Source organism: Hypanus sabinus, unplaced genomic scaffold (assembly GCF_030144855.1).
Source record: "Hypanus sabinus isolate sHypSab1 unplaced genomic scaffold, sHypSab1.hap1 scaffold_644, whole genome shotgun sequence".
NCBI classification, from domain to species: domain Eukaryota; kingdom Metazoa; phylum Chordata; class Chondrichthyes; order Myliobatiformes; family Dasyatidae; genus Hypanus; species Hypanus sabinus.
The window spans coordinates 110314-181651 of NW_026781500.1; the positions used below are offsets into that span (position 1 = coordinate 110314).

A 71338-nucleotide genomic window follows, 5' to 3' on the forward strand; every position below is an offset into this window, starting at 1 on the left:
TGCACCGGGACCATCGCCCGCCATACCCCTACCATCCAGGCTCCCATCCAAACTTCTTTTAAATGATGAAACCGAACTCATATTCACCACTTGTGCTGGCATCTCACTGCACGCTCTCACGACCATTTCAGTAAAGAGCTTTTCCAAATGTTCCCATTAAATTTTCACTTCCCCACTTACCCATGACCTATGGTTGTCATCACACCCATCCTCAGTGGAAAAAGCTGCTTACCTGTACCCTATCTATACTGTCATAACGTTGTCTATTCCCAACAAATCCTCAAAGAAATGTATAATATCTTTGTTGATGTTTAGAGCCTTTTTCAGATGTATAAGTTGATGAGGGACACTGATCGTGTGGATAGCTAGAGGTTTTTACCCCAGGGCTGAAATGGCTAACGTGAAGGGGTATAGTTTTAAGGTGCTTGAAAGTTGATACGGAGGGGATGTCAGGGGTAACTTTATTTACACTGAAAGTTGTGGGAGCATGGAACGGATTGCAGGCTACTTGTGTGAGATTGTTTCAGTTACTGTGGGGCCAGGAACCCATGCAGCTCAGTGGGAACAGGGAACAATACCAACAGAGAGAGTCAAACTGAGCCAGGTCACAGATTGGAGACGGCAGAGATGCCCCATTCTTATAGAGACAGGAAAAGCGTCAGGAGATGATTTCTGTCTCCAACTTGGGTTGAACTTCACTGTAACAGTGTGATGCCAGGTCACACCTTGACAACTCAAGCGATCTCATTAGAAATGTCCTACACCCATTGATGGATTTTGTAAATCTTTTTACAGGTTAAAAATGACAAGGAATTTGCCTACGGGAACCTCGAACACAACACGCTAGTTTTGCTGTCTCTGTCCAGATATTTAAGAACAGGAGCAAGGGATTCAGCCGATCATCCTTCCTGCTCAGACTGTGGGGAGGGATTCACTTGATCATCTGACCAATTGGCACGCCCATTAGTTTACATGGGGGGAGCCCATTCATCTGCTCAGACGGTGGGAATGGATTCACTCAGTCATCTCAACTGAAGGTACATCAGCAAGTTCACACTGGGACAAGGCCATTCACCTGTTTGTTCTGTGTGTGAGCAGGGATTCAGTGGGTCTTCCCACCTGTGGACACACCAGTCAGTTCACATTGGGCAAAGACTGGTCATCTGAAGAATTTGTGGGGAAGCATTCACTCTGTCATCTGACCTAATGGCTCACCAGCGAGTTCACACTCGGGAGCGGCCGTTCACCTGCTCAGACTGTGGGAAAGGATTCACTCAGTCATCTCAGTTACTGAGACACCAGTCAGTTCACACTGGGGACAGGCCATTCAACTGCTCACTCTGCGGGAAGGGATTCACTTCTGCATATAAGCTACTGAGACACCAGTCAGTTCACACTGGGGAGAGGCCATTCACCTGCTCAGACTGTGGGAAGGGATTCACTTCATCATATCAGCTACTGAGACACCAGTCAGTTCACACCGGAGAGTGGCCGTTCACCTGCTCAGACTGTGGGAAGCGATTCACTGAATTATCTCGACTGAAGATACATCAGCGAGTTCACACTGGAGAAAGGCCGTTCACCTGCTCAGATTGTGGGAAGGGATTCGCTCAGTCATCTCAACTGAAGGTACATCAGCGAGTTCACACTGGGGAAAGGCCGTTCACCTGCTCGGACTGTGGGAAGGGATTCACTTCATCATCTCTACTGAAGGTACATCAGCGAGTTCACACTGGGGAGAAGCCATTCACCTGCTTGGACTGTGGCAAGGCATTCACTTCATCAGCTCACTTACTGAGACACCAGCAGCGAGTTCACACTGGGGAGAAGCCATTCACCTGCTCAATCTGTGGGAAAGGATTCACTTCGTCATATAAGTTACTGAAACACCGGTCAGTTCACACCAGAGAGTGGCCGTTCACCTGCTCAGACTGCGGGAAGGGATTCACCGAATTACCTCAACTTAAGGTACATCAGCGAGTTCACACCAGAGAGAGGCCATTCACCTGCTCAAACTGTGGGAAGGGATTCTCTCAGTAATCTCAACTGAAGGTACATCAGCGAGTTCACACTGGAGAGAAGCCGTTCACCTGCTCAGACTGTGGGAAAGGATTCACTCAGTTATCTCAACTGAAGGCACACCAGAGCGTTCACACCGGAGAGTGGCCAATCACCTGCTCGGACTGCGGGAAGGGATTCGCTTCGTCATCCCATCTGAAGATACATCAGCGAGTTCACACTGGAGAGAGGCCGTTCACCTGCTCAGACTGTGGGAAGGGATTCTCTTCGTCATCCCACCTGAGTTCACACTGGAGAGAGGCCATTCACCTGCCCAAACTGTGGGAAGGGATTCTCTCAGTCATCTCAACTGAAGGTACATCAGCGAGTTCACACTGGAGAGAAGCCGTTCACCTGCTCAGACTGCGGGAAGGGATTCACCGAATTACCTCAACTTAAGGTACATCAGCGAGTTCACACCAGAGAGAGGCCATTCACGTGCTCAAACTGTGGGAAGGGATTCTCTCAGTCATCTCAACTGAAGGTACATCAGCGAGTTCACACTGGAGAGAAGCCGTTCACCTGCTCAGACTGTGGGAAAGGATTCACTCAGTTATCTCAACTGAAGGCACACCAGAGCGTTCACAGAGAGTGGCCAATCACCTGCTCGGACTGCGGGAAGGGATTCGCTTCGTCATCCCATCTGAAGATACATCAGCGAGTTCACACTGGAGAGAGGCCGTTCACCTGCTCAGACTGTGGGAAGGGTTTCTCTTCGTCATCCCACCTGAAGGTACATCAGCGAGTTCACACTGGTGAGAGGCCATTCACCTGCTCAGACTGTGGGAAAGGATTCACTCAGTCATCCATCCTAAACGCACACCAGCGACTTCACACTGGGTAGAGACTGATCTGCTCGGACTTTGGGAAAAGATTCTCTCAGCCAAATCAACCAGTGTACATCATTGAGTTCACACTGGGGAGAGGCCATTCACCGGCTGTGAATGTAGGAAGCGATTCACTCCATCATCTAATCTTATGTAGCTCTCAGTTCTTCTGGCAGCTTAACAGAGGGGGTTATAGCCCCCCCCCCCCAGTCCAGTTTGGCCAAACTGAAGAATCTCGTTTGGGTGGATACTGTGCGATGTGTCCCCTGTGTAATGTGTCCCTGGGGTTCATGCTTTCTGTGGACTGTCTCTTTAAAATGCAAAGAGAACCGAGACTGACGTTGGACACGCTGTTGGATTTCTGCAGAAGTGCTGGGTTGCTATGGTGACCAGCTAATGTTTATGTTCTGTGTGGTTAAGCAAGGTCAGAATGATGCTTTACCGACACAGAACAAGCAAGCGACTTCTTACAGAGAGAGGGAGCGGAGCTACGTGATGGACAGCTGGTGTTCAGCTCAACGGTATTTAAACACACGTAACTGCTTTACTCGCAGGGCACGCAGACGCTCAAAGGCTAGTGATGAAAGTTTCTGCTAGTTGGACTTTCTTGTACCCACAAGGGTGGGATTTGAGGATCGATAAAGAAGAATCGATCTGTGGCTGTTAGTGCGTGTAAGAGCGAACCTGTGGGATCTACCGGAGAGTCTAACCCTTGCCTGGGTTGGGAGACTTTCTCTTGAAGAAGGTGCTCTTGAGTTGGTCACGTCTGGCTAACTTGGAAGATTTGATGGGCATTGGAAAAGGTCGACAACACCTGTTTACTTGGATTACATCTCCCTCTCCCTCCTTCCCTCCCTCCCTCCCCCTCCAATCTTGTGAACTAAATTGAATCTACCACATCATCGTAAGACTGGCGGTGCAGACTCGAGGGGCCGAATGGTCTACTTCTGCACCTATTTCCTATTGTCTATTGACTATGTCGTTTACCACCTAGGTTTTGGATTTTATATACAGGTGGCTCCCGTTTTTCGGACGTTCGCTTTACAACAGCTCACTGTTACGAAAGACCTACATTGGTACCTGCTTTTTCTAACCAAAGCGGATTTTCGCTTTTACGATAAAGATGATGCCTGCTTTATATGTGAGTTTACCCCGAGAAAGACTACCGTGACCGTGAAGCCTTGTGCGGCAGTTGTGTATGCATGCGTGCACGTGCCGATTTTTTTTCCTCTCCAAATCGATTTCAGTTCACTATCTTCTGGATTTTCAGTGAAACTACACCGTACATACAATATTTCTACTTTATATAGTGTGTATACTTATCATATCATTCCTACTTTTACTATAGGTTAGTGTTATTTTAGGTTTTATGTGCTATTTGGTATGATTTGGTGGGTTATTCTTTGGGCCTGGGAACGTCCACAATCTTTTCCCATTTAAATTAAAGGTGATTGCTTCTTCGCTTCATGACATTTCGGCTTACAAATGGTTTCATAGGAACGCTCTAGCTTTAGATACCGGGGGAAACCTGTATTCACACCTATATATGCATAACATTGCTAACCCTTGGATTATCTGGTTTAAGTTCACTATTATTAGTCGTTAGCAATAAAATAGTGTTTGTTCACTGCAAAACCAGACTCCAAGTGTGTTCAATTGTTGCTGGTAGTTTTATAGGTTTGCATCTGTGTGACACCTGAAGTAACAAATGGTACATAATATGTGATTAAACTATTAAGATTTATAATTCTTACTTTGACTATAGGGTTAGTAAAGAAAACAAAAAAAAAAGAAAATGGGCCCACTCTCTCCATTCACGTCTTCTCATCTCTCCCCAGCAAAAGGCCATGAAAATCTCTCTTCCAGACTCACAAGGAAGACCATTTCTGTCATTGGACAGTCCCACACTCCAAAACCCTGTTATCTCTAATCTTACCCTAAACATTGCTGCTGCAGAGAAACCACTACCTCAGCAGTGAAACATTACTGAGAGGCCATTACATCAGCAGTGAAACCTTAGAGCATGTTACACTTGTGACACACTACCAGGTTCACACTGGGGAGAAAGTTTCATTGAGCTGCATGCTGGATATTTGTCCATCACCGTTGCTGAATGCTATTTTGAGACTGACTGTCGGTGCTGAATTATTGCTGCTGCTCACCACACCCAGTTCTGCACCCTGGTCACTGGGCATGGGAGGTGTTTTTTCTGCTGCACATTCACCTTCAATGGAACTTCAGTTTAATATTCTGGATCTGAGACAAATAAACCAGTTCTATTTTAAACTCTGTCTTCCACCTACTAAATCTGCCTCAGCTATTCAATCGTTTCTCTCTAATTATGGTATCTCTGATATATGGTGTTTCCTTCATCCTACTGAGAGAGATTATTCTTTTTTTTCACATGTTCACCATACCTTTACTAGAATTGACTACTTCTTACTCGACAATCAACTCATTCCATTTGTCTATTCTTGTGATTCTCAGAGTATACTGATTTCTGACCATGCCCCAATTACTCTGTCCTTAAATTTTCCTGGCCTTCCTCAGAGGAATTATTACTGGTGGTTTGATTCAACTTTACTATTGGATGATGATTTTCTAAAATTTATCAAGGATCAGATAACCTTTTATTTTAACACCAACACATCACCTGAAGTGTCATCCCAGATTGTCTGGGATGCCATGAAAGCATATCTGAGGGGTCAAATAAACTCCTATACAGCAAATCTTAATAGAAAGTCCTGTGCAGATCGATTAGACCTCATTAATCAGATTAAAGAATTGGATCAACTCTATGCGCAAACTAAGAATCTTGAACTATACAAGAAACGTGTAGAACTTCAAACTAAATTTAATCTTCTGTCCACTCAATCTGTCGAACGCCAACTTCTTGAAAGTAAGAGTCGTTTTTATATTCATGGTGACAAATCTGGTAAATTTCTAGCCAATCAGCTGAGGCATTCCAAAGCCAAGCAACGTATTACAAAGATCCGGAAGGAGAATGGAGACCTTACATCGGATCACTTAGAAATCAATGACGCATTTAAAAATTTCTATTCTCGACTTTATTCCTCTGAATCATTAAATGACAATATCTCTATCGATCATTTTTAAATAATGTGAATATTCCTTCACTTTCATCTGATTTTAAAGCCAAACTCAATGCGCCTATGTCATTAGAAGAAATATCTACTGCAATTTCTGCACTGTCTTCAGGGAAATCTCCTGGACCTGATGGGTTCCCTGTAGAATTTTATAAATCGTTCTCTTCACTTCTCTCCCCTCAGTTACTTTCAGTATTATCTGACTCGTTTAACTACAGCAAATTGCCACCCTCTTTCAATGAGGCTTCTATTATTCTTTTATTTAAAAAGGGTAAAGACACAACAGAGTGTTCCTCGTATAGGCCGATTTCATTGCTTAATGTTGATGTTAAAATCTTGGCCAAAGTTTTGGCATAGATTAGAAACTGTTATTCCCTCTATTGTTTCTGATGATCAAACTGGTTTTATTAAAAACCGTCTTCCTTTTTTTTTAATATTCGGCGTTTATTTAACATTTTATATTCACCTCCAACTGGGATTCCTGAATGTGTTATTTCCCTTGATGCGGAGAAAGCATTTGATCGTATAGAGTGGAACTACCTTTTTGCAGTTTTAGAAAAAATTTGACTTCGGTCAAAGTTTTATCTCTTGGATCAAATTGCTGTATTTGTGTCCGACTGCCTCTGTTTTAACTAATTCTCAGAAATCCCAGTTATTTAACCTCAAACGTGGCACCCGTCAGGGATGGATGCCCTTTAAGTCCCTTTCTCTTTGATTTGGCTATAGAACCTTTGGCGATAAGCTTTTCGAAATTGTCCTGAACTGACCGGGATTTGGAGAGGGGGTGTTGAACATAAAGTTTCTCTTTATGCTGATGACTTATTACTTTTTCTTTCAAATCCGTCTACATCCTTACCTCCAATGTTTTCACTTCTTGACCAGTTTAGCCAGTTCTCTGGATATAAACTTAATTTACATAAGAGCGAACTTTCCCCAATTAATAAAGAAGCACAAGAATTAACATTTCGTGATCTCCCCTTTAAAGTAGTCCACAATCAATTTACTTATCTTGGGATTATATTCACAAGGAAGTTTAAAGATCTCTTTCATGAAAATTTTGCCAATCTTTCATATACTATTAAACAGAGTCTGTTACATTGGTCACCTCTATCTATGTCTTTGGTAGGTCGTATTAATGTTGTTAAAATGTATGTTCTCCCTAAACTTTTATATTTATTTCAATCAATCCCAATTTTTATTCCTAAATCCTTATTTGATTCCTTAGACTCTGTTATTTTGTCATATCTGTGGAAGAATAAGCGCTCTAGAATTAACAAAGTTTATCTCCAAAAGTCTAAAAAACAAGGTGGCATGGCTTTACCTAACTTTCGTTTATATTATTGGGCAGCCAATATATGTTGTGCTACCTTTTGGTCTTTTTTCCATTGCCAACCCGAGTGCCCTAATCGGGTGGCAATGGAGTTGAGCTCCACTAAAGAATTATCTATCTCTGCACTTCTCGGCACCGTACTCCCTAGTAGTTTGTCCAGATTAATAGTTAATCCTCTTGTCAGACACACTTTGCGTATATGGGCTCAGTATAGGAAACTTTATGGGTTCCATGGTATTTCCTTTTCTACCCCTATCTTACATAATCACCTTTTTTTTTAACCTACTACATATGACTCAGCCTTCCATGATTGGTATAGGAAGGGCATTAGACATTTTGAAGATCTTTTTATTGATAATCGCTTTGCCTCTTTTCAACAGCTCTCTGCTAAGTTTAATCTGCCTAATGCTCATTTTTTTAGATATCTCCAAATTAGACACTTTATTACTCCTTTAATCCCTAACTTCCCTGAAATGCCTGAGAAAAATGTTATGGACATTTCTTTCTATTAATCCACTAGGTAAAGTTTCAATATCATTTATTCGTGATAAATTAGCAGCCCTACGACGTGCCCCTGTGGATAAACTTAAAATGGCATGGGAGGATGATTTAAATACCTCTTTATCCGATGAGACTTTGGACTCGAATCTCAAATCGGTTAACTCAACCTCCCTGTGTGCTCGCCATTGCCTTTTATAGTTTAAGATTGTTCATAGAGCCCATATGTCTAAATCCAAATGATCTCGGTTTTACTCTAACATCAGTCCGCTTTGTGATAAATGCAAAAGGGGCGAGGCCTCTCTCATTCATATGTACTGGCTTTGTCCTAGCTTGGAGAAATTTTGGAAAGATGTCTTCATAACGTTATCGTATATTCAGAATCACCACCTAGAACCTAACCCTTTAATTGCTTTGTTTGGTTTCGGGGGTGAGACAGATTTACGTCTGAGTTTGACTAAGTGTCGAATATTATCTTTTGCCTCTCTCCTGGTTAGGCGTTTCATCTTCCTTAGATGGAGAGATGTGGCCCTGCCCACACACGCTGATTGTATTCACAGTTTGGGGGTTTGATTGTCCTGATTTATATTCTCTATATTGTGTTGTGGTTGGTCTGGCGGTTTTTTTTTGTTGCGGGGCTTGGGGAGGACACTAATTTTACATGTCTTCAATTTGGCTGCTTTCTCAATTATCTTTCTTCGTATCATATTATTATTGTATATTTTTGCACTGTATCAATGTTCTTCATTTTGATCCGGGCTTTTTTTTTATCTGTAGCTATGTAGAAAATGTATTAAAAAACTAATAAAAAATCTCTGTGTTTGGTACATCGTGAATTTATAACACAACTGGTGTACTCAGGCCTGCTGAACCCGGCCAGTGAATCTGTTCCACATCAGTCCATTTAAATCCTCCCCTGTTGTTTCCCTAAAATCTCTGCAGACTGAAGAAGTCGAGATGACTGCAGTTCTAATCTCAGGGCTGATTAAGAATGACATTGTTCGTTAACCTCCTTAATCACAACTTATTTCCACATTATGACTCATTTTCCCTGCTTTTAAAGGGTTGTTGGAAACACCACTGTCCTATAAAGACTTAAATTGGAATGGGAACCCATAAGTTGGATGTTCAAAGGAGCAGGGTCAGAAACCAGAGGTGGGTCTGCACAGTGCAGAGTTTGGGACTCTGGGCGATGGATGGGCTAAGAACGTATGATAAGGAAAAAGGATTCAACAGTGGGACGTGGCAATGGATGACAGAGTAGCAACATGTGGAAGCTAATTGGCAGACGAAATAACTTGGTTATTTGACTGACGAAAAATGCCTGTGGTGAGGGGCCCCATTGGTCGAGGCACATGTGTGTGTTGAGAATGGTTATACCTATTGAGGGAGTTATTCCTGCTTGTTTATCCTGTAATATTATATCTGAATGGTTATTTGAGATGATCCTATCTGAAACAGTGTATTGATTATCATATAATTTGTGAGATTATGTCCTTAACTGAATCAGGCTTGAAGTCATTGTGCCTTAATGAAGTTACCGTGGTCATTCATCAGTTTGTGTTTTAAAGCAAGATTTTGGTGAATGATTTTTGCCACTTGATTTTACCTGCATAAGTAATCAGATTGAGTTCAACTACTGCAGAATCCTGGAATGTGTTGGATTGTGTCTGGTTTCTCTTGGCATTTTCTGCATTTAGTGTCTTGTTTGCTTGTATTGCATGTATTTCAGATTTTTTTCTTTGTCTTAAACACCTTGTACTGTATTTCCGCAAGGAACTCCTCTGTTTCTGGGAAGAGGTCTTCAACTCTCAGTCAGGTGCTCGGTGCTTCCTTGTCACCATCGAATCTGCTCAGATTGTTGGGATATCTCCCGTGGAGGGTAATACTCATTCCACTGGTTCATGTTTTCTTCAAGACTGATGATTCATTTTTCTGAGTTGGCCTCTCATTTAAGTTTTCTGCTCTGTATTTCTTATCACGATTGCATATACACACATGGAGTGCTGAATCCAGTTCATTTTTGATGAAAATATATATACCAAGAAGTTTTATCTGACTGTTGTGTGATTTCTTTTTATTTCATGTGTGTTATTTCTCTTCCTCCTCCTGTCCAAGGTAGTGTTAATCTAAGTGGGTTTGAGTGTAAATGGTCTTTTCTAAAGCTTTCTTAAGTTCTTGTTTATCATTCTAATTTTTACTGATTGAAATGGGACCAAGATATTTTTATTTAAGAAAAATTCAATGTCGGTATTGATGAAAATCTTTATTACCTGTATTGAATTTGTTAATTATTGAGCTCTATTTGGTAGTTTTTTTCAAGCCTTGGTCTAAATTTTCTCAAAGGTTTTCCCTATTCCGCACCACTTTCTATTCTCTTTGCTTGTTGATATTCCAGATACGGGTGTATTAAGAGTCCCGGTGAAGGGTCTTGGCCTGAAATGTTGATTCTCATCCATAGATGCTGCCTGACATGCGGAGCTCCTCCAGCACTTTGTGTGTAGTTCTCTAGATTTCTAGCATCTGCAGGTCCTCTTGTTTCCCAGATACTTATCTTACTTGAAAGAACAAGTAGTGGGGTTGTGTGGCTCTGTTGGTGAAATATTAAATAAAATCATTAGAAAGAGGTATTAAAGGGTTGGAAGGTGTAGAATCTGTGGGTAGCATTAAGGAATAGCAAATGTTAAGAAAAACCCTGATGGGAATTGTGCAGAGACTTCCAAACAGTAGTAAGAATGAGGTCCCCAAATTACAATGGGAAATAGAAAATGTGTGCCATACGGGCGATGTTACCAGAGTCATGGGGGATTGTCATGCAGGTGATTAGGAAAATCAGGATGGTGTTGGTCTCAAGAGGAGGAATTCCTACGAAATGTTTTTATAGAGCAGCTCGTGGTTGAGCCCGCTGGGGGATCAGATATACTGGATTATTGTAATGAACCGGAATTAATTAGGTCACTAAAGTCCAAAGAACCCTGAGGGGTAAGTGCTCTTAATATGATCAAATTCACCCCGACATTAGAGAAGGAGAAGCTAAAGTCATATGTGGAATAAAGAGGATTAGAGAGGCATGAGATTAAAAACTGGTCAAAATTGATTTTAAAAGAACATGGGCAGGGACGAAAAGAGAGCAGCAACGGCTGGAATTTCTGGAAGCAATTTGGACGGCACAGGATATATACAGTGGCATGCAAAAGTTTGGGCACCCCGGTCAAAATTTCTATTCCTGTGAACAGCTAAGCGAGTATAAGATGACCTGATTACAAAAAAGCATAAAGTTAAAGATGACACATTTCTTTAATATTTTAAGCAAGATTACATTTTTAGTTACATCTTTTACAATCTCAAAATAATAAAGAAGGAAAAAGGCCGGAAGCAAAAGCTTGTGTGCCCTGCATTGTCAGTACTGAGTAACACCCCCTTTGGCAAGTATCACAGCTTGTAAACATTTTCTGTAGCCAGCCAAGAGTCTTTCGGTTCTTGTTTGGGTAAATGTCTGGGTTCAGTCAGAAGTAGCAAAGTACTGACTGTGGAAATTACAACTCAGAATATTATTAGAGTCACAGAGAGCAGCAGCACAGAAACAGGCCGCTCGGCCCTTCTAGTCCATGCCGACCTGTTTTTGTTGTTACTGCCCAGTTTCAGCTACCTGCAGCAGAGCCTCCATACACCTCCCATCCACGTCCTCACACAAATTCCTTTTTAGTGTCTAAATCAAACCCACATCCTCCACTTCCACTGGCAGCTCATTCCACACTCTCACCAACCTCTGAGTGAAGAATTCCCCTTCAGATTCCCCAAAAATAATTCACTTTCACCCTGAACGTATGTCCAATGTCAGGGTGAGAGGGAGGACGGGGCAGAGAGGGAAGACGGTAAGGGGAGGGGGTGGTCAAATGCAGAGAGGAAAACAGAGCAGAGAGATTTTACTGAATATCTTTCAGAAATAGTAATTGAACTTGCTGCAAACCTACTCTCCATATCCTGTACATTCTTAACCAAATTATTGATCTAGATGACAATAATGGTTGATGTTCAAAGTAAATGTTATTATCAGAGTACATATATGTCACCACGTACAACCCTGAGATTGTTTTTCCTACTGGAATGCTTAGCAAATCTATAGAATAGTAACAGGAGCAATGAAAGATCAAGTGGAGCATAGAATTCAACAAACTGCAAATGCAAATATAATTAAATCTGAATGAATAATGAGAGCAATGGGGTGTAACCCTAGGGAGCCTCACTAGGCCCGGGCCTCGAGTCCAATAAACAGCCTCCCACCATCACTCTCTGCTTCCTACCATCAAGACAACTGTGCATCCAATTATCCAGCTTCCCTGGATCCCATGTGGTCTGACTTTCCACAGGAACTTACCATGCTGAACCGTATGAAAGGCCTCACTGATGCCCAAATAGGCCCCGATCCTGGGACAGAGGTGTCACCGATCAGAGGGCAAGGATTTAAGCAGAGGATGTAGAGGTTTAGAGGGATCTGAGGAGGAGATTTCTCACTCAGAGGGTAGCTGAAATCTGGAACTCACTGCCCGAGGTGGTGGTGGAGGCAGGTCCCTTCACAACATTTACGAAGTGGATGAGCATTGAAACTGCCGAGATACAGTCGGCTGTGAACCAAGTGCTGATAAATGGGACCAGTGTCGACAGTGAGTGGATGGTCAGAACAGGTATGGCCGGCCAAAGGCCTGTTTCCGTGCTGTGTGATCCACCGCTCCGGACATGGTAAATTAACGATGGCATTGATTTCAAAACTCCACACCCCTCTCCAACCTGAAATAAACCAGACTGCACCCCTTTGTCACCACTGGGAGTATCTTTTTCTGTCAAGGTAACATCGAGATTGATCACTTCTGCTAAACAACTGGCAATTGATGAAGTTCCTGTGTCTTCTTCTATTAATGTTGCTGCCTTACAGCAAAACTAACCCTCTCACTGTGTCAGAATCAGTGATTAAATCCGGCCCCAAACACTGTGATTTCACCCCTGCACATTGTACCTTGAACCATCTCACTGAGGGTCTGATGGAGACACAACCCCTGCGCTCTGCACATGTGATCACATCTCCCCTGCTTCTGACATTTCAAATAACCTCAGAATGGTTTTCTGATTCAGTCTGAAGGTTATGGTACATTCAGCTCGTCGTCAGACCTGACAAATCATGTCTTCCCACAGCTGGTTCCACCTGTTGGTGTGTCCTCTTTCCTCCACCTCCAGGGAAGCTGCATCTCCACCAAACTCCTCACTTCAGACGACTGTCTGTACCCGTGACACAGGAAATCACATCTCCATCACTGTCCTGATACCGTGTCTGACCTGCTCACCTCCGGGTATCCTCCCTCACCAAGCTCCTTCCTCAGTCACTATCTGTGAGATTATATAAAAACACAATTACTGTAAAACGATCTATCAGACAACCACTGTACCCCTCCACCCCGGACGACGGTTTGCTGATTAAAACTCTCTCTCCTCAGACCCTTCCCTATTCCCTTTAGAAAACTCCAGATATGCCAGCTGATCCGAATCCACTGTGAGGACATTTATATCTCACAGGAGGATGTAGAAACCCGTGTTGTTCTCTGATACAGAGGTCAGTGACACCCCACCGCCATCCCAATCTGTATCAACAGCCCATGACGGTGACAGCTCTGCCAGACACTGGGGCTTTGTAACAAACACAATATTAGCAGCAAGATTAAACAGCGATTAATTTGAAGAGAGAATTGCTGCTTCCTGAAAGGACACGCGAGCGTCCGATACAACGGAACAGATCCTCCCCTGTTTACAACTTTATTTGACCCGGGTCACGGAACGTCCGATCATCCCACTTTCTCACAACAGCAACCCCACTCACCCCCGTCCCCGACTATGGTCCCACACCTTCCATGCACTCACCCCACGGCCAAGTCCACCCTCAACCTCTACCCACACACACACACAGGCAGATCCCCTTCACCTCAATCCCCCTCCGAGCCCGGGAACCACAACTAACTGAGCCCACAGCCCGGACTCGGGTGCAAAGCTAAAACCGGGGCTGCGGGATCGGGGGAGCCCGGAGCCTCCAGCTGTCCGGCAGAGCTCGTTCCCGACACTTTTCATAGAAACATGGAAAACCTGCAGCACGATACAGGCCCTTCGGCCCACAAAGTTGAAATACCACGCCAACCGGCCCCGATTTCCACAAACCCGAGATCAGACGCTTCTTCAGCACCAGCCGTGGCCGGAGGCGGGAGGGACAACGGAGAGGTCAACCACAAACACGACAAAGTCGTGATGCTGGAAATTCAGAGCAACACAAACAAAATGCTGGCGGAAGTCAGCAGGCCGGGCAGCATCTATCAGAGAGAAAAATCACACTCCCACCCCACCCCCCGCATAAAAAAAGAACGGCATTGCGATCATCAACCCCCAGACCCACCCCTCCCGCACAAAAGGGAATATTATCATCGATTCCCCCGCCCCCATAAAAAAAACCCTACCCCGCACAACTGCGGAGGAGCCGGTGTCACCAGTGTGGAGGCGGCCGCATCGGGAGCAGCGGACACAACGGGCGACCCCGGAAGATTCACAGGTGAAGTGTCGCCTCACCTGGAAGGATGTTTGGACAACGGAGAGAGTTCGGCCGTCCGGCCCTTTCACTGTGACACCCCGAACTCCACATCAAATCCGTCCAAACGAATCTGGGTGAACTTTAATGACCAATAAATATAATTCCTCTCAGCGATCAGCTGTCTGAATGATTCCCTGACTCTGAGAGGAAGGGGCATCTGTGGTCCACACTGTCAGGGTGTTGAGTTTACCAGGAGACAAAGACTGCAGGGACGAGAGGAGTTCTGTTGACTAATACACTGTGTGTGGACACCGCTGGCAATTCTGGTGATGTGACCCGAATCGAGACAAACACCACGCTGCCCACTCCACCAACAACACGGCACAGCCGGACACATAACAGGGGATCTTACATCCCACAACACTGGATTCAGCGATGAAACCCGTGATTAATGTTGTTGTCCCACCGAAATCATAAGAAACGTCCATTAAGGTGCTTTAAATACGACCGCTCTTCTGCAGGTGACGTCGGACACACCCCACACACGTCTGACGTCATACACGGGCTTCCCACACCAGGTTCTGCCCTCAGGTCTTACGTCATCCCGCGGAGGGAGGGAGGGGGGGATTTTATTGACAGGATGAAGATGGTGTGAGAGGGGGCGGACAGGATGTTTGTCGTGGGGACAGGAGGGGCTCATCTGTGGAAATATCTGAGCCCACGGTGGTGTCGAGCAGAGGGATTCACCACCTTGGGGGCAAACACCGGCAGACTGTTGCCCTGCAAGCGGGGCCGATGGTCCGGAGTAAGTGACAATTATTTGTGCTTTGTTGAGGTTGTAGCTGGAATATGGTGTAAAATCCCGCTCCCCAGACTAACACGGGTTATACAGACCAAAGAACAAACTGCCGGGGGAACGCAGCATCTGTGGAGGGAAATGGACCGTCAACTTTTCGGGCCGAGACCCTCCGTCTGGACTGAGAGTGGACGGGAAATAGTCAGAGAAAAGAGGTGAGGGGTCGGGATGGGGCAAGAGCTGGCGAGTGAGAGGTGGATCCAGGTGAGGGGGAGGTGGGAAGGTGGAAGTAGTGACAGGGGTGGGAGGTGAGGGGTTGGGGCAAAACGAGGCTGCAGAAGATGGAAATTAATTCCATAGTGGATTAACAAAGAGGTTAGAAACTATTTGTTATAGAGAGAGCAATGAAGATTCACTAGATTGATCCCTGGGGTGGTGGAGTTGTCATGTGAAGAAGGATCAAATGTGATAACCCTTTCATTTAGAGAATCGAGGACTGAGAGGTGAACACACTGAAATGCACAACATCATTACCGGTTGAACCAGGATCCCAGTCTCTGAAAAAGGGGGTGGACGGTCCGGGACTGAGATGAGGGAAAATGTCTCCACTCCGAGGGTGGTGAATGTCTGTAAATCCTATTGAGAAATATACCTGACATAATCACTATATATACCTGAAATATAATCACTATATACTGTTACATATTCAGGCACCAATAACCAGTTCAGGCAACAGTTCGGGAAGGGTTTATATAACAAACAACACGTTTATTAAACACTGAAAACAAACCCCGCCAAAAGTAAACAAACACTAACGTAACCGGAAACAGCTGCTGTGGGGCAGCTCAAACAGTTCTTAAAGCGATGCAGCTCAAACAGTTCTTAAACCGATGTTGCAAAAACAGTTCTTCAAAGTAGGATTGCCAAAAGTTCGAAATGCTCACAGTTCATTTAAAAGGAGAGACTTTATAAGACGATTTAAATTCTCTTTCACGTCGTTTTGCTTCGATCCCCGGCGTCGAACTTCCCACAAAGGATTTACGAAACGAAACGGCTTAAAGGCACTGACCTTTCCTTTATCACACTGTCCTCAATCTCCTGCTATCCCGCAGAGATTAACACGAGAACAGTCAACGAATTCCTTTCAAATAAGGATTAAATAAGTTCGAACCCATTTCACCGTCGAAAATAGATTCTCCTCGATCTTTAACTCCCCAACTCCGATCTTCACTCTCCTCTGATTTTTGAACTAGCAGTATTGTAAAGAACCTCTTGGCAATGACCTTTTAAACTTTATGCATTAAATAAAACTTCATCTTTCAACTAAACTGCGTCATCTCATTTAATCACGCAGTGGCATGAAGTCAACATGGCAAATCCAGCCACGAACTGGCCCTCCTTACAGGGTGGGGTCTTCCTTTTATAACTTGTAAAAAAAACCTGTCACATGATCTCTACTGGCGGGAAAATGACGTCACTCCGCCATCACAAGACCATTACCTCAAATCCAGTAGAGCTTCAACCCCAGTCACGTGACAAGGGTTCCACTGTCATGTCACGAGTACGTAACGGTACTAGCTATCTACTATACAATGTAATCACTCTTATGTACTGAATATCACCATGTATTATTTTACTAGACACATTTTGCTATGTATTTTTTACTAGGCACCTTGTATTCTCTTAGCTACATACTGCGGCAGTTAATGAACACCTGTTTCGCATAAGCAACACTAGTGAGCAGAAATGTACATATATACAACAGCATGGCTTCAAAAGAGATAACAGGGAGGATGGAATGAACAGGAAATATAATGTGAGGGAGGTGAAGGGAGGCTGACTGAGAAACATCCGTGGCCAGGAATGAGGCCCAAGAGGTGAAGTGGAAAGAAATACTGGTGGCGCACCGAGAGCTAGGCAAGAGCGACTGATTAGTTAATGTATCGATGATATGCAACTAAAAGTTGATTGGGTATGCTCATAAAACTGAAATCTAACTGAGATAAGAAATTACTATAAAGAATGCTGTACACCGGAGCTCAGAGGGCTTTCGGTGAGAAGTTCATTGATTGCCTCAGCCTTTGTTTGCAAATAAAGGTTTAAACTTCTCGAAGAATTGTCTGCGTCTCCTGGTCATTTCAAGTAACCACGACAATCTCCACCACAGAGGGCTATGGAGACTCAGTCATCGTTCTCACATAAAACAGAGGCCGGCAGATGTGTGGAGACCGAAGGGATCGAGGAAATGAGGATCGGACAGAAATGTGGCCGAGATGGGAGAGCAGTCACCATCTTGCTGATGGTTAGCGGGGCTGAATGGCCACATCCCGTTGTTTCTCACTTGATATTTCAGTGTTCCTGTCCAGTGAGGCCACAGGAATGTGAAGAGGAATGAGTGTTTATAAACATAGACTGATTTAAATGAAATCTGCACATTTCCTGTGTGGTCCTGAATTGTGTGTCGGGACGGGATGGGAATCGAAATTATAACTCTGAGAACTCTATGACCTGGGGGTGGCTGAAAAGAGATCAGGGAAGACATAGAGGGAAAAACTAAATACGTGTCTGGTGTAAATATGGAAATAATATAGGGAAATAATGAAATAATTTGGGAAATGAGGCGGTGGGTAGGGCAATGTGTGAAGGAGGAGACACAGTCAGCGAGTCACGTGATCCTGTTTTACCGCAGATCAGCAGCATCTGCGGATTTGATTCCGAGGCTCCGCCCAACGACTGTAACGCAATGAGCACACTGCGCATGCTCACAGTCCCGGGAAAGGCAGTGTTGTTTTTTCGTTCTTTGTGGAAGTCGGTCGGCGGTGTGTTCGGGATCGGGAGGGGGTTCTCGCCCCTTTGGACGGGAGCCGGAGGCGGATTATTCTCTGCGGGGCAACACCAACAATTTACGTTCGGTGAGTATTGAAGCCGGTTCCGAGCGGGGAGGTCTGACGGTGTGTAGTGAGTTAACTTTCCAGAACTCAAGCAAGATAAAGCCTGCAGATGTTGGGAATGGGAGCAAAGCGCACAAAATGCTGGAGGAACTCAGCAGGCCGGGCAGCATCTAGGGGAAGAATACAGTCGACATAACCGGCCGAAACCCTTCGGCAGGACTGGAGAATAAAAGATGGGGGAGGGGAAGGGAGAGAGAAACACAAGGTGATCGGTGAATCCTGAAGGGGGAGGGGATGAACTTTCCCGAACTGGCTGCCTCGCCTCACTTCCTTCACAGAATCTGCCGGGGTCGGTCTGGGTTGTGAGACCTTCTCACCGAACCGTCTGAGATGAGCCGCCGCTCAGCCCGTTGTTCTGGTCCTCTTAGCAGGATGAAGTAAAACATGTTTCTATCTTGTTACTGACAGAGAATTGTATATTTGCTGTTCTCTGTGTTATCTGAATGTACTTGCCTGTGATGCTGCTACAAGTCAGTGTTTCTCTGTACCTGTACCTTCCCGTACTTGTGCACTTGGCAATAGATTCAACAGGACCTGAGAAATCTCAGTGAGATTTGATTAGTGATGATCATCTTGGCAACTCGGTAGGTTGAAGGTATGAGACAGTACACTGTAAAATGCAAAACACTACACAGTGTCGATGATCAGAGGGATCTTAGACTCCAAGTTCATGGCTCCCTGAAAGAGACTGCACAGATTGATCGGGTGGTTAAGAAGGCAAATGACATGGTTGTCTTTATTAGTTGAAGCACTGAGTTCAAAAGTCGGGAAGTTGTGTTGCAGCTTTAAAAAACTAGTTAGAGTACATCTGGAGTGTTTCATACAGTTCTGGTCGCCCCCATTCTCGGAAGGATGTCGGGGCTTTGGAGAGGGCGCAGAAGAGGTTTACCAGGATAGTGTCTGGATTAGAGGGCATGAGCTGTAACGGGAGGTTGGACAATCTCATGTTGTTTTCTCTGGATAGATGTTTATATGATTACCAGAGGATTAGAAGCAGTGTGTCAGAAGGCAGCGTCCATTGTTAAGGAACTCCAGCACCCAGGGCTGCCCTTTTCTCAATTTTACCATCAGATAGCGAGGTACAGAAGCCTGAAGGCACACACTCAGTGATTCAGAAACAGTTTCTTCCCCTCTGCCATCTGATTGCCAAATGGACATTGAACCTTTGAACACAACCTATGCCTCTCATAATCTTATACATCTCTATCAGGTCACCTCTTATCCTCCGTCACTCCAAGTAGAAATGGCCGAGTTCACTCCACCTATTCTCATAAGGCATGCTCCCCAATCCAGGCAACATCCTTGTAAACCTCCTTTGCACTCTTTCTAAGGTTTCCACATTCTTCCTGTAGTAAGGCGACCAGAATTGAGCACAGTTGCGTGTGACCAGGGTCCTGTATGGCTGCAACATTACCTCACACTTCTAATTGCATTCCCACGATTAATGAAGGTCAATGCAATATACATCGTCTTAAACAGAGAGTCAACCTGCGTCGCAGCTTTGAGTGTCCTATGGACTCGGACCTCAAGATCCCGCTGATCCTCCACACTGCCATGAGCCTTACCATTAATGCTATATTCTGCCATCACGTTTGACCAAACAAAATGAACAACTTCAAACTTATCCGGGTTGAACTCCAATTGCGACCCCTCAGCCTGGTTTTGCATGCTTTCGGTGCCCGCTGTAAAGATCTAACACTTTCCACACTATCCACAACACCCCCAAGCTTTGTGTCATCAGCAAATTTACTAACATATCCCTTCACTTCCTCATCCAGGTCATTTTATAATGTTCCCAGATATATGTATACTGTAATTGATTTAGTTATTTATTTTTATGATTATTTTTCTTCTATATTGCGTATTGCATTGAACTGCTCATTCCCTGCCCATCTTGTTCAACCTCTGTCCAGTCTCTCTGCCTCCAGCTTCAGTAATATGCATCAACTATCTGGGTCAAACTTGGTCCACCCTGTATCACTCCCCTTTTCAGTGATATATATCAGCAATCCTTCTAACCATAGTCTTCATTGTGAACTATTCTTTTACACCTTTCACCTCACTGAGTTATTTCCAAAATCACTTTTTGTTAGCTGGAATGCCGGAGGGTCATCAGGTCCCAGTTCTGTTGTGCATTGGTGTGGAGGTGCTCGTTTATGAACAGTGACGGGCTGACACATTTCATTGTATTACAGTCAGCAAGGAGTACTGGGAGAGTTGGTGCTTGGACCCTAGTCCTGTGATGGCTTTGACTTCAGTTAGTGCTTCTGCAGAAGGGGCTGGATGGTCCTCCGTCTGCAATGAAGCAGAAATTTTGAGCAGCTGCACATTGGTTGCGGGGAAATCCTGGACTGCACTACCCAGTGTGCGATCTGTGAGGTTGGGTTCTTGATTTTGTTGGATTCAGTTTTTGATCCAGGTAAAATGGACCCAGGAATCGAGCTGCTTGGGCTTATGGGGTGTTGAGCAAGTACTTCTGTTGTAGGATCAGATGTTAGTTTCTGGAGTTCCTCTGGAAGCATTGACTGCTAATCTGAGGAGTGGCCATGAGTAAATGGGCTGTTCTGTGATAACAACAGGAAAAATAGACCTGCGAGTTTGGTGTTCAAACTGTGTTTAGAAATTCCCCCCCCCACTGTCACCTGTTGGCCACTCGGTGCAAGTCAAGCAGAATCTCAAGTTGCTGGAGATCTGCACTAAAAACTGAAAACGTTTGAAGACATTCTGATGAAACGTTATTAACCTGAATTGTAAAGTTTGTCCTCTCCCCACAGCTGTTCCTTACCTGCTGAGCATTTCTGGTAATTCCAGCTTCTTTTTATTACATTAATCCTGGACTGGTCTATATTTTCCAATATGGACCTGATTTAACCTGGGAATGGAAATGGCTCGTTCTGTGCTGGTACAACAGTGAAGAAAGCACAACTTTCCCTATCAATTAACCTGGTACCAATTTGTCTGTTTTTCCTGGAAATGTGTTCAGTGCAATTGTTGCCAACAAGTTTCACATGAATGATCGGCTTTATGTATGAGGAGCATTTGATGGTTCTGGACCTGTGCTCAATGGAGTTCAGAGAGACAGTGGGAGTGGTGGAGGGATGTATGCTTAAGTAAAACTACAGAATGCTGAAAAGCCTGGTTACAGTGGACATGGAGAGGATGTTTCCATTAGACAGAGAGTCTGTGATATGAGAGCATAATCTCAGAATAAAGATGCTTCCCTTTAAAACTGAGAAAAACGTTTTGTCCAACAGATGTCTGATCTGTGGAATTTGTTGCAGCAGAGGTTGGTTGAGGTATATTTATGACAGAGATTGATATATTCCAGATGGCTAAGTAGCTGCAGGGTTACAGGAAGAAGGCAGGAATATTGTGTTGGAATAAAAATTAACCATGGTTGAATGGTGGGGCAGACCAGATTGATTGAATCATCTACTTCTGTTCCTGACTGAATGATTGCTCCTTATCCCATATCTTTTTGTGACGTGTAAGGGACAATAAAAGATTGTTTGCTGAGATCATTATATCTGCATTCAACTTTTAACTTTCAGTGAGTTTTGTTCTTAGTAATATTAAGCAGAAATGTTTGGTTCTCCTTTTTATTGTTAATGTGCTTTATTATCTCTCTGGTTAAAGTTCGACCTGCGGTGAGAGGTCTATTGGAAGAAAGGCCCCAACTGGAAGCAAACAACGGCTGAAGACGGGAACAGCAACAAGTGAACCAGCGCGAGGACTGAGAGCATCAACGAGAGAACACTCCTGACTCAGAGTTTCCATTGATTCAGTCAGGAGAAAGTTTGGTGAGTCTCATTTAGTCAAACATTGAAGTCATGGTTCAGCATGGTACGATGAATGTGCTGAGCTGTGTATATCACAATGCAAGAAGCATCGTAGGAAAGCCCGATGAGCTCAGGAAAGGGAATTATGATATTATAGACATTATTGGAACTTGTTTACACCCAATAGTCTGAGGGATTTAGAGGAACAAATTTGTAGAGAGATTGCAGACCATGCCAAGAAAGAAAAGTTGATTCAGTAAGGGATTTTAACTTTTGATATACAGGCAGTCCCCGGGTTACATATGAGTTCCATTCCTGAGTCCGTCTTTAAGCCAGATTTGTACGTATGTTGGAACAAGTACATCCGGTATTATTTAGTGTCAGTTAGTCAAACGTTTGTCTTAGTATACAGTATATATTTTACTTTTCTATGTATATAAAACACTTATAAGTATGTATTCCAATAATTAAACTATTGTGTGGCTTAGTAATAATTATAGCTTTCATCGGGGCAGGGACTTTCACATGCTCCATTATTCTCACTTTATCCATTATCATTTAAAATTGTTACAATAGTTGACCGACTGTAGCCTAATGCTTTTCCAGTGACGGATGGCATTTCACCTCTTTCCAAATGCTTTCTTATTCACACTTTATTTTCAAGTGCGATTGCTTGCTGTCAGTGGAACAGAAACTCTGCAGGCGGTGGGTGCTGACCTCTGTCAGCTCCAAAGCTCCACTGGGTCCAAAGAACTGCAACACTAAATTCCCCAGGTCCTAAACTGTACACTGAGACAGGTTAAATGGGACAAGTGGGGGCTGTGCTCGGTTTGGGTATTTGATCCTCCACAATGTTCTGTGTGGGAATTTAAACTGGAGGTGGCAGTGTTTTTTTTACAAGGTCGAGTCGCGAGCTCAACATCAACCCTGCATGGAGGGTACGGGAGTCACTGGATCGACATCAACCCGGCACGGGAGCAGTCTGTCACTAAAACAAACTCGAGAACCTCCGTTCTCTAGCCCAGTGCTGAGCTGACTGCGCCACCAGCTGACAGGAATGGTGGGAGGGGTTTGTGGTGTCAGGGTAAATCTTACTAAGAAAAATTTAAGCCCAATACAAAGTTAAACACTCAACACAGTGTTAGAGGCAATGACTTAAAATGGTGGACTGCATTCTCCTTCCTCGGTTCGTAAGTACAAGTTGCTCGTAAGTCGGACATTTGTAACTCAGGGACTACCTGTATTGATTGGGACTCGAATAGTGTAAAAGGGGTAGATGGGGTAGAGTTTCTCAAATGTGCCCTTAATCAGTATGTAAAATTCCTGACGTAGAAGTGTGCAATAAGCTGTTAGGAAATGATCAGGGCCTGTGACAGAAATTAGTGATCATAATGCCATGAAATTCAAAATAAAGATAGAGAAAGAGAGGTCTGGACCACGGGTTGAGATTCTAAATTGGAGAAAAGTCAATTTTGATGGTATCAGGAAGGATCTGACAAGTGTGGCTTGGGACAGTCTGTTTCCTGGCAAAGGAGTACTTGGTAAGTGGGAGGCATTGAGAAGTGAAATTTTGAGAGTGTAGAGTTTGTATGTGCCTAAAAACATAAAAGTTGAAACGTAACCAGTGCAGGGAACCTTGATTTTCAGGAAATATTGAGGCCCTGGATATTTTGTTCCTCTAAATGCCTCAGACTGTTGGGTGCTGCCAAGACTCATTAATGACTACAAATCATAATTCCACTTCCTGCGCTCATCTGACTTTTTTTTAGTTGTCTTCTGTTAGGTTCTAAAAGCTTCCAAATAATGTTTGCTCTTTTGTTTTCCCCTCTCTTTGGCTTTTATGTTGTCTTTGGCTTCTCATTTCAGCCACGGTTGTGTCCTCCTGCCTTTCCAATGCTTCCACTTCTTTGGGATGCATCGATGACTCAGCTTCCAAAATGCTCCCAGAAACTCCAGCCATTGCTGCTCCGTTGTCACTCCTCCCTTTTCCCTTCCAAACAAGCTTCAACAGCTTCTCTGTCACAGAAACATGGAGAAGTTCAGTAGAGAAATAGGCTATTTGGCCCATCTAGTCAATGCTGAAAAAAACATTTAAGCTGTGCAACTACCTGCACTGGGACCATCGCCCTCCATACCCCTACCATCCACACTCCCATCCAAACTTCTTTTAAATGGTGAAACCGAGCTCATATTCACCACTTGTGCTGACATCTCATTCCACCCTCTCACAACCATTTCAGTAAAGAGCTTTTCCAAATGTTCCCATTAAATTTTCACCTTCTCCACTTACGTATGACTTCTGGTTATCATTGCACCCAACCTCAGTGGAAAATCCTCCTTCCATTTAACCTATCTTTACCCTCATAATGTTGTATACTTCTGACAAATGCACAAAGCAATGTATAATTTAATTTTTTATGTTTAGAGCATTTTTAGGTGTATAAGCTGATGAGGGGTATTGATCATGTGGATATCCAGAGGTTTATTCCCAGGGCTGAAATCACTAACACGAGGGGACATAGTTTTAAGGTGCTTAGAAATATATACCGAGGGGATGTGAGGGGTAAGTTTTTTTACACAGAGAGTGGTGGGTGCGTGGAATGCACTGCCGGCTATTTGTGTGAGAGTGTTTCAGTTACTGTGGGGGAGGAATCCATGCAGCTCAGTGGGAACAGGGAATAATACCAATCGAGAGAGTCAAACTGAGGCAGGTCACAGATTGGAGATGGCAGAGATGACCCATTCTTATAGAGACAGGAAGAGCATCAGAGAGTTTAATGGTCATTCCAGATACCTGCACTGTGCCCAGTTAGAAGGTGATTTCTCTCTCCAAATTGGGTTAAACTTCACTGTAACAGTGTGATGTCAGAACACACCTTGACAACTCAAGTGATCTCAGCTGAAATGTTGTTCTACACCAATTGATGGATTTTGTAAATCTTTTCACAGGTTAAAAATGACAAGGAATTTGTCTACGGGAATGTATAACATAACACACACGTTTTGCTGTCTCTTTTGATATTTAAGAAGTGGAGCAAGGGATTCACTCGATTATCCTTCCTGCTCAGACTGTGGCGAGGGATTTACTCGGTCATTTCAATTGAAGGTACATCAGCAAGTTCGCACTGGGACAAGGCCGTTCACCTGTTCTGTTTGTGAGAAAGGATCCAGTTGTCTTCCCACCTGTGGACACACTAGTCAGATCACACTGGGCAGAAGCTCTTCATCTGCTGAATTTGTGGGGAAAGATTCATTTTGTCATCTAACCTAATGGCTCACCAGCGAGTTCACACCAGAGAGCGGCCATTCATCTGCTCAGACTGTGGGAAGGGATTCACTCAGTCGTCCGCCCTAATGGCACACCGACGAGTTCACACTGGGGAGCGGCCGTTCACCTGCTCGAACTGTGGGAAGAGATTCACTCGGTCATCCCAACTGAAGGTACATCAGCGAGTTCACACCGGGGAGAGGCCATTCACTTGCTCAGACTGTGGGAAGGGATTCACTCGGTCATCTAACCTAATGGCACACCAGCAAATTCACACCGGGGAGAGGCCGTTCACCTGTTCAGACTGTGGGAAGGGATTCACTTGCTTATCCCAACTGAAGGTGCATCAGCGAGTTCACACCGGGGAGAGGCCGTTCACCTGCTCTGACTGTGGGAAAGGATTCATTTGCTCATCCCAGCTGAAGGTACACCAGTCAGTTCACACTGGGGAGAGGCTGTACACTTGCTCAGTCTGTGGGAAGGGATTTACCCGGTCATCTCAGTTACTGAGACACCAGTCAGTTCACACTGGTCAGTGGCTGTTCACCTGCTCAGACTGTGGGAAGGGATTCACTGAATCATCTCAACTGAAGGTACATCAGAGAGTTCACACTGGAGAGAGGTCATTCACCTGCTCAGTCTGTGGGAAGGGATTCACTCGGTCATCCGACCTACTGGCACACCAGCGAATTCACACCGGGGAGCGGCCATTCACCTGCTCAGACTGTGGGAAGGGATTCACTCGGTCATCTAAGCTGAAGGTACATCAGCGAATTCACACTGGGTAGAGGCTGATCACCTGCTCAGACTTCGGGAAAAGATTTTCTCAGCCAAATCGACCAAGTGTGCATCATTGAGTTCTTACCGGGGAGTGTCCGTTCACCTGCTGTGAATGTGGTAAGCAATTAACTCAGTAATCAGACACAGACATACTTTATTGTTCCTGAGAAATTGGGTTTCGTGACAGTCGCACCAACCAAAAACAGGAAATATAGCAATATGAAACCATAAATAATTAAATAATACTAAGTAAAGTATGCTGTTACGTACCCAGTAACTGGGTTAACAGACCAGCAGAAATGGACGGATACGTTGGTGTCTGGTGGTACTTTAACTAAAGGTGTTTATTAGTAAAATAAGCCAAAGAGTATCAATAATGCAAATATACATATAAAACAGGTTAGCAATAATAAACAAGCTCTATCAATATCTAGGGGTAAATGAATAGTCATAAGAGAATATAAAGTTCAGTTCAGTTCGTCCATGCTGAGGTAGCTGTTGCTGTGCTGCAATTGGAGAGAGAGAGAGAGAGAGGGGGGGAGAAAGCGACCAAGAGATTGGGCAGCTGCAGCAGGCAAACCTTCTGTTGTCTTCTTATTCCGTTGTACCATTGTGGTCATTCGGTTATGACCCCTCCGTTCTCAGCTAGACTGTTCTTCAGTGGTGGACTCATCACCCTGGCATGACTGGACACACACACAAGTCCCCACCAGCCCTGCCGTCACACTGTGAGCCTTTGTGACTGATCTTCTGATTCGGTCCTCTAAGCCCCCACCCTGTGGGTGCACAACACTCGGTCAGTGTCCACTGGTGTGTCTGAGGAGTGTCTCCCCAGACCCGTCTTTTATCCCCACTGACGGGGTATCAGCCATCCATCAACTCAATATGTCTATGTCCATCAAACTAGGCCACTCCTGCTGTCTCTTCAGGAATGTTAACGAGCAAAGAAGTGTCCCTGCAGCAAAAGGTTTCGTTTACATGTCCATCAGTGAAGCAGCCGTAATACATAAATCAGTCGTCTCTCTCTTATCTGTAGCAGATATCTCTAGCTCTGTTCTTCATCTCTCTCTCACTCTCATTAGCAGCATAGTCCTCAAAGGGGGGGGGAAGGGTCAGCTCTGGACCCCATTTCCATCAGGACTGTTCAGCACACATAACACCCCCACCCTTCAAAGAATCTTCACCGGGTTGAAAATTCACTAGTAAAGCACATTACAGAGTCTAATCTAATACAGAAGTGGTCTTTAACTACAAGGATAACACAGGTATACTTTCAAATTATCACCTGGATAAACAATCAGCAATTACATTGTCATTTCCCTTTACATTTTGTATTTTAATATCAAATTCTTGTAACAACAGACTCCAATTTAATAACCATCTATTTTTATTCTTCATGTTTGTCAAAAATACCAAGGGGTTGTGATCAGTATAAACTATCACTGGTATCTATGCTGGTCAAATGTAGACCTCAAAATGCTGTAATGCCAGGGTAAGTGACAGTAATTCTTTTTCTACAGTGGAGTTAGTTCTTAGCTTAGGTGTATATCACAAAGAGTGAACCACGACATGTGTGATTATAATGTAGTACATTACAGAAGATTGTTCAAATAGTAATCTCTATTTTACTTCTAAACCTAACTTTCAGTCAACCTACTATGATATCATCTTTAACTTTCACAAGCTTCGTCCAGAAAAACAAAGCTTATCACCGATGTTTTCTAAACTAAGCCCATTTTCTGAACTTCCACACCACTCATTAATTTTAAGCAGGTCATTAATTTTATCTTCAGGATCTTTAATTTGATTAGTTTCCTTGATGACACTAGCAGATGGTCTCTCTGGGCCAAAACAACACTTTAAGTTCTGCCTCTCCAAATCACATACTTGAGCAACATCACCAAGTTGTTTATCCTTAAATTTCAAAACAAACATCTTGTTAACAAACCATTGTTTAGTTAACGGTCCCTTCCCTTTGCACAACAGTCCTGGAACCAAACCCGACTTTACATTTACTTTATTCAAAAGTCGAATAACACTTTTTCGCTCAGTATCTCCAATAACATCCATCTCACCAGCTTTTATCTCATCACTGACTTTTAATACACATGACTGAGAATCCTCACTCTCTACTGGTGCCAAGTTTAACCCTTTCTTCACTGAACCAAGTGCATCTGACCCAAAAGGATTGCATTCCTTTTTAATCAAATCAGACATTTCAGACCTTTCCTGAGTCTCCACACAAGGTTCAGTAACCTGAACACAGGCCAATGGGACAACTGCCTCTTCTAGGCTTTCAATACCAGTCCCAGTTTCAAATTCCAAGTTCCCCTGATCCTCCCAGTTATTCTCTGGGCAACACCCATCTGGAGTAAACTCAACCTTGCAGGTTAAAACAACCTCGTCTGCTAACCCAGCGGACTCCCTCAAGGTAGCGGCATCCTTATTATCTCAGAAAGCCTTTGCATTATTGAGAACACATTTAAATTCTTCAACTACAACCAGCTCTATCAATCCAGATACATCATCCGTGTCCAACCCTGGACCTTCTAACTGCCACATCTGTTCCTCATCTTGGCTCTGTGCCTCCATAAATTCCTTGCTCACTCCAAAATGTCCACCCAGGGGTATCTTACGGGCCAATTTCAAGATTCTGTTCCTTGACAACACTGACTCTGCTTTGTCTCCCTTACTTTCCTTAGCCCCACTATTCTCCGTTTTACCACCCTCCAACCTCTCCTGGTACAAGGCTGGTAAAAATGTCTCTGCTAAATCAAGGTTGGACTCGGCTAAATCAGGGGTTGTCTTAACAGCTTTCCTCGACATTCTTCTGGTGACTGCACCTGCGGGATTAAATTCAGGAACTATGGGCGGGGGCTCAGTCCTGGCAGGCTTACTCGTGAGCTGAACTGCAGAGGAGACATCCCCCCCGGCCAGGTCATTCCCGAGTAAGACATCTACATGGGGTATCGGGAGTGCAGCCCGTACCCCTGTCATGACTGGTCCAGATACCAGGTCACTCTTCAGAAATACTTTATGTAACGGTATGGCCTCAGTTCCTTTTCCAACCCCTTCTATCACGTTCACGTCACCAGTATCTGCCTCACTATTGAATTCCAATGCTCTGCTTAGGATTAAGGACTAAAAAGCCCCAGTGTCTCTCTAGATTCTTACTGGCACTGGGGGTGACCCCTCCCTCACAGGTACCAACCCGGTTGAAAGGGATTTCTCACATCCCTCCTGAACTCGGTTTAGCTCCTCTTTTAACGGCATTTCAACCGGCTTAACACAGCCCGTCGGCGCGGTCGCCTTTCCTTTCCCCGTCTCCTTCTTTGGAGCAAAGCACTTAGATGCTATGTGGCCAGATTTCCCACTGTTATAACACACACCGCTAGGAGACCTGCCAGACGGCTTTTCCTCCTTGTCTTTTCCGGTAGACCCCGGCTTAGTCTCAGACTTAGCCGTTAGGCTTTCTCTACCACCCCTACTACTCCTGTGGTAGCACTTATTTGGGGAAAATTTCATTTGATGGGTTAAGGCGTATTCATCTGCTAGCTTGGCAGATTCTGATATGGACTTATTCTTCTTCTCGTTCAGGTATCTCCGGACATTATCCGGAACACAATCTTTTAATTCTTCAATCAGGATCATCTTTCGTAGGCAGTAGAAATCCTCCTCAACCCCTTCTGCAGCGCACCAACGGTCAAAGTACACACACTTGTCGTATGTAACCTCTGTGAACATCTGATTCCACTGCTTCCTTAAGTCCCTGAACTCTTGTCTATAGGCTTCAGGTACCAGCTCATAGGCCTGAAGGATAGCCAGTTTTGCTTCCTCATAATCCTCTGCAGCCTCCATAGACAACACTGCATATGCACGTTGAGCCTTCCTTTTAAGTACACTTTGTAACAACACCACCCACTTATCTCTAGGCCACTTCTGGTTCACGGCCACTTTTTCCCTACAGGAAAGTGTTCTAACAACTCTGCCTTGAATATCTGCATCGTGACATAATGTTCAGCTATCTTACGTTGCATCTCTGCCATCATCATCCCTTTCTTAACCTCCTTGAATTCGAAGGACTCCACCATTTCCCAAAACTCAGACTTTTTAGCCTTCTTTAATGCCACAAAGTCTGGACTTAACAGAAACTCGTCAACATCCATTTCTGCTGCCTGTCTTTCTGGTTTCTCACACAACCAGATCAGATAAGGGAAATCTATCATTTTAGCTAAAGGCGTTTATTAGTAAAATAAGCAAAACAGTATCAATAATACAAATACACATATAAAGCAGGTTAACAAAAATAAACATAGAAGTGTAGGAATAATAATCAATAATAAGAAACAAGCTCAATCAATGTCTAGGGGTAAGTGGAAACCAGCGCAGGACCAGCCTATTGGCTCAGGATGTCTGAAACTCTGAGGGAGGAGTTGAAAAGTTTGATGGCCACAGGCAGGAATGACTTCCTATGACGCTCAGGTTTACATCTCAGTGGAATGAGTCTCTGGCTGAGTGTACTCCTATGCCTAACCAGTACCTTATGGAGTGGATGGGAGACATTGTCCAAGATGGCATGCAACTTGGACAACATCCTCTTTTCAGACACCACCGTCAGAGAGTCCAGTTCCACCTCCACAACATCAATGGCCTTACGAATGAGTTTGTTGTTTCAGTTGGTGTCTGCTACCCTCAGCCTGCTGCCCCAGCACACAACAGAAAACACGATAGCACTGGGCACCACCGACTCATAGAACATCCTCAGCATCGTCCGGCAGATGTTAAAGGACCTCAGGAAATAGAGACGGCTCTGACCCGTCTTGTAGACAGCCCCAGTGTTCTTTAATCTAACCACATGTAACTCTCGCTTTGGCCCTCAGCTTAATATGGGGGGTGATAGACCCGCAGCCCGGCCAAACTAAAGAAATCTCGTTTTGGTGGATGCTGTGTGCCGTGTCCCCTGTAGTAAATCAGTACCCTGAAATACAAAACAGTACACAATATGTGATTAAATGATTGAGCTTTATAATTCTTACTTTGACCCCAGGGTTAGTAAAGAAAACAAAAAAAAAAGAAAAAGGGCCCAGTCTCTCCATTCACGTCTTCTCATCTCTCCCCAGCAAAAGAGCACAAAATCTCTCTTCCAAACTCACAAGAAAGAACATTTCTCTCATTGGATAGCCTCGCACTGTCACCTCTAGTCATAACCTAAACATTGTTATACTTGTGACAGACTACCAGTTTCACACTGGGGAGAAAGTTTCAATAGGCTGCATGCTGGATATTTGTCCATCACTGTTGCTGAATGCAAGTTCGAGACTGACTGTCGGTGCTGAACTCTGCAATTATTGCTGCTGCTCACCACACCCAGTCCTGCACCCTGGTCACTGGGCATGGGAGGAGTTTTTTCTGCTGCACATTCACCTTTAATGGGACGGGAGTTTAATATTCTGGGTCTAAGACAAATAAATCAGTTCTATGTTAAACTCTGTCTTGGTGAATTTACAACACACCTAGTGTACAGTAGAGAGTCAACTCGGGCCAGCTGGACCCAGTGATTCTGTCCACAACAGTCCTTGTAAATCCTCCGGTTTTCCCCCTCTCACTCTCCCTGTGGTGATGGGTTCCTAACAGTCACCACTCTGTGGGTGAAAAGGTTTCCCTTGAATTTTCTGCTGACTGAAGAAGTCGAGCTGACTGCAGTTCTGTCTGAGATGTTCTTCAGTTAAACTCCTTAATCACATCTCATTTCCACATTATGGGTCACTTTCCCTGCTTCTAAAGTGTTGTTAGAGAACACCACTGTTCTCTAAAAACTGAAAGCAGAATGGGAAACGATTAGTTGAATGCTCAATGAAGCAGGGTCGGAAACCAGAGGCGAGTCTGCACAGGGCAGAGTTTGGGGGTCTGGATGATATTTGACGTAAGAACATATGATGAGAAGGGGATCAGCAGCAGAATGAGGCAATGAATGACAGAGTAGCAACATTTGGAAGCTGATTGACAGAGAAAATAATTTGGTTGTCTGACTGATGACACAAACAATACCTGGGGTGCGGTGCTCCACTGGTTGAGGAACATGTGTGTGTTGGGAATGGTTTTATCTGTTGGGGGAGTTGTTCCTGTTTGTTTATCCTGTAATATTATATCTGGATGGTTCTTATGGATTGTCCTATCTGAAATAATGTATTGATTATCATCTAATTTGCAAGATTTTGACACTAAAACTGTATTGGGCTTGAATTTATTGTACCTTTATGAAGTGATGAAGGGCATTCATGAGTTTGTATTTTAAAGCAAGATTTTAGTGAATGATATTTGCCATTTCTTTGTAACTTTGTAAGTAATCAGATTGAGTAAATCTGCTGCAGGATCCTGGAATGTGTTGGATTGTGTCTGATTTCTCTGGCATTTTCTGCACTAACTTCCTCATTTGTTAATATTTCATGTATTTTTGATGTTTCCCCCCTTTTGTCAAACAACTTGTCCTGTATTTCTGCAAGGAACTCCTTTGTTTTTTAGGGGGAGAGGTCTCCAACTCTCAGTCAGGTGCTCAAGGCTTCCTTGTCACCACCTAGTCTACTCAGATCATTGGGATGTCTCCCATGGAGGGTCATACTCATTCCACTGGTTAAAGTTTTCTTCCGGAGTGATGATTGATTGTTCTGAGTTGGCCTCTCATGTACGTGTTCTGGTCTGTATTTCTTATCACGATTGCAAATACACACATGGAGTGCTGAATCCTGTTCATTTTTGATGAAAATATATACTTAAAAGTATTATCTGACTGTTTTTTCGTTTTTTTTATTGAAGTTCATCATAAAACAAAAATTTCCAGAAGATGTATTTCAGACATTGTAAATATATATCATATAATCATATATGCCACAAATCCCCACATAGAATTTATCTGAGGTATATACACTTCTATAAGTGTGAAAGAAAAAACAAGCAAAAGGAAAAAAAAACTATGTACAAGTAGGGAGTGATCTTTTTTTATAACATATTCATTGATTTGTGAGAATAAAAGCAGGCCTAGAGGGATTATGTAGTTAAACCATTTTTCCCAGTATGAATCAATTTGTTCCAGATTATGATTATCTTCTCCATCTTGTCCATTGTAATTTCCATCCATGCATTTAAAGTTGGGCTCTCCTGTGATAACCATTTCCTAGTAACAGTCTTTTTACCAGCTGCCAACAATATATTCATTAAATATTTATCTTTTTTCAACCATTGAGGTATACATCCAAAATATATGGTCTTACTCCCCAAGGGTATTTCATATCTAACGATGCCATGTAGGGCATTGTGTATCCCCCTCCAATAGCTTTTGATAACAGGGCAGTCACAAAAAATATAATAATGATTTGCATTTCAATGTCCACAGTTTCTCCAGCAAACAGTGATGTTACTATCATAATGGGATTTCTGGGAGGGTGTAATGAAATATCTTATCAAGTTTTTCCATCCGAACTCCCTCCATTTCTGAGAACTGGTACACTTCCATTGATACCTCCATATTATTGTCCATTCTTCCTCAGATATAATTATCCCTCCTTCCTTCTCCCATTTTGTTTTAATGTTTGAAGTCAAATATGTTTTAAGATTTGACAAACTCTTATACATGCTTGTAATAATTCTACTACCGTTATCTGAATTATATGCTTTTCTAAATAGCTCTATCATGCATGTGCTTGCCTTGGATACAATTTTAAGCATCCTATTTACATACTGTCACAGTATTCCTTCTTTCATTATGTTGCAAAGAACTGTTATTCCTTTAGCTGTCCAGTCCTTAAATCTAGCATCCAATTTATTTGGTGTAAAATCTGAGTTATATGCACACCATTGAAGAATTGCAGTATCTCCCTCGAGATTATATTCTTTTATAATAGTTTTCCATATTAAGAGTCAATTTCACCCATGGATTATCAATAGTATTTATGTACCTTTGCAAGTTATTATCAGCCAAAACTGCTTGTATGGGGATGGGAAGTACCCGCTCCTCAATGTTTTTCCTTTGTGCGTCATACGATGGGTTGCTCCAGCACATCACAGCTCTCAACTGTGCTGCAAAATAATAACCTCGAAGAGGCCACATTCACCCTTTTCCTTTGCTAATTGCAAAGTTTTGAGATGAACTCTAGGCCTTTTACCTTGCCAAATATACCTTGATAACATCTTGTTCCATTCATTGAATTGATTTTGATTAATCTCTATTGGTAGGGGCTGAAAGAGCTATAACAGTCTGGGCAGTGTATTCATTATAATAGACTCACTCCTTGAACTGAAACTAAAAGAAAGGAATCGGGTTCCATCTTGCTATATATTCCTTAATGTTCTTTTTATATAAAGGCTGATAATTACATTCTGATAATGTTGCCTAATCTTTTGGCATAATGATGCCCAAATATTTGAAAGACTCTGTGTGCCATGCCCGGGGTTATCTACTTTCAATTTCTCTTGCTGGGCTGTAGTAATATGAAAGTAATTGGGTTTTATCTATGTTGATCCTGTATCCTGATAATTGACCATATTGTTCAAAGGATTGCATCAATTCAGGTAAAGAGTATGTTGGTTGCCCTAGATAGATCAAAATGTCATCCACGTAACAAGCCAATTTATGCTCTGCCCCTTTACTAGTAATTCCCCACTTTGTCTGATGTATTGAGCTAATGGTTCCAGATATAATGCGAAGAGTAGTGCTGACCATGCAAAACCCTGTCTTGTGCCCCTTTCTAGGGTAAGACTATTTGATTAAATATCCATTGATTTTAATCCTAGCGGTAGGGTTGTCATATCGTGCCTGTATAGTTTTAATAATTGTTATGGAAACCAACTCTATGTAAAACTCTGTAAAGAAAATTCCAATTAACCGAATCAAATGCCTTTTCAGCATCCACGCTTATCACTATTGCTTTGATTTTACTTTTTTGTATATATGATCCATAATGTGAAGTATCCTTCGTATATTGTGCAAACACGAGGAAATCTGCAGATGCTGGAAATTCAAACACACACACAATGCTGGTGGAACACAGCAGGCCAGGCAGCATCTATAGGGAGAAGCACTGTCAACGGCTCTGGCCGAGACCCTTCGTCAGAACTAACAGAAAGGAAAGATACTAAGAGATTTGAAAGCAGTTGGGGGAGGGGGAAATGCAAAATGATAGGAGAGGACCGGAGGGGGTGGAGTGAAGCTGAAAGCTGGACAGGTGATTGGCAAAAGTGATACAGCGCTGGAGAAGGGAAAGGATCATGGGACAGGAGGCCTAGGGAGAAAGAAAGGTGGAGGGGAGCACCAGAGGGAGATGGAGAACAAGTGGAGTGATGGGCAACTAAGCTTGTCAGGGATGAGGTAAGAAGGGGAGGAGGGGCATTAACAGAAGTTACAGAAGTCAATATTCATGCCTTTCTTTCTCCCTTATCACTATTGCTTTGATTTTTTTTTGTATATGAATTTGTATACAAGTTCCCTCTCTTCAGCAAGAGTCATTCCTTTGCCGCCTGGCTGGCAGTTTCCGCAGCCGCAACCCCCGCATTTTGGCTCGCATGCTGCGCCAATACTATCCCACTTCCGATTTCCACACTCCATTTCCATAGCGGTTTTCTAGAACACAGAAGATGTCATCTGCAGTTTTATAAGTTTTGAGGCGAAGGTCTCTTCTGACTTTGTCGTCAAGACTGTCCAGCAGTTGAACCTTTTCCACCTCTCTTGAACCGGTTGGCTCTCTCTGCCTCTGGAGTGCTTCCCAGTCCTTTCTCCACCTGTGAAAATGCTGCCAGTAAACTTGTGAAGGGCCGTCGGTTTCAGTCTGATGGCTGGCGTGGGAAAATTGGAGGAAAAGCCCAATGCCGTCGGTGTTAGTCTTTCAGCGTCCTCCTTTCTCCTTGCCTGTATGAAGTGGGCCTTCTTGGAAACTAGCTTGGGGATTTGGTGTTTGAGCCCCTTTAGGCGACTCTGAAGGTGCTTCCGATCCCCTGGCCGGTTCCATCGTTCCCACCTCCTTCGCTGTCTTTACCAGTCCTTGCAGGTGGTTAAGCATGAAGCCGTCCGCCTCCTGGTGGCCATCAGGTTGTACAGCAGTGACGTCTTCACATTCATCCTCTGCTGCTTGTAGTGCTATGAGCAACTCAACATTTCCAAAGTTGGTCCAAAGAGTCTCCAGGATCAGCCTTCTGATTTCCTTTAGTTTCAACTCACACTCATTTGCCGTCTTTGCCAGGTCAGCTTTTTGCTGTTCAGTTAACACAGCTACTTTCTCTGTGTTCAGCACCGCCTCCCGTTCTGCGGTGAGTCCGGCCTCCGCATCATCATTGGCTTTCATGACTTCCTCGGCTTCTATTGTGAGTTTATTGAAACTCACTCTGAGCTCCTCTTCAGACATGTCTTCATAGGTCCTGGTAATACTGTTGGCCAGACGAGAAAACAATCGTTTTGCTGTCATTCTCTCTAGCTTGAGTTGCTCAACTGATTTCCCAATAGCTTGATCAGCCATGTCTGATTCCCTCTGCAGGTGAAAGTACAACTTTTTAGTGATGCTTTGATGTTTTTTTATCTCAACTTGATTTCCTTCCTTTTTCAGGACTCCAGGTTATTGCTCTTGCTGTTCCAGCTCAAAGCTCCCAGATTTCTGTTTCCTGGTCAAACAGTTTTGTCAAGTCTGAGCAGGTGAACGGCCTCTACCCAGTGTGAACCTGCTGGTGTTTTTCGAGACCAGATGACCAAGTGAATCCCTTCCCACAGACTGAGCAGGAGAATGGCTTCTCCCCAGTGTGAACTCGCAGGTGTTCAAGTAGGTGGGATGACCGAGTGAATCTCTTCCCACATTCTGAGCAGGTGAACGGCTTCTCCCCAGTGTGAACTCGCTGATGACTCAGTAGTTTGGATGACTGAATGAATCCCTTCCCACAGACTGAGCAGGTGAACAGCCTGTCACCAGTGTGAACTCGCTGATGTACCTTGAGATTAGATGAGTAAGTGAATCCCTTCCCACAGTCTGAGCAGGTGAACAGCCGCTGCCTGCTATGAACTCGCTGATGTTTCTGTCTGCTGGATGAATCAGTGAATCCTTCCCCACATTCTGAGCAGGTGAACGGCTTCTCCCCAGTGTGAACTCGCTGATGTCTCTGTAGGTTGGATAACTGAGTGAATCCCTTCCCACATTCTGAGCAGGAGAATGGCTTCTCCCCAGTGTGAACTCGCAGGTGTTCAAGTAGGTGGGATGACCGAGTGAATCTCTTCCCACATTCTGAGCAGGTGAACGGCTTCTCCCCAGTGTGAACTCGCTGATGTCTCTGTAGGCTGGATAACTGAGTGAATCTCTTCCCACATTCTGAGCAAGTGAACGGCCGCTCCTCGGTGTGAACTCGCTGGTGAGCCATTAGGTCAGATGACCGAGTGAATCCTTCCCCACAAATTCAGCAGATGACCAGCCTCTGCCCAGGGTGAACTGACTGGTGTGTCCACAGGCGGGAAGACCGACTGAACCCCTTCCCACTCACAGAATAGTTGAATGGCCTTGCCCAGTGTGTAGCTTCAGTTGAGATTACCAAGTGAATCCATTCCCAGTGTCTGAGCAGGTGAACGGTCTCTCCCCTGTGTAAAATGACGGACGTGTCAGTTGGTCAGATGACCGAGTGAATCTCTCCCCACAGTCTGAGCAGGAAGGATGGTTGTTTGAATCTGTTGCTCCTTAAATATCTAGACAGAGACAGCACAACTGGTGTGTTGTGTTTGAATTCCCATAGACAAATTCCTTGTCGTTTTTAACCTGTAAAAAATTTTAAAATCCATCAGTGGGTGAAGGACAACATTTGATATGAGATCACTTGAGTTGCCAAGGTTTGATTTGTTATCACACTGTTACAGTGAGGTTAAACCCAAGTTGGAGAGAGAAATCATCTTCGAACCGGGCACAGTGCTGGTACCTGGAAATACCCACAAACTCTCTGATGCTGTATAAGGGTGGGGTATTTCTGCCATCTCCAATATGTGACGGCTCAGTTTGACTCTCTTCAATGGTATTATTCCCTGTTCCCACTGAGCTGAAAGGGTATCAGGCCCCACAGTAACAGAAACCCTCTCATGGCGCATCAGCGCCAGACTTCGAGATGAAAGGTCCTGAGTGTGAATCCGGCCGGCTCCCCTGCACGCATTCCATCCGTGCTGGGTTACGAGCTGGTGATCTCTTTGGCCCCTCACCCAGCAGAAGGTAATGGCAAACCACTGCAGTAACTTGCCTCAATGTTAGAGAGACATGGAGAAACTCTGGAATTGAGGATTTCTCCTACTCAGATATACGGTTGGTCTGCACAGCTCTTAAAAGGAATTCGAGTGAATGGTAGTATTATTTAAGGTTCTTGTCATGGAAAAGTACAACACAGAAACAGGCCCAGTTTGTGTTGAACTATTTAAACTTTCTACTCCCATACCCCTTTCATCCAAGTACCTATGCAAACCTCTTAAATTTTGAAATTGAGCTCGCATGCACCACTTCTGCTGGCTGCTCATCCCACACCCGGATCTGTGTGAAGAATATTCCCCTCATGTTCCAATTAACCTTTCACCTTTCACCCTTAACCCATGGCTTCTGGTTGTAGTCCCACCCCATCTCAGTGGAGAAAGCCAGCTTGCATTTACCCCATCTATAATCCTCATAATTGTGGTATACCTCCATCAAATCTCCCCTCAATCTTCTACATTCCAAGGAATAAAGTCCTGACCTGTTTCAGTCTCTCCTTATAACCCAAGTCCTCCAGACCTGGCATTTCTCTGAAATCTCTGAACCCCTTTTACATCTTTCCTGTAGGTTGATGACCAAAACTGCACTCAATACTCCAGATTAGGCATCACCAATGTCTTGTACAAAGTCAACATAACATACCATCCAGTACTTTGGTTTATGAAGGACTATGTGCCAAAATCTTTCTTTCCGTCCCTATCGAACTGTGACACCACTTTTAGTGAAACATAGACCTGTATTCCCAGATCCCTTTCATCAACAACACTCCTACATGTCCGACCAGTCACTGTGTAAGACCCACCCTGGTAGGTCCTACCAACATGCAACATCTCGCACTTCTCTGCATTGAATTCCATTTTCCATTTCTCAAGCCATATTTCCACCTGGTCCAGATCGCACTGCAAGCCATGATAGTCTTCTCACAGTCCGCTGAATCCCCAGACTCGGTTTCATCCTCCAATTTGCTGATCCCTAACCATCTTATCATCCAGATTACTGATATAGATGACAAACAACAACAGATCCAGCACTGATCCCTGTGGCTCACCAATAGTCACAGGTTCCAGTCAGAGAGGCAACCATCTGCTACCATACTGGCTTCTCCCACAGACAGTGTCTCATCCAATTTACTGTCTCATCTTGAATGCTGAATGACTGAACCTTCTTGACCAACCTCCCATATGAGACTTTGTCAAGTGCCTTGCTAAAGTCCATGTAGGCAACATCCACTGCCTTGCCCTCAGCCACATTCCTGATAACTTCCTCGAGAGACTCTGTAAGACTGGTTAGACATGACCCACCATGCACAAAACCATGCTCTCTATCCTTAATCAGTCCACATCTATCCAAATACTTATATATCCGGTTCCTGCACATATGTTCTAATAACTTTCCCACTACTGATGTCACGCTCACTAACGTAACATTTTCTCATTTATCCTTAGACCCCCTCTCGAACAGTGGAACAACATTGTCTCTCCTCCAATCCTCCAGTGCCTCACCTGTCACTAAGGATTATTTCAATATCTCTGCTTGGACCCCGACAATTTCTGCACTTGTGTTCCGCAGGGTCCTTGGGAACAACTAGTCAGGCTCTGGGGATTTATACATGCTAATTTGCCTTAAGCCAGCAAACACCTCCACCTCTGTAATCTGTCCAGGGTCTCTGAATTTGATGCTGCCTTGCCTCACCTCTATCGACTCTGTGTCCATCTCCTGAGTAAATACGGATGCAAAACTACTATTTAAAACCACCCCCATCTATTTTGTCTCCCGTACAGATTACCATTCTGATCGTCCAGAGTGGGCATGTTTCTGTTCTGACCTTCTCCATGTTTCTGTGACAGAGAAGCTGGCCAAACCTGATTGGAAGGGGAATCTGGTAGGAATGACGATGGAGCAGCAATGGCTGGAGTTTCTGGGAGCAACTCGGGAGGTGAGTGATAGACACATCCCAAAGAAGTGGAAACATTGGAAAGGCAGGAGGACACAACTGTGGCTGAAATGAGAAGCCTAAGCCAACATAAAAGCCAAAGAGAGGGCAAATAATAGAGCAAAGAACATTGGGAAGCTTATAGAAACCAACAGAAGTCAACTAAAGAAAGTCAGATGAGCTCAGGGTGTGGGAGTATGATATTGTAGTCATTAATGTGTCTTGGTAGCACCCAACAGCCTGAGGAATTTAGAGGAACAAAATATCCGGGGCCTCGATATCAGTTGAAAACAAAGGTTCCCTGCACCAGTTACCTTTCAACATTTATTTTGGTAGGTGCATACAAACTCTGCACCCTCAAAATTTCACTTCTGAAGAACCCCCACTTACCAAGTACTCCTTTGCAGAAAACAGCCTGTCCCAGTCCACACTTGTCAAATCCTTGCAAATACCATAAACATTGATCTTTCTCCAATCTAGAATCTCAAGAGAGGTCCAGACCTCTGTTTTTCAATACTTACTTGGAATCTCATGGCATTATGATCACTAGACACAAAGTGTTCCCATTCACTAATTTTTATCACCAGCCCTGGATCGTTTCCCAACAGCTTATTGCACAATTCTACGCCGGATGTTTTATGTACTGATTAAGGAGCATTTGACAAACTCTACCCCAGCTAGTCCTTTTAGAGTATGGGAGTCCCAGTCAATATATGGAAAGTTAAAATCACTTACTATATCAACTTTTTTTTTCTTGGTATAGTCTGTGAACTCTCTACAAATTTGTTCCTCCAGATTCCTCAGACTGTTGGGTGCAACCAATTCCCAGTAATGCCTACGATATCACAATTCCATGCCCTGGGCTCTTCTGGCTTTCCTACAATGCTTCTTGCATCGTGATTTCCACAGCTCAACACATCCATCGCACCAGGCTCAAGCATTTGATTGCTGACTCTGTCTGAGGTCTGAACAACATCTGTCTGGTGTCAAGAATACAACCTCTCCCTCAGTCAGAAAAACCTCTGACGCTGAATTTTGTGGTGAGGATGCAGGAAAGGTTTTCTTCTGATGACTCTTCCATGAAGGTCATGTTTGTGCAGGTGTCGCTGTACAGTAGAACAGTGCACCACCAGTTCAGAGTCTGCTAAATCTTCCTGAATGTTTTTTACAGTCAAACGGGGGTTTTGATTTGCCTTTCTAGCAATCCTATGAGTAGCTCTTTCGGAAACTTTTCTTGGCCTTCCAGACATCAACTTGACCTCCACCGTTCCTGTTAACTGCCAGTTCTTAATTACATTATGTACTGAGGAAACAGCTACCTGAAAACGCTTTGCTATCTTCTTATAGCCTACTCCTGCTTTGTGGGCATCATTTTTTTTAACTTTCAGAGTGCTCAGCGGCTGCTTAGAGGAGCCCATGGCTGCTGATTGTTGGGACAAGGTTTGAGGAGTCAGGATATTTATAAAGCTTTGCAATTTGTACAGCCTGGCCTGTCCTAATGATGATTGCAAACAAGCCATAGCCCTAACAAGCTAATTCAGGTCTGAGACCTTGGTAAAATTTAACTGAGAGCTCAAATCTCTTGGGGTGCCCGAACTTTTCCTTGGTGCTCCTTTCCCTTTTTTCTCCCACTCTAAAATTGTACAAAACAGAAATAATACACTAAACTCCTGATGAAGGGTTTCGGCCTGAAACTTCGTTACTACCTCCTCCCATAGATGCTGTCTGGCCAGCTGAGTTCTGCCAGCATTTTGTGTTTTTAATAATACACTAATCTTGCTTAAAATGTTGAATATTTTGTCTTTAATTTTGAGACTTTTGGAGACCAGTTCACCTTCTACTCACTGAACTATTCACAGTAACAGGAAGTTTGACCAGTGGTGCCCAGCCGTTTGCATACCACTGTATGGGATGGGGTGGAAAGCGCGGGGTGTGACGGGAGAGAGGAGGAGGAGGAGGAGTGGGACTGACAGGGAGCGAAGAGGGAGAACGCGTGGGGTGAGTGGTAGATTTAGAGGGTGAGAAAGAGGGGAAGACAGTGTGGGATACGGGAGGCAGCGGGGAGAGTGTTTGAGAGAGGGGGGAGGGTGGGATGTAGGGAGAGAGAGAGAGAGGTTGAGAGCTGGAAATGGAGGTGGTTACAGAGTGGCGGAGGTGAGTGAGTGAGAGACAAGTTTGATTGAGGTGCGTGAGAGAGGAGGAGATGGAGAGGGGAAGACAGAGGGCGACTGATATTGAGAGTGGGATGGCGGGTGATAGGGGTAGGGACAGGGATTGTGGAATGGGAGAGAGAATGGAAGAGAAACAGATGGAGAGATGGATAGAAGGGGAGAGAGTGAGAGAGAAATGAAAAGAGGCATGACAGAGTGAGGAGATGAAGAGAAACAAGAGAGAGGAGTACAATTTATTACTAGAGGGGTAGAGAGAGTGACAAAAAAGGAGAGCGCAAGGAAAGGGGTGAAAGAGAGTGGGAGGCTGGTCAAGTAGCAGTGTAACTGAGAGGGATAGGGAAGAGAGAAGCGGGAGGGAGAGAGGCGGTGAGGAAGCACGGATGATTGAGAGGGGTGATGATAAGGAAGGGGTGAGGGAGAGTTGAGAGTGAGGGAGAGAGGGAGCAGGAAGGGAGGGCTGGAGTAGAGGGCCCTATGAGGAAGACGGACTGTGAGGAGGGTGTGGAGAGGGAAATGGGGTAAGTAGCTCGGGGTGAGGGAGAAAGGCAAGGAGATTGGTGTGTATGATCTGAATTGTTAGATTAACTATTTATCCAGTCCCCAGTTGCAGGGTCATTAATCACGTATGTTCACAAGTCACCGAACAAATCCACCGTGGGATTACGGTTCCATGCTGGGAATTATGAGTGTGAGGGCAGCTTGCTGTTCTCGGTGTCGGATGTGGGAGGTCCTGGAGTTTCCTAGCATCCCGGACGTTCACATCTGCGCCGGGTGAGCCGAGCTGCAGTTCCTAAGGGACTGTGCCAGGGAACTGGAGCTGCAGCTCGATGACCTTCGTCTGGTCAGGGAGAGCGAGGAGTTGATAGAGAGGAGTTACAGGCAGGTGGTCACACCGGGGCCATGGGAGGTAGACAAGTGGGTCACGGTTAGGAGGGGAAGGGGAAGAGTCAGGTACTAGAGAGTACCCCAGTGGCTGTACCCCCTGACAATTAAGTACTCCTGTTTGAGTACTGTTGGGGGGGGGGGGGGGCTCAGCCTATCTGGGGGAAGCAACAGCGGCCGTGCCTCTGGCACAGAGTCCGGCCCTGTAATTCAGAAGGGTAGAGAAAGAGAAGGCAGTAGCAATAGGGGACTCAACAGTTAGGGAGTCAGACAAGCGATTCCGTGGACGCAGTCAGGAGACCCGGATGGTAGTTTGCCTCCCTGGTGCCGGGTCCGGGATACTTCTGATCGCGTCCAAGATATCCTGAAGTGGGAGGGTGAGGAGCCAGAGGTCGTGGTAGATATAAGTACCAATGACATAGGTAGGAAAAGGGAAGAGGTCCTGAAAGGAGAATATAGGGAGTTAGGAAGGGATTTGAGAAGAAGGTCTGCAAAGGTAGTAATCTCGGGATTACTGCCTATGCCACGTGGCAGTGACAGTAGTCATGGAATGAGGTGGAGGATAAATGTGTGGCTGAGGGATTGAAGCAGGGGGCAGGGATTCAAGTTTTTGGATCATTGGGACCTCTTTTGGGACAGGTGTGACCTGTACAAAAAGAACGGGTTGCACTTGAAAGCTAGGGGGACCAATATCCTGGCAGGGAGATCTGTGGAGGCTACTGGGGAGACTTTAAACTAGAATGGTTGGGGGGGTGGGAATCAGATTGAAGAGACTAGGGGAGAAGAGGTTAGTTCACAAATAGAGAAAGCTTGTAGACAGTGTGAGGAAATCTAGGAATAATGGTGCATATTTCCCTGAAGGAGGAAGCTCATGTGGTGATGAAGAAAGCTTTTGGTATGCTGACCTTTGAGCATTGAGTACAGGAGTTGGGATGTAATGTTAAAATTGTACAAGGCATTGGTGAGGCCAGATTTGGAGCATTATATACAGTTCTGGTCACCAAATTATACGTAAGATGTCAACAGAGAACAGAGATTTACTAGACTGTTACCTGGGTTTCAGCACCTAATTTACAGAGAAAGGTTGAACAAGTTAGGTCTTTATTCTTTGGAGCATAGAAGGTTGAGGGGGGACTTGATAGAAGTATTTAAAATTATGCGGGGATTGATAGAGTTGATGTGGATAGGCTTTTTCCATTGAGTGTAGGGGAGATTCAAACAAGAGGACATGAGTTGAGAGTTAAGGGGCAAAAGGTTAGGGGTAACATGAGGGGTAACTTCTTTACTCAGAGAGTGGTAACTGTGTGGAACGAGCCTCCAGTGGAAGTGGTAGAGGCAGGTTCGATTTTTTCATTTAAAAAAAAATTGTATAGGTATATGGACAGGAAAGGAATGGAGGATTATGGGCTGAGTGCAGGTCAGTGGGACTAGGTGAGAGTAAGCGTTCGGCACGCACTAGGAATGCCGAGATGGCCTGTTTCCGTGCTGTAATTGTTATGTGGTTCTACCGCGTACGATTCTGGTCTCCATATCCGATAGCGGGGAGTTTTAACTCATATGGGGACCAACTGCAGCTCAACCCCAGCTGATGCGGGTGTTTCCCCTGTTCAGGTGGCGGTGAGGAAGGGGTTAATCTCGGGTTTGTGTAAATCGAGGGCTGGTTGCTGTGGGAAAGGGCCGGGACCGAGCCGGACAGCGGGAGGCTCCGGGCTCTCCAGTCTTGCATCCCTGGTATTAGTTTTGCACTGAGTCGAGATCGCGGGATCAGTTTGCTCTGGTTCCCCAAGCTGGGAGGGTGGACGTGGGTGAAGGGGGCCTCTCTGTGTGTCGGTGTGGGATGAATGGTCAGAAGGGTGTGGGGCCACTGGCGGGACAGAGAGTGGTTGGGGTACTGTGGGTGATATGACGTGGGTGGATGGGCAACGGGTAAATTACGTTGTCAACGAGGGTGGAACTGGTCCAGTGAATCAGACAGCTCAGCTCGCGTGTCCTTTCAGGAGGCCACAATTCTCTCATCATCTTAATCACTGACTAATCTTCCTGTTAACATTGAGTTTGTTACAGAGCCCCAGAGTCTGGGAATGGCTGGGTGGTAGGAGGCAGAGGGTGATGGTGAGAGGCTGTTTCTTGGACTCGAGTTCCATGCTTAGTGACGTTCCCTGGGGTTACACCCATTGCTACTTGTCATCTATGTCAATAATTTGGTTGAGAAAGTACAGGGTATGGGTAGAGAGTCTGCAGCAAGTTCAAACAAATACTGTTTTTGAAAGACAGTCAGTAAAAACACTCCCCTCTCTTTCCCTCTCCCCACTCAGATCTGACCAAAAGCTACATCAGAGGATGCAAGACCTTGAACTGAGTGACCACTGTGAGGGAATGGGAGTGGTTTCAAAGGGCCGGGCTGCTGGAAGCACATTACCAGACCTGGAGTGATTGCAACTGGGTCTGACAGAGGCATAACTGGTTCTTCTGGGCACATTCAGTCTCACTCCAACTATTTCCTCCCTTCCTTTGTACAGGTATGTAATGTCTAAAGGACCAGTGTTTGAGTAAATGAGACTCACCAAACTTTCTCCTGACTGAATCACTGGAATCTCCGAGTCAGATGGGTCCTCTCCAGTCGGTGCTCTCAGTCCTCGGGCTGGTTCACTTGTTGCTGTTCCCTCGTCTTCAGTCGTGGTTTGCGTCCAGTTGGGGTTTTCCTTCCATGAAACCTCTCACCACTGGTCGAACTTTAAACAGAGAGACAATGAAGCACATTAATAATGAAAAGGAGAACTAAACATTTCTGTGTAATGTTACTAAGAACAAAACTCACTGAAATTTAAACACTGAAGGCAGATGTAATGATCTCAGTAAACAATCTTTTATTGTCCCTCACATGTCACAGACGATATGGGATAAGAAGGAGCCATCATTCAGTCACGGTAAGACATACGACACAGGAACAGAATCAGGTGATTCAATCCATCTGGTCTGTCCACCATTCAACCAGGGCTGATTTTTATTCCAACAACATATTCCTGCCTTCCTCCTGTAACCCTGAAGCTACTCAGCAATCATCAGTATATTAATCTTCACAAATATACCCAAATGGCAGCCTCAACCAACCTCTGTGGCAACAAATTCCACAGATCAGACATCTTTTGGCCATAAAATGTTTCTCATCTGAGTTTTAAGGGGAAGCATCTTTATTCTGAGACTGTGTTTTCAGATCACAGACTCTGTGTCTAATGGAAACATCCTCTCCATGTCCACTGTATCCAGGCTTTTCAGCATTCGGTAGGTTTATTAACCATACATCCCTCCACCACCCCCACCGTCCCTCTCAACACCATTGAGCACAGGTCCAGAACCATCAAATGCTCCTCATTCATAACACCGATCGTTCCTGAGATTATTCATGTAAACCTTGTTAGGAACACTGTACTGAACACATTTCCAGGAAAAACAGAAAAATCGGTTCCAGGATAATTGACAGGGAAAAGATGTGCTTTCATTACTGTTCTACTATCACATGTGCTGGCGCGTGGCCAAGTGGTTAAGGCATTGGTCTAGTGATCTGAAGGTTGCTAGTTTGAGCCTTGGCAGAGGCTGCCTGTGTGTCCTTGAGCGACGACACCGGTGCCAAGCTGTGTGTGTCCTAATGCCCTTCCCTTGGACAACATCGTTGGCGTGGAGAGGGGAGACCTGCAGAGACTCTAACGGAGGCCTACAAATTATCACAGCCATTTTCATTTCCAGGTTAAAACAGGTCCATTTCATGAAATATAAACCAAGAAATAAAAAGAAACTGGAATTACCAGAAAGACTCTGCAGGTAAGGAACAGCTTACAATACAATTCAATTAATAATATTTCATCAGATTCAGTTCAAACATTTTCAGTTTTTAGTGCAGATCCCCAGCACAGCTGCCTGATTTCCACTGTGTGATTTCCAAACACAGTTTGAACACCAGACTCAGGGACTAGTTCTACTGTTGTAAACACGGAACAGCCCGTTTACTCACAGCCTCTCCCTGTGAGGATGGAATGGGAACTCATCCTCTCTTCAGACTGGCAGTCATTGCTTCCAAAGGAACTCCAGAAACAAACATCTGATCCCAGACCAGAAATACTCGATCAACAGCTCACAAGCCCAAACAGCTCGATCCCTGGGTCCACTTTAGCTGGATTAAAAACTATGATATCCCAGGACCCAACCACTCAGAGTCACACAGCTTAATCTGCCACTCACCGACCCTGAGAGTCTCACACATCGTCCCCACATCTCACACTGGGTAGTGCAATCTAGGATTTCCCCACAACCAATGTCCAGCTGCTTGAAATTTCTGCTTCATTGCAGGACGAGCATCCGGCCCCTTCTGTAGAAGCTCAAACCAAAGTCAAAGCTAAAACACCAGCAGTTCCATTTGCCTGGAAAGCCGATCACAGGATTAGAGCCCAAGCACCAACTCTCCCAGTACTCTTTGCTGCCAGCAAAATGCTGCAGTGTGTCAGCCCGTCACTGTTCATAAACGAGCACCTCCACACCAATGCACAACAGAAATGGGACCTGATGACCCTCCGGCATTCCAGCTAACAAAAGCCGATTCTGGAAATGACTCAGCGAGGCCAAAGGTACAAAAGAACACTTCACAATGAAGACAGAGATTGGAAGAAAGATTGCTGATATATAACATTGAGGAGGTGGGATACAGGGTGGACCGAAGATGACCCAGATGGGAGATGTAAATCACTGAAGCAGGAAGATGGGTTTAGGAGACTGCACAGAGATTGATCAAGATGAGCAGAGATAAGCAGATGGAACCAGGTGGGAGAAGGGATCATACATTCAGAGGTGCAGTGCTACCAGAGCTCACCGGACAACTGCTCCGATACCTCTGTAAAAAAGTCAAAATAAACAAGCGGGTAATTTAACAGCAGCTACATATTAAATAGAGGGAATTCTACGGAAGCAGGGGGTTGGGAAGTGGGGGTGTTGGCTGGTGGGGAAAAGTACCACTAATAACATTAGGATATTTGATCGTTTTTGGTTTAATCCTGGAGCTGTGACTGTTTTTTATTTAGGTATTTGTGAAATTCCTTCTCGCTCGACCCATTGTCCAAGGAAGCTGGGAAATACCTGTACAGAAGTGCAAGCATTTCCCTGCTCTTTCCAATGGGTACCATTAGATTCCAGGAAGCAGCTATATTAAGCAAGGAATGAACATAGAAACCCAAGTTTAGAAGTTGAAAACAATGAAAGAGAAATTCACTGCTCGCTCATCTTCTTCCTGATTTTGATCAAATACACAAGCTAATCATCCAAAATCCTCTTCTACACCTGGATAAATTTAGTTTTGTTTTACAAGCTAAATGGAAAAAAAAAACATTTCTGGGCTATAAGGTAGTTTTACGTCATTTCAACTATCATTAATAGCGGATCAACCCCTTGGCCTCGCTCCACCAACTGTAGCTAATGGGAAAGAGGCTCTTTTTCTCTTTGTGTTGATAGGAAAAAGAGTAATTTAGTGAGGCAATGAATGAGATGAAATGCATTTCCAAAACTCCCAAATGGTTGCTGTCCTCCCGTTAACATTTGTCACTTCCAAACAACGATATTTTCTATTTGTATAAATGCGATAATAATTTATGTAAAGATTCAAACTTCTTTAACTTTTTATATATTTAAAGACTAAACAGGATCTGTAAAGGTCGAACTATGTAACACCCGACGTGTGAGGAGATTGTATCGACACTCACAGATACACTTCCCGTCCAACCATTTCTGCGAGAGAAATGGTACGAGGCAGATTTACCAACCCACCACTTTTGAGAATAACATTCAGCAATATTCGTGGCTTTTGCAATAGTTCATCAGAGTTTATTTTTTCATACTTGATTACTTGGTTCCAATTTAGGTGGCTAAAATTGTAAAAAATGAATTGCTTTATTTCTGTTATTTTTATACCTCTGAGGAACACTGCTAAACGCTGCAGGCCCTGCCGTTTGCTCTGACTCAGGCGTATTAGTAAGGCTACATCTATGGTGGATTACTCGCTAATCCTAAAGTAAACTTTTCTCAGTAACAACCCTTTGGCTTCTAAGCAAACAAAGTTATTTTACTTGCTTGATAATTATATTTTATGATAATTGGTTAAGTGCAACAATGCAATATTTTGTCATATTATTAAATTAAGTATTATATGTTTAATTTTACCAGTTATACACTGAAATGTAATGATAGGCTGTCATCTTGTTAATGTCACTATATTTCTGTGGAGCTCTGGAATTCATATATTTCTTTCACCTTGGTTTACTGCTTGCCATTATAGGAAGCCCTATATATGTCACATCCAATTTGTGCACCTGCTCATTGCACGTATGGGGCAAGGCAGTTGCTCAGTAAATGAAATGAGCATGTACACAAATTGGATATCACAAACTGGAAGTGATTGATAAGTTTATGGCCTAAGGTGGAAGGAGTCAATTTTACAAAACCTAGCAATTTTCAATTATCTGAAACAGAAATACCACAAAAGTTATTAACTTCAAACTTACTGCATATTCACTCAAAGAGTTGAACTACACGTGCAGGCACCGAGCGCTGTATAACTTCAGGCCTTCCAACTTAGGCCACGAACTTATCAATCAAACCACCCCCCCCCCCCCCCCCCCCCACAGCTCCGGCAGCTACACAACACCGGGATCATTCCCGACTCATCCCTGCTCGAATCGGAGAACCGCCAGCAACAGCGGCACTCGGCACCGCGCATGCGTTCAGCAGGCGTTTCTCCGCAGCACCACCGATGGCCGGAGGTCTGCACATCGTCTCCGAAGGCCGGAGATCTGCACAGCGCCACCAGTGGCTGGAGATCTATACAGCGCCACCAGTGGCCGGTGGCCGGAAGGACAACGGAGAGGTAAATCACAAACACGACAAAGTCTGTAGATTCTGGAAATCCAAAGCAACACAAACAAAACGCTGGCCGAACACAGCAGGCCGGGTAGCAGCGGGAATGGAAATCAGAATGAAAATGTTTGGACACCGGGAACTCCCGCACGGAGCGGATAGTTCAAAGGTTAGTTTATTATTAGAGCAGCTATCCATAAATAACACTGAGTTTCTGTTTCTCCATAGAACCACGAAACAAAGAAAGAGCATGAAAGTCGCTCAGGAAGAAAAATCAAACTCCCACCCCACCCCCCGGTTCAAGAAGAACGGGATCCCAATCATCAAACCCCAAAACCCACCCCTCCGCACAAAAGGGAACAATAACATCGAGTCCCACATAAAAAAAAACACTCCTACCCCGCACAACTGCGGTGGAGCCGGTGTCACCAGTGTAGAGGCGGCCGCATCGGGAGCAGCGGACACAACGGGCGACCCCGGAAGATTCACAGGTGAAGTGTCGCCTCACCTGGAAGGATGTTTGGACAGCGGAGAGAGTTCGGCCATCCGGCCCTTTCATTGTGACACCCCAAACTCCACGTCAAATCCGTCCAAACGAATCTGGGTGAATTTTAATGACCAATATATATCGATCAGCTGTCTGAATGATCCCCTGACTCTGAGAGGAAGGGGTATCTATGGTCCACACTGTCAGGGTGTTGAGTTTACCAGGAGACAAAGACTGCAGGGACGAAAGGTTTTCTGTTGGCTAATACACTGTGTGTGGACCCCGCTGGCAATTCTGGTGTTGTGACCCGAATCGGGACAAACACCACGCTGCCCACTCCACCAACAACACGGCACAGCCGGACACATAACAGGGGACTTTACATCCAACAACTCTGGATTCAGTGATGAAACCCGTGATTAATGTTGTTGTCCCACTGAAAAGTCCATTAAGGTGCTTTTAAATGCCTGCGCTCTCCCACAGGTGACGTCACATAGCTCCTACCCCCCCACGCGCCTGACGTCACACATGGGCTCCCCACACCGGGATCTGCCCTCACGTGCGCGGTGTCTTACGTCACCCACGCGCTGCTGTGCACAAGCTTCATCGGTTTAACGGCTGGGCTAATAATCACGTGACCAGCCCCTCTCCCACCGCTGTCAACAGAGGATTCAGGAGCTACGTTATTCCCATTGGTGCGAAGCGATGTCAATCACTGGTTACAACCAGTCACGGAGGCGGAAAAGCCGAGTGGGCGTTACCCCGCTGAGTACGTCTCCCGCTCAAGCGCCAACCGCCTCCTCAGAGCGGAGAAAACCTCAAAGTAAAAGTCCGCTTTCTGATTTATTTCCATTTCCCTCCGAGGGCAGTTGGGGCGTTTGTGAAGCGTCTCCTGCGGCCGGAGTCTGATGTATCGCTGAGAGGTAGGAGGAGACCGCTCGGCCCGTCGGTTCGATGCCGGTTCCCCGGGGAGGGAGGGATTTTATTGAAAGGATGAAGATGGTGTGAGAGGGGGCGGACAGGATGTTTGTCCCGGTGGGGACAGGAGGGGCTCATCTGTGGAAATATCTGAGCCCACGGTGGTGTCGAGCAGAGGGATTCACCACATGGGGGGCAAACACCGGCAGACTGTTGCCCTGCAAGCGGGGCCAATGGTCCGGGCAAAGTGACAATTATTTGGGCTTTGTTGAGATTGTACCTGGAATATGGTGTAAAATCCCGCTCCCCACACTAACACGGGTTTACAGACCAAAGAACAAACTGCCGGAGGAACTCAGTGGGTCGGACACCATCTGTGGAGGGAAATGGACCGTCAACATTTCGGGCCGAGACCCTCCCTCTGGACCGAGAGTGGACGGGAAATAGTCAGAGAAAAGAGGTGAGGGGTGGGGATGCGGCAAGAGCCGGGGAGTGAGAGGTGGATCCAGGTGAGGGGGGAGGTGGGAAGGTGGAAATAGTGACAGGGGTGGGAGGTGAGTGGTTGGGGCAACACGGGGCTGAAGAATATGGAAATTCCATAGAGGATTAACAAAGAGGTTAGAGAGTATTTGTTATAGAGAGTGCAATGAAGATTCACCTGAATGATCCCTGGTGTGGTGGGGTCATCATATGAAGAAAGATCAAATGTGATAACCCTTTCATTTAGAGTATCGAGGACTGAGAGGTGAACATTGACATGCACAACTTCATTACCGGTTGAACTAGGGATCCCAGTCTCTGAAACAGGGGGTGAACTGCCCGGGACTGAGATGAGGGGAATTGTTTCCACTCTGAGGGTGGTGAATGTCTGTAAATCCCCACCACAGGGGGCGATTATTCTACCTAGAGATTCTACATCTTCCAACCCTTTACAACCTCGTTATAATGAGTTTATTTAATATTTTACCAAAAGAGCCACACAGCCCTACTACCGGCTCGTTATTTCAAGAAACATATAAGTATCTGGGAAACGAGAGGACCTGCAGATGCCAGAAATGGAGAGAACGACACATAAAGTGCTGGAGGAGCTCAGCATGTCAAGCAGCATCTATGGATGGGAATCAACATTCCTGGCCAAGACTCTTCTTTATGACTCGATACCCACGTATCTGGAATATCAACAAGCAAAGACAATAGAAAGTAGTGTGAAATCCATAAAACCTTTGACAAAATTTAGTTCATGGCTTCAAAAAAACCTGCCAAACAGAGCTCAATAGGAAACAAATACAACAAAGGCAATAAACACTTGCATCAATACCGAGATTGACTTTTTTAATGAAAATATCTTGGTCCCATTTCAATCAGTAAAATTTACAAAGACAAATAAGAACTGAAGAGACTTTAGAAAAGTCTATTTACACGAAGTCCCACTTAGATTAACGACTATCTTGGACACAAGGAGGAACAGGAATAACACACATGAAAAAAAAATCACACAACAGTCAGATAAAACCTAAATATATATTTTCATCAAAAATAAACAGGATTCAGCACTCCATGTGTGTATATGCAATCGTGATAAGAAATACAGACCAGAAAACTTAAATGAGAGGCCAACTCAGAACAATAAGTCATCACTCTGGAAGAAAACATTAACCAGTGGAATGAGTATGACCCTCCATGGGAGACATCCCAACGATCTGAGCAGACTAGATGGTGTGAAGGAAGCATCGAGCACCTGACTGAGAGTTGGAGATCCCTTCCCAGAATCAGCGGGGTTCCTTGCAGAAATACAGGACAAGGTGTTTAAGAAAAAGAAAAAAATCTGAAATACATGGAATTCAAGCAAGCAAGACACTAAATGCAGAAAATGCCAAGAGACACCAGACACAATCCAACACATTCCAGGATCCTACAGCAGTTTAACTCAGTCTGATTACTTATGCAGGTACAATCAAGTGGAAAATGTCATTCACCAAAATCTTGCTTTAAAATACAAATGGATGAATGACCACGGTAACTTCATTAAGGCACTATAAATTCAAGCCTGATTCAGTTAAGGACATAATCTCACAATTTATATGATAATTAATACATTATTAGAGATAGGATCATCTCAAATAACCATTCAGATATAATATTACAGGATAAACAAGCAAGAATAACTCCCTCAATAGGTATAACCATTCTCAACACACACATGTGCCTCGACCAATGGGGCCTCTCACCACAGGCATTGTTCATCAGTCAGATAACAAAATTATTTTGTCTGCCAATTAACGTCCAAGTGTTGCTACTCTGTCATTCGTTGCCATGCCCCACTGTTGATTCCTTTCTTCTCATCATACGTTCTTACCAGAACCATCGTCCAGAGTCCCAAACTCTGCCCTGTGCAGACCCGCCTCTGGTTTCTGACCCTGCTCCTTTGAACATCCTACTTATGGTTTCCCATTCCAATTTAAGTCTTTAGAGGACAGTGGTGTTTCCAACAACCCTTTAGAAGCAGCGAAAATGAGTCATAATGTGGAAATAAGTTGTGATTAAGGAGGTTAACGAACAATGTCATTCTTCATCAGCCCAGAGATTAGAACTGCAGTCATCTCGACTTTTTCAGTCTGCAGAGAATTCAAGGGAAACAACAGGGGAGGATTTAAATGGACTGATGTGGAACAGATTCACTGGCCGGGTTCAGCAGGCCTGAGTACACCAGTTGTGTTATAAATTCACTAAGCACCAAAGACAGAGTTTATAATAGAACTGGTTTATTTGTCACAGATGCAGAATATTAAACTCCAGCCCCATTAAAGGTGAATGTGCAGCAGAAGAAACACCTCCCATGCCCAGTGACCAGGGTGCAGAACTGGGTGTGGTGAGCAGCAGCAATAATTGCAGATTTCAGCAGCAATAGTCGCTCTCGAAATTGCATTCAGCAACGGTGATGGACAAATATCCAGCATGCAGCTCATTGAAACTATCTCCCCAGTTTGAACCTGGTAGTGTGTCACAAGTGTAACACACTGTAAGGTTTCACTGCTGAGGTAATGGCTTCCCTGCAGCAGCAATGTTTAGGTTACGACTAGAGATAACAGGGTTTTGGAGTGTGGGACTATCCAATGAGAGAAATGTTCTTTCTTGTGAGTCTGGAAGAGAGATTTTCATGGACTTTTGCTGGGGAGAGATGAGAAGACGTGAATGGAGAGACTGGGCCCTTTTTCTTTTTTTTTGTTTTCTTTACTAACCCTCTGGTCAAAGTAAGAATTATAAATCTTAATAGTTTAATCACATATTATGTACAATTTGTTACTTCAGGTGTCACACAGACGCAAACCAATAAAACTACCAGCAACAATTAAACACACTTGGAGTCTAGTTTTGCAGTTAACAAACAAAATTTTATTGGTAACTACTAATAATAGTGAACTTAAACCAGATAATCCAAGGGTTAGCAATGTTATGCATATATAGGTGTGAATACAGGTTTCCCCCGGTATCTAAAGCTAGAGTGTTACTATGAAACCATTTGTAAGCCGAAATGTCATGAAGTGAAGAAGCAATTACCATTAATCTAAATGGGAAAAGATTTTGGATGTTCCCAGACCCAAAGAAAACCCACCAAATCATACCAAATAGCACATAAAACCTAAAATAACACTAACCTATAGTTAGTGATAATGATAAAGTAGAAATATTGTATGTACAGTGTAGTTTCACTGAAAATCGGGAAGATAGTGAACTGAAATCGATTTGGAGAGAAAAAAAATCGGCACGTGCACGCATGCGTACACAACTGCCGCACAAGGCTTCACGGTCACCCTAGTCTTTCTCGGGGTAAACTCACGTATAAAGCAGGCATCATCTTTATCGTAAAAGTGAAAATCCTCTTTGGTTAGCAAAAACAGGTACTAATGTAGGTCTTTCGTAACAGTGAGCTGTCGTAAAGCGAAAAACGGGAGCCACCTGTATATAAAATCCAAAACCAAGGTGGTAAACGACATTGTCTTACAATGATGTGGTAGATTCAATTTAGTTCACAAGATGGGGGGGAGGGGGGATAATAGACTTCTCTGTAAGAAGTCGCTTGCTTGTTCTGTGTTGGTAAAGGATCATTCTGACCTTGCTTAACCACACAGAACATAAACATTAGCTGGTCACCATAGCAACCCAGCACTTCTGCAGAAATCCAACAGCGTGTCCAAGGTCAGTCTCGGTTCTCTTTGCACTTTAAAGAGACAGTCCACAGAGAGTATGAACCCCAAGGGCAGATTACACAGGGGACACATCGCTCAGTATCCACCCAAACGAGATTCTTCAGTTTGGCCAGACTGGGGGCTATAACCCCCTCTGTTAAGCTGCCAGCACAACTGGAAGCTACATAACATTAGATGACTGAGTGAATTGCTTCCTACATTCACAGCAGATGAACGGCCTCTCCCCAGTGTGAACTCAATGATGCACACTGGTTGTTTTGGCTGAGAGAATTTCTTCCCAAAGTCCAAGCATATTGGTCTCTACCCAGTGTGAAGGCGCTGGTGTGCCTTTAGGATGGATGACTGAGTGAATCCCTTCCCACATTCTGAGCAAGTGAACGGCTTCTCCCCAGTGTGAACTCGCCGATGTACCAGTAAGGTGGATGACTTAGTGAATCCCTTCCCACATTCTGAGCAGGTGAAAGGCCACTCCCCAGTGTGAACTTGCTGGTGTGCCAGTAGTTGGGATGACCGAGTGAATCCCTTCCCACACTCTGAGCAAGTGAACGGCCTCTCCCCAGTGTGAACTTGCTGATGTACCTTCAGTTGGGATGACGAAGTGAAACCCTTCCCACAGACTGAGCAAGTGAACGGCCTCTCACCAGTGTGAACTCGCTGATGTATCTGCAGATGGGATGATCGAGTGAATCCCTTCCCACAGTCTGAGCAGGTGAATGGTCTCTCACCAGTGTGAACTCGCTGATGTATCTTCAGTTGGGATAACGAAGGGAATCCCTTCCCACAGTCTGAGCAGGTGATTGGCCACTTTCCGGTATGAACTCGCTGATGTATCTTCAGATGGGATGACGAAGCAAATCCCTTCCCGCAGTCCGAGCAGGTGATTGGCCACTCGCCGGTGTGAACTCCCTGGTGTGCCTTCAGTTGAGATAACTGAGAGTATCCTTTCCCACAGTCCGAGCAGGTGAACGGCCTCTCCCCAGTGTGAACTCGCTGATGTACCTTCAGATGGGATGATGAAATGAATCCCTTCCCACAGTCTGAGCAGGTGAATGGCCTCTCCCCAGTGTGAACTCGCTGATGTATCTTCAGATGGGATGATGAAGTGAATCCCTTCCCACAGTCTGAGCAGGTGAACGGCCTCTCACCAGTGTGAACTCGCTGATGTATCTTCAGATGGGATGACGAAGCGAATCCTATCCCACAGTCCGAGCAGGTTATTGGCCACTCTCCAGTGTGAACTCGCTGATGTACCTTCAGTTGAGATGACTGAGCGAATCCCTTCCCACAGTTTGAGCAGGTGAATGGCCTCTCTCTGGTGTGAACTCGCTGATGTACCTGAAGTTGAGGTAACTCAGTGAATCCCTTTCCGCAGTCTGAGCAGGTGAACGGCCACTCTCCGGTGTGAACTGACCGGTGTTTCAGTAACTTATATGATGAAATGAATCCCATCCCGCAGTCCAAGCAGGTGAATGGCCTCTCCCCAGTGTGAACTTGCTGATGTTCCTTCAGTTGAGATGTCTGAGCGAATCCCTTCCCACAGTCTGAGCAGGTGAATGGCCTCTCCCCGGTGTGAACTGACTGGTGTCTCAGTAACTTATATGTGGAAGTGAATCCTTTCCCACAGTCCGAGCAGGTGAACGGCCTCTCCCCGGTGTGAACTCGCTGGTGAGCCATTAGGACAGATGACCGAGTCAATCCTTCTCCACAAATTCCTCAGATGACCAGCCTCTGCCCAGTGTGAACTGACTGGTGTGTCCGCAGGTGGGAAGACCAACTGAATCCCTTCTCACTCACAGAACAGGTGAATGGCCTTGCCCAGTGTGAACTTGCTGATGTACCTTCAGTTGAGATGACCGAGTGAATCCATTCCCACTGTCTGAGCAGATGAATGGGCTCCCCCCATGTAAACTAATAGGCATGTCAGTTGGTCAGATGATTGAGTGAATCCCTACCTACCGTCTGAGCAGGAAGGATGATCGAGTGAATCTCTTGCTCCACTTCTTAAATATCTGGACAGAGATAGCAAAACTAGCGTGTTGTGTTCGAGATTCCCGTAGGCAAATTCCTTGTCATTTTAACCTGTAAAAAGATTTACAAAATCCATCAATGGGTGTAGGACAACATTTCAGATGAGATTCCTTGAGTTGTCAAGGTGTGAGCTGGCATCACACTGTTTCAGTGAAGTTTAACCCAAGTTGGAGAGAGAAATCACCTTTAACTGGGCACAGTGCTGGTATCTGGAATGACCATCAATTCCCTGATGCTCTTCCTGTCTCTTTAAGAATGCCGTCTCCAATCTGTGACCTGGCTCAGTTTGACTCTCTCCGTTGGTATTGTTCCCTGTTCCCACTGAGCTGCATGGGTTCCTGGCCCCAAAGTAACTGAAACACTCTCACACAAATAGCCTGCAATCCGTTCTATGCACCCACAACTCTCAGTGTAAATAAAGTTACCCCTGACATCCCCTCCATATCAACTTTCAAGCACCTTGAAACTATGCTCCCTCACATTAGCCATTTCAGCCCTGGGGTAAAAACCTCTAGCTATCCACACGATCAGTGTCCCTCATCATCCTATACATCTGAAAAAGGCTCTAAACATAAACAAAGATATTATACATATCTTTGAGGATTTGTTGGGAATAGACAACGTTATGACAGTATAGATAGGGTACAGGTAAGCAGCTTTTTCCACTGAGGATGGGTGCGATGACAACCATAGATCATGGGTAAACGGGGAAGTGAAAATTTAATGGGAACATTTGGAAAAGCTCTTTACTGAAATGGTCGTGAGAGCGTGCAGTGAGATGCCAGCACAAGTGGTGAATATGAGTTCGGTTTCACCATTTAAAAGAAGTTTGGATGGGAGCCTGGATGGTAGGGGTATGGCGGGCGATGGTCCCGGTGCAGTTAGTTGCATTAGACAGTTTAAATGTTTGTTTGGCATTGAATGGATTGGGCAAATAGCCTGTTTCCGTACTGAACTTCTCCATGTTTCTGTGACAGAAGCTGGCTAAACTTGCTTGGAAGGGAAAGATAGGAGTGACAACGGAGCAACAATGGCTGGAGTTTCTGGGAGCAATTCAGGAGCTGAGTGATCGATACATCCCAAAGAAGTGGAAGCATTGTAAAGGCAGGAAGACACAACCGTGGCTGAAATGAGAAGCCAAAGCCAACATAACAGCCAAAGAGAGGGCAAACAAAAGAGCAAAAACTATTGGAAGCTTTTAGAAACCAACAGAAGACGACTAAAAATAAGTCCGATGAGCTCGGGGGTGGAATTATGATACTGTTGTCATTAATGAGTCTTGGTAGCACCCAACAGTCTGAGGCATTTAGAGGAACAAAATATCGGGGGCCTCAATATCTCTTGAAAACCAAGGCTCCCTGCACCAGTTACCTTTCAGCATACGAACTCTACACTCTCAAAAATGTCACTTCTGAAGGCCTCCCACTTACCAAGTACTCCTATGCCAGAAAACGGCCTATCCCAAACCACACTTGTCAGGTCCTTTTGACACCATCGAAACTGACCTTTTATCCCCTCTGTTCCGTTCCCCTAACTAACGAATCCCCTATCACCCGTTTGACTTTCCTCTGCCAGGTAATCCCTCCATCCCCAACAGTTTCTAAAGCGGCCCACCTGGCTGTTGTGTGGGATGGCAACAAGAGTACTCTGCGATGGCTATTTAACTTCATTCCCCTTCACGTCTCTCACCTAGTTTCCTGTCTCCTGCACCTTAGGTGTAACTCACCTCTCTTCATGTCATATCTATCACCCCCTCCAACTGCTGGATGATCCACAATTCATCCGTTTTCAGCTCCAACTCCTCAAAGTGCAGCTGGGTGCACATCTTGTAGGTGAGGGTGTCAGGGACACTGGAGTTCTCCCCACCAATGTCCCCTCTAATTTGTAATCACCAGTGTGCACAGAAATCTTGTACTGTGCATTCTTTTACCCAGTGACGACATGTGCACTGCGAATTTTATATAGAGAGGTATTCATTTTAACAGCCAGCAAATCACTGTCTGTAAGAACTGTGATCTCCTCTGGGCTCGATTCAGTTCATCTGCCCTCTCACACCATGTCACAGGCTGTAAAGGGTAATGAAGGATTTTCTCTCCAGTGCTTTTGCACTTTGTCCATAAGTGGTTTGCTTGCTAAATTATGCTTTAAAAAGTCAGATTTCCAAATAGCACTCCAATTCTTCCCTCTTGTAAACTCTCCAACAACTTTTGCATCACCACAATACACACAGGTATCACCAGTTTCTGTATTGTACATAAATATTTCCCCTGAAGTCTCCCCCAATGACTGACGGTGTTGAACTCAGTGAATGAAATCCCAATGAATATGAAGGGAAGGGCAGTAGTCTGTCTCACTGGAGTCTGGCACATTTGATGTGAAAGCTACTTGTTGCCCAGGGCAAAGGTGTTTGATATCATTATCTTCCAGAGAGAATGGTACAAAACATGTCGTCACGGGTTGAAAAGTCCAGAACAAGAGGAGGTGGAACAAGCAACACACACAAAATGCTGGAGGAACTCAGCAGGCCGGGCAGCATCTACGGAAAAGAGTACTAATGCTGAGTTCCTCCGGCATTTTGTGTGTGTTGGTTGGATTTCCAGCATCTGCAGATTTTCTCCTGTCAGTGATCGGAGGTAGAACAAAGGCGAATTTCTCAACTGGTGATGTAAAAGATTTTGTTCCCTTTCTCCCGAGTTCCTAATCCTTGCATTCAGATAGCTGGAGCTCAGCTCTGTCTGAGAGATCCATCGGTTCCCATTCACTCATCAGCCGGGAGCTCCCCGGGGCCCGTGTACGGATCGTGAGGCTGAGAGAGAGGGAAGAGAGCAGGACTGTCCCGGGATAGCGGACTGTCATGTCCGGATTTCACAGGAATCGTTCTGAAGTCGGGTTTCAGAGAAAAACACGGAGAATCACTCTTACCTCCATCCGACATTTTCAAGGCCTTCAGTGTACTATGCGCATGCGTGACACTCGGGGACGTCCTCAGCCTGACGCCTGCGCATTTCATCGGTGCCTCAACGACGGCGAAATTTTTAACTCATGGCCCTATGGGTAATCACGGTGCCATTAAAGATTTGTGCAGGTACCGGTTCAAGGTCCATACCTTATTTTTTCGTGTGCATCGAAAAATCTGCAGCTGTTTTACCGCAGAAAGCGGCTCCCATAAGCAATATACTCAATATCAATGCCTATCGAATGCCAAAGTAAAATGCAGTTATAAAACACAGCAGATTCTGCAGTTGCTTGGAATACAGAGACGCACACACACAAATACTGGAGGAACTCTGCAGTTCAAGCAGCAACTAAGTAGAGGAGTGCACAGGCTAGGCATGCTAAAAGGGCTCGGTGTAAACGTTGTCTTTTTATTCCTCTTCACCATTGCTGTCTGTTGATTTCCACCAGTATTTTGCAGAAATTAACCACCTTTTTTTTTCGATCAACCAATTTCCAAATGCTTCTAATCTTTCTTCTGTAGCCACATCCAGCTGGTCTGATTCCTCCTCCTCGTAAACTCTAGACCCCAACTCTCATTGCAGCCCCAAAGCCTGACTCAATCTGGCAACTCTTTGGTTTCTGACTCTGCACCATCGAAGATTCACTTGCTAGACAGCTGTTAGACTTTAGAGGTGTATTGTGTTACGAGACCGCAGGTTCGCTTACTGCGAGTGCGTTTTTAGTGTCTGATTGAGGTCTTTGACGTAAAACACAAAGGGTGAGGGGGCGGGAGAGGGAGAGGGGGAGGGGAGGGGGGAGGGAGAGAGGGAGGGGAGGGGGAACGGGGAGGGGGAGATGGGCGACGGGCGAGAACGTCACAACCACAGTGAGCTCATCGTCTTATTCAGCCCGGAGACAATCATTCAGGTGTATAAGATGATAAGAGGCATTGGTCGTGTGGATAGCCAGAGGCTTTTTCCCAGTAGGAAAATGGCTAACACGAGGGGGAATAGGTTTAAGCTGCTTGGAAGTAGGTACAGAGGAGATATCAGAGCAATGTTTTTTTTTTTAAGCAAAGAGTGGTGTGTGTGTGGAATGCACTGCCAGCGACGGTGGTAGAGGCGAATACAATAGGGTCTTTTAAGAGACTCTTGGATAGGTACATGGAGCTTAGGAAAATAGATTTCTGTGATTCTATGAAATTCAAGGGAAATCTTCTATTCCACGGAGTGGTGACTAGTTGCAACCTGTCACCTCAGGGAGTGTGAGAGGGGAACGGCAGGTTTTGATATACGGATATGGAACAGAAACATGGGCAGGAACCAGATGGGCCGAGTGGCCTTTCTAGTTGACATTGTGAGTGTGGTAGAGACAGTAAGTACCTGAAACACGGGATTTTATACAAAACTGTTTTAACTTTCACAGCTCCACAATATTAAACACCAGTCTAGTTTAAGACTAACATCAGCAGAACAGACTCCTCCAATGCTCAGTGATCAGGGTTCAGTCCTGGGTGCGATGAGCAGCCACCAGAACTGCAGAATCTGACAGTAACAGTCCCTCATGAACCTGCAGCTGCCTTCAGTCACCGTGATGGTTAGACTTTTAACACAGAGGTAATTTGAACTTCCTCCCTGATGTAGGAGGGTTCAGACCGAAGATGTAGGGGAGAAGGAAAACAAAAAGATAATAAAGTTGCGTGCACCGTTAGGGATTAGCAGAGAGGAAGAGGTGGAGAGTTTCTTAAATGCATCTATTTTAATGCTACGAGCATTGTCAGATAGGTGGATGAGGTTAGAGCACGGATTGAGACATGGAAATATGATGTTGTAGCTATTAGTGAAACATGGTTGCAAGACAGGTGTGATTGGCAACTAAATATCCCTAGATTTCGTTGTTTAAGGTGTGAAAGAATCGGAGGGGCAAGAGGGTGAGGCATTGCATTGCTTGTCCGAGAAAATATTACTGTGGTGTTTTGACAGGACAGATTAGAGGGCTCGTCTAGGGAGACTACTTGGGTGGAATTGAGGAATGGGAAAGGTGTAGTAACACTTATAGGGGTGTATTACAGACCACATAATGGGGAGCGAGAATTGGAGGAGCAAATTTGTAAGGAGATAGCAGATATTTGTAGTAAGCAGAAGGTTGTGATTGTGGCTGAACTTAATTTTCCACACATCGACAGGGAAGCCCATACTGTAAAAGGGATGGATGGTTTCGAGTTTGTAAAATGTGTGCAGGATAGGTTTTTGCAGCAATACATGGAGGTACCAACTGGAGAAGTGGCAGTGTTGGATCTCCTGCTGGGAATGAGATAGGTCAGGTGATGGAGGTATGTGTTGGGGAGCACTTCGGGTCCAGTGATCACAATACCATTAGTTTCAATATAATTATGGAGAAGGATAGGACTGGACCTAGGGTTGAGATTTTTGATTGGAGAAAGGCTAACTTTGATGAGATGCGAAAAGATTTAGGAGTGGATTGGGACAATTAGTTTATGGGAAGGATATAACAAAGAAATGGAGTTCATTTAAAGGTGAAATTTTGAGGGTACAGAATCTTTATGCTCCTATTAGGTTGAAAGGTTAGAAGTTCGAGAGAGCCATGGTTTTCAAGAGATATTGGAAACATGGTTCGGAAAAAGAGATCTATAATAAATATAGGCAGCATGGAGCAAATGAGGTGCTCGAGGAATATAAAGAATGTAAAAAGAATCTTAAGAAAGAAATTAGAAAAGCTAAAAGAGGATATGAGGCTGCTTTGGCAAGTAAGGTGAAAATGAATCCAGAGGGTTTCTACAGTTATATTAATAGCAAAACGATAGTGAGGGATAGAATTGGTCCCTTAGAGAATCAGCGTTGACAGCTATGGGGGAGATTTTGAAAAATGATTTTCATTGGTATTCACTAAGGAGAAGGATATTGAATTGTGTAAGGTAAGAGAAACAAGTACGGTAGTTATGGAAACTCTGATAATTAAAGAAGAGGAAGTACAGGAGCTTTTAAGGAATATAAAAGTGGACAAGTCTCTGGTTCCTGATAGGATATTCCCTAGAACCTTGAGGGAAGTTAGTGTAGAAATAGCAGGAGCTCTGACGGAAATATTTCAAATGTCATTAGAAACGGGGATGGTGCCAGAAGATTGGCGAATTGCTCATGTTGTTCCATTGTTTAAAAAGGGTTCTAAGAGTAAACCTAGCAATGATGGGCCTGTAAGTTTGACGTCAGTGGTGGGTAAATTAATGGAAAATTCTCTTAGATATGATATATAATTATCTGATTAGACAGGGTCTGATTAAGAACAGTCAACATGGATTTGTGCATGAAAGATCATGTTTGACAAGCCGCATTGAACTTTTTGAAGTGGTTACTAGGAAAGTTGACGAGGGTAAAGCAGTGGATGTTGTCTATAGGGACTTCAGTAAGTCCTTTGACAAGATTCCACACGGAAGGAAGTTAGGAAGGTTCAATCATTAGGTATTAATATTGAAGTAGTAAAATGGATTCAACAGTGGCTGGATGGGAGATGCCAGAGAGTAGTGGTGGATAACTGTTTGTCAGGTTAGAGTGTTGTGCCTCAGTGATCAGTACTGGGTCCAGTGTTGTTTGTCATATACATTAATGATCTGGATGATGGGGCGGTAAATTGGATTAGTAAGTAAGCAGATGATACAAAGATGGGTGGCGTTGTGGATAATGAAGTAGGTTTTCAAAGCTTGTAGAGAGATTTAAGCCAGTTAGAAGAGTGGACAAAAAGATGGCAGATGGAGGTTAATGTTGTTAAGAGTGAGGCGCTACATTTTGGTAGGTCTAATCAAAATAGGACATATATGGTAAATGGTAGGGCACTGAGGAATGCAACAGAACAGAGTGATCAAGGAATAATGGTGCATTGTTCCCTGAAGGTGGAATCTCATGTGGATAGGGTGGTGAAGAAAGCTTTTGGTATGCTGGCCTTTACAAATCAGAGCAGTGAGTATAGGAGTTGGGATGTAATGTTAAAATTATACAAGGCATTGTTCAGGCCAAATATGGAGTATTGTGTGCAGTTCTGTTCATCGCATTATAGGAAAGATTTCAATATAATTGAGAGAATACGGAAAAGATTTACTAGAATGTTACCTGGGTTTCAACACCTAAGTTACAGAAAAAGGTTGAACAAGTTAGGTCTTTATTCTTTGGAGTATAGAAGGTTGAGGGGGGACTCAATAGAGGTATTTAAAATTTAGATGGGGATAGATGGATTTGATGTGGATAGGCTTTTTCCATTGAGAGTAGGGGAGATTGAAACACAAGGACTTGAGTTGAGAGTTAGGGGGAAAAAGTTTAGGGGTAACACGAGTGGGAACTTCTTTACTCAGAGAGTGGTAGTTGTGTGGAGGAGCTTCTAGTAGAAGTGGTAGAAGCAGGTTCGATATTTAAAAAAAATGTACAGGTATATCGACATGAAAGAAATGGAGGGTTATGGGCTGAGTGCAGGTTGGTGGGACTAGATGAGAGTAAGCTTTCAGCATGGTCTAGAAGGACTGAGAAGGCCTGTTTCCATGCTGTAATTGTTATATGGTTATATAATAACCATCCAGAAATTATATTACAGGATAAACAAGCAGGACTAACTCCCTCAATAGATATAACCATTCCCAACACCCACATTTCCCTCGACCAATGGAGCACCTCACAACAGGTATTGCTTGTGTCATCAGTCAGACAACCGAATTATTTTCTGTCAATCAGCTTCGACATGTCCCTACTCTGTTATTCGTTTCCACTCCCTGCTGCTGATTCCCTTCTCATGATCCGTTCTTACCCCAACCATTTCCCGGAGCCCCACACTCTGCCCTGTGCAGACCTGCCTCTGGTTTCTGACCCTGCTCCGTTGAACATCCAACAGATGGTTTCCCATTCTGCTTTCAGTCTTTAGAGGACAGTGGTGTTCTCTAACAACACTTTAGAAGCAGGGAAAATGACCCATAATGTGGAAATGAGCCCTAAAATAAGGAGGTTAACTCCCAATGTCATTCTTCCTGAGCCCAGAGATTAGAGGGACAAAGGACATCTGAGACAGAACTGCAGTCAGCTCGACTTCTTCAGTCTGCAGAGAATTCAAGGGAAACCTCTTCACCCACAGAGTGATGACTGTTTGGAACCCATCCCACAGGGAGAGCGAGAGGGGAACAACAGGGGAGGATTTAAAAGGACTGTCGTGTAGTTGAAACTCTGGCAAGGTCCAGGCAGCCTGAGTTGACTCTCTACTGTACATGAGGTGTGTTATAAATTCACTAAGTACCAAAGACAGAGTTTAAAATAGAACTGATTTATTTGCACATATCCAGAATATCAAACTCCAGTCCCATTAAAGGTGAATATGCAGCAGAAGAAACTCCTCCCATGCCCAGTGACCAGGGTGCAGAACTGGGTGTGGTGAGCAGCAGCAATAATTGCAGAGTTCAGCACCGACAGTCACTCTCGAAGTTGCATTCAGCAACGGTGATTGACACACATCCAGTGAATGGTCTCTCCTGTGTGAACTCAATGATGCACATTTGGTTGATTTGGCTGAGAGAATCTCTTCCCAAAGTCCGAGCAGGTGTCCAGAGTCTCCCTGGTGTGAACTGAGTAGTGTGCTCGCAGGTGGGATGACTGAGTGAATCCTTTTCCATAGTCTGAGCAGGTGAATGGCCTCTCCCCAGTGTGAACGCGCTGATGTACCTTAAGTTTATATGACGAAGTGAATCCTTTCCCACAGTCTGAGCAGGTGAATGGCTTCTCCCCAGTGTGAACTGACCGGTGTGCTTGTAGGGTAGCAAACCGTGTGAACGCCTTCCCACAGTCTAAGCAGGTGAACGACCTCTCCCCAGTGTGAACTTGCTGATGTGCTTGTAGGTGGGATGACTGAGTGAATCCTTTCCCACAGTCTGAGCAGGTGAACGGCCTCTCACCAGTGTGAACTCGCTGATGTACCTTAAGTTGAGATGACGAAGTGAATCTTTTCCCACACTCTGAGCAGGTGAACGGCCTCTCACCAGTGTGTACTAACTGATGTCTCAGTAGGTGAGAGGACAACGCGAATCCCTTCCCACAGTCTGAGCAGGTGAACGGCCTCTCCCCAGTGTGAACTCGCTGATGTAGCTTTAGATTAGATGATGAAGTGAATCCTTTCCCACAGTCTGAGCAGGTGAATGGCCTCTCCGCAGTGTGAACTCGCTGGTGTATCTTAAGTTGGAATGATGAAGTGCATTCTTTCCCACAGTCTGAGCAGGTGAACGGTTGCTCCCCAGTGTGAACTCGCTGATGCACTTTAAGGTTAGATGATGAACTGAATCCTTTCCCACAGTCTGAGCAGATGAACGGCTTCTCCCCAGTGTGAGCTCGTTGATGTACCTTAAGTTCAGATGACGAAGTGAATGTTTTCCTGCAGTCAGAGCAGGAGAACGGCCTCTCACCAGTGTGAACTGACTGATGTCTCAGTAGGTGAGCTGACAACGTGAATCCCTTCCCACAGTCCGAGCAGGTGAACGGCCACTCCCCAGTGTGAACTCGCTGGTGAGCCATTAGATCAGATGACTGACTGAATCCTTCCCCGCAAATTCAATGTGCACTGACTGGTGTATCCAACAGGCAGGAAGACCGTCTCAATCCATTCTCACCCACAGAACAGGTGAATGGCCTTGCCCATGGTGATCCAGCTGATGTACCTTCAGTTGAAGTGACCGACTGAATCCATTCCCACAGTCTGAGCAGATAAATGGATTCCCTCCGTGTAAATTGACAGCATGCCAGTCAGTCAGATGATCAATGAATCACTCCCCACAGTCCGAATAGGAATAATGATTGAGTGAATCACTCCCCACAGTCTGAGTAGGAATGATGATCGAGTGAATCACTCCCTACAGACTGAGTAGGAATGATGATCAAGTGAATCACTCCCCATAGTCTGAGTAGGAATGATGATCGAGTGAATCACTCCCCACAGTCTGAGTAGGAATGATGATCGAGTGAATCACTCTCCACAGTCTGAGTAGGAATGATGATCGAGTGAATCACTCCCCACAGTCTGAGTAGGAATGATGATCGAGTGAATCACTCCCCACAGTCTGAGTAGGAATGATGATCGAGTGAATCACTCCCCACAGTCTGAGTAGGAATGATGATCGAGTGAATCACTCCCCACAGTCTGAGTAGGAATGATGATCGAGAGAATCCCTTGTTCCACTTCTTAAATATCTGGACATAGACAAAAAAGCAGCGTGCTGTGTTCGACCTCCCCGTAGATAATATCCTTGTCGTTTTTAACCTGAAAAAGATTTATAGTACATCAATGGGTGAAGGACAATATTTCAGACGAGATTACTTGAGTTGTCAAGGTGTGATCTGGCATCACACTGTTACAGTGAGGTTCAACCCAAGTTGGAGAGAGAAATCATCTTCTAACTGGGCACAGTGCAGCTATCTGGAATGATCATCAAACTCTCTGATGTCCTTCCTGTCTCGATAAGAATGGGGCATTTCTGCCGTCTCCAATCTGTGACCAGGTTCAGTCTGACTCACTGTTCTCTGTATTATTCTCTGTTCCCACTGAGCAGCAAGAGTGCCTGTCCGCAAAGTAACTGAACACTCTCACACAAATACCCTTTGTTGACGTGCAGCTGGGATTTTCTTTTATCTACTGTCAATGTAAAGTGCCACAGTTTTGAAGCCATGTAAACGTTTCCTGCCCAGATGAATGGTTGGTCCGCACAGCTGTTAAAAGGAATTAAAAGAATAATCATATTATTTCAGGTTCTTGTCACTGTCATAGAAAAGCACAACACAGAATCAGGCCCTTTGGCCCATCTGGTTTGTGTTGAACTATTTAAACTGTCTGCTCCTGTACCCCTGCCATCCAGGTACCTATACAACCCTCTTAGAAGTTGAAACTGACCTCGCATGGACCAGCTGGGTTTTCAGCTCATTCCACACCCGGATGACCGTCAGTGGAAGAAGTTTCTCCTCATGTTCCCCTTAACATTTCACCTTTCACCCTTAACCCATGGCCTCTGGTTGTAGTCCCACCCAATCTCAATGGAAAAAGCCAGCTTGCATTTACCCCATCTATAACCCTCATGATTTTGGTACGTCTCTGTCAAATCTCCCCTCAATCTTCTACATTCCAAGGAATTCCAATTTTGGGGGATATTAACTTGCGAGTGGATTGGGAAAGTCAGGTCAGCACTGGATCTCAAGAGAGAGAATTTGTAGAATGTCTCTGAGACTGATTTTTAGAACAGCTTGTTGTTGAGCCCACTAGGGGATCAGCTGTACTGGATTGGGTATTGTGTGATGAAACAGAGGTAATTAGAGAGATGGAAGTGAAGGAACCCTTAGGAGGCAGTGATCACAACATGACTGAGTTCCTGTGAAATTTGAGAAAGAGAAGCTGAAATCCGATGTGTCACTATTTCAGTGGAGTAAAGGAAATTACAGTGGCATGAGAGAGGAACTGGCCAAGGTTGACTGGAAAGGGACACTAGCAGGAAGGACGGCAGAGCAGCAGTGGCTGGAGTTATGTGAGAAGTGAGGAAGGTGCAGGACAGATATATTCCAAAGAAGAAGAAATTTTCAAATGGAAAAAGGATGCAACCGTGGCTGACAAGAGAAGTCAAAGCCAAAGTTAAAGTAAAGCAGAGGGCATAGAAGGAAGCAAAAATTAGTGGGAAGACAGGGGATTGTGAAGTTTTTAAAAGCTTACAGAAGGAAACTAAGCAGGTCATTAAGAGGGAAAAGATGAACAATGAAAGGAAGCTAGCAAATAATATCAAAGATGATACTAAAAGCCTTCTCAAGTATATAAAGAGTAAAAGGCAGGTGTGAATAGATATAGGACTGATAAAAAATGATGTTGGCAAATTGTAATGGGAGATAAGGAGATGGCAGAGGAACTGAACGAGTATTATGCATCAGTCTTCACTGAGGAATACATCAGAAATATACCGGACATTCAAGGATGTCAGGGAAGAGAAATATGCACAGTCACAATTACGACAGAGGAAGTACTCAGGAAGCTGAATAGTCTAAGGGTAGATAAATCTGCTGGACCAGATGGAATGCACCCTTGTGTTTTGATGGAGGTAGCGGTGGAGATTGCGGAGGCATTGGCAATGATCTTTCAAAAGTCAATAGACTCTGGCATGGTTCCGGAGGACTGGAAGACTGCAAATGTCACACTGCTACTTAAGAAAGGGGCAAGGAAGCAAAAAGGAAATTATAGACCTGTTATCTTGACATCGGTGGTTGGGAAGTTGTTGGAGTCGATTGCCAAGGATGAGGTTACGGAGTACCTGGAGGCATATGACAAGATAGGCAGAACTCAGCATGGTTTCCTTAAAGGAAAATCCTGCCTGACAAACCTAGTGTAATTTTTTGAGGGAATCACAAGTAGGCTAGACAAGGGAGATGCAGTGGATGTTGTGAATTTGGATTTTCAGAAGGCCTTTGACAAGGTGCCACACGAGGCTGCTAAACAAGATAAGAGTCCATGGAATTACGGGAAAATTACATACGTGGATAGAGCGTTGGTTGATTGGCGGGAAACAGAGAGTGGGAATAAAGGCATCCCCATTGAGTCCTGACGAAGGGTCTCAGCTCGAAACGTCGTCAGTGCTTCTCCTTATAGATGCTGCCTGGCCTGCTGTGTTCCACCAGCATTTTGTGTGTGTTGTTTTATAAAGGCATCCCATGCTGGTTGCTGCCGGTTACCAGTGGTGTTCCACAGGGGTCCGTGCTGGGGCCGTTTCTTTTTATGTTGTATATCAATGATTTGGATTATGGAATAGATGGCTTTGTGGCTAAGTTTGCTGATGATACAAAGATAGGTGGAGGGGCCCATCATGCTGAGGAAACAGAGAGTCTGCAGAGAGACTTGAATAGATTGGGGGAATGGGCAAAGAAGTGGCAATTGAATTACAATCTCGGAAAGTGTATGGTCATGCACTTTGGTAGAAGAAATAAACGGGCAGACTATTATTTAAATTGAGAGAGAATTCAAAGTTCTGAAATGCAATGGGACTTGGGAGTCCTCGTGCAGGATACTCTTAAGGTTAACCTCCAGGTTGAGTCGGTGGTGAAGAAGGCAAATGCAATATTGGCATTCATTTCTAGAGGAATAGAGTATAAGAGCAGGGATGTGATGTTGAGGCTCTATAAGGCACTGGTAAGACATCACTTAGAATACTGTGTGCAATTTTGGGCTCCTTATTTTTGAAACGATGTGCTGACATTGGAGAGGGTTCAGCGAAGATTCACTAGAATAATTCCAGGAATGAGAGGGTTAACATATGAGGAACGTTTGACCACTCTTGGACTGTACTCCTTGGAGTTTAGAAGAATGAGGGGGGACCTCATAGAAACATTTTGAATGTTGAAAGGCACAGACAGTGTGGATGTGGCAAAGTTGTTTCCCATGGTGGGCGAGTCTAGTACGAGAGGACGTGACTTGAAGATTGCAGGGCGCCCATTGAGAACGGAGATGCAAAAAAAAAATTTTTAGCCAGAGGGTAGTGAATCTATGGAATTTGTTGCCACGGGCAGCAGTGCTGGTCAAGTCATTGGGTGTATTTAAGGCAGAGATTGATAGGAATCTGAGTAGTCAGGGCATCAAAGGTTATGGTGAGACAGCGGGGGAATGGGACTCAAGGG

General features: G+C 44.6%; 5 protein-coding genes across 12 annotated transcripts in view; 2 read left to right on the forward strand and 3 right to left on the reverse strand.

Moving 5' to 3' along the window:
* The window catches only part of LOC132389740 (zinc finger protein 239-like), a 4432-nt gene extending 950 nt beyond the window's left edge, over positions 1–3482 (forward strand). The window contains exons 2-3 of the mRNA XM_059962311.1: positions 796–1994; positions 3440–3482. Coding sequence (XP_059818294.1) covers positions 1207–1994; positions 3440–3482 — 831 coding nt within the window. The 5' untranslated portion in view covers positions 796–1206. The remainder of the gene's footprint in view (positions 1–795; positions 1995–3439) is intronic.
* Positions 3483–17952: 14470 nt separating this feature from the next.
* On the forward strand, positions 17953–50417 carry LOC132389738 (zinc finger protein 214-like). Of its 7 annotated transcripts, XM_059962307.1 has the most exons (6): positions 21482–21932; positions 24861–26076; positions 39989–40143; positions 46938–47012; positions 49859–50097; positions 50316–50417. In XM_059962307.1, the coding sequence occupies exon 2, from the start codon at positions 25182–25184 to the stop codon at positions 25965–25967; it is 786 nt and encodes a 261-aa protein (XP_059818290.1). In that variant the 5' UTR covers positions 21482–21932; positions 24861–25181; the 3' UTR covers positions 25968–26076; positions 39989–40143; positions 46938–47012; positions 49859–50097; positions 50316–50417. The 7 variants fall into 7 exon arrangements, with proteins under 7 accessions (XP_059818287.1, XP_059818290.1, XP_059818289.1 ...); XM_059962306.1 differs by lacking the exons at positions 49859–50097; positions 50316–50417 and adding an exon at positions 48263–48320; XM_059962304.1 differs by lacking the exons at positions 46938–47012; positions 49859–50097; positions 50316–50417 and adding an exon at positions 17953–18093 and having other exon boundaries at positions 21769–21932; positions 39989–43285.
* LOC132389739 (zinc finger protein 214-like) lies at positions 30968–45873 on the reverse strand. Its single transcript, XM_059962310.1, has 2 exons — positions 45758–45873; positions 30968–37736 (listed from the first exon to the last, which is right to left on the reverse strand). Exon 2 carries the CDS (start codon positions 37345–37347, stop codon positions 36646–36648), a length of 702 nt encoding a protein of 233 aa, XP_059818293.1. The 5' UTR covers positions 37348–37736; positions 45758–45873; the 3' UTR covers positions 30968–36645.
* A 3424-nt stretch (positions 50418–53841) lies between the features above and the next one.
* Positions 53842–60692, reverse strand: LOC132389737 (zinc finger protein 229-like). The gene is made up of 2 exons (XM_059962301.1): positions 60651–60692; positions 53842–57779 (listed from the first exon to the last, which is right to left on the reverse strand). Exon 2 carries the CDS (start codon positions 57372–57374, stop codon positions 56001–56003), a length of 1374 nt encoding a protein of 457 aa, XP_059818284.1. The 5' UTR covers positions 57375–57779; positions 60651–60692; the 3' UTR covers positions 53842–56000.
* Positions 60693–65962: 5270 nt separating this feature from the next.
* LOC132389736 (gastrula zinc finger protein xLCGF3.1-like) overlaps positions 65963–71338 on the reverse strand; it is a 7817-nt gene continuing 2441 nt past the window's right edge. The window contains exon 2 of one of the 2 annotated variants that reach the window (XM_059962300.1): positions 65963–67958. In XM_059962300.1, coding sequence (XP_059818283.1) covers positions 66194–67216 — 1023 coding nt within the window. In that variant the 5' untranslated portion in view covers positions 67217–67958 and the 3' untranslated portion in view covers positions 65963–66193. Of the gene's footprint in view, positions 67959–68313; positions 68405–71338 lie in introns of those variants that run through there. The other variant, XR_009510657.1, reaches the window with a different exon arrangement.

What these genes read in the sequence shown, in the direction of transcription:
- LOC132389738 (XM_059962304.1), top strand. Translation starts at nt 25,182, where the DNA reads ATGGCTCACCAGCGAGTTCACACCAGAGAGCGGCCATTCATCTGCTCA.
- LOC132389739 (XM_059962310.1), bottom strand. Translation starts at nt 37,347, where the DNA reads ATGGCTCACCAGCGAGTTCACACCGAGGAGCGGCCGTTCACTTGCTCA.
- LOC132389737 (XM_059962301.1), bottom strand. Translation starts at nt 57,374, where the DNA reads ATGGCTCACCAGCGAGTTCACACCGGGGAGAGGCCGTTCACCTGCTCG.